Source organism: Hemicordylus capensis, chromosome 3 (assembly GCF_027244095.1).
Source record: "Hemicordylus capensis ecotype Gifberg chromosome 3, rHemCap1.1.pri, whole genome shotgun sequence".
In the NCBI taxonomy this organism is placed as follows: domain Eukaryota; kingdom Metazoa; phylum Chordata; class Lepidosauria; order Squamata; family Cordylidae; genus Hemicordylus; species Hemicordylus capensis.
Window position 1 is genome coordinate 156,463,868 of NC_069659.1, and position 70,650 is coordinate 156,534,517.

A 70,650-nucleotide genomic window follows, 5' to 3' on the forward strand; every position below is an offset into this window, starting at 1 on the left:
GATTGGCAACTACTCGCCTGTAGGTTGTAGGGGGGGTGTTCGTTCAGGGCACACCCTGTGTGCATAACGTCAAGTGCATGGGATATCATTGGAGGGGCCGCCGGACGGGGCTTGGACCCAGGCCGCAGCTTGGCTGGCTCCGCACCTGACCACACAAGGGGAGATACTGCTCTGCACCATAGGAGTAGACTCTGCAGTAACTGCTCTGAGCTCCTCGGAGGAAGAGTGGGATATAAGTGTAAAAATAAATAAAATAAAAACTGTAGAGTCTAGTTCAGCTCGAATACAAGATATTTTATCTGCAAAGAACTTATTTAAAGGTTTTTTTAAAGGGTAACTGATGGGTATAAGTACTCATTCAGGGGATGAAGGACAAGTACTAGCCCTCTCACAACCCTAGATAACTCCACTGGACATGAGCTAACAGAATCAATGCGGGCAGAAATGAACTGCTTCTTTGCTGCACATGTTACAAGAGCAAAGACTTTCAGATGTGCTCTGTGTTGTAATCTGTCAGATTTGAGCCAAGTCTTTCTCCACTTGTGCTCAAGCTGTCTACCTTGCCACTTCAACCCCCTAAGTTCTTCTGTATACCAAGGGACTAATTTAGAAGCAGGTTGGAGAGGGCGCCTAGGAGCAATTTATTTATTTATTTATTTATTCGATTGTGTCTACTGCCCTAGTAAGTTCATTATTCCAAGTCTGAACAATGGCATCAACAGAATCACTGGCAGAAACAACCTTAAAGCCTTCCAAGGCTTCTTGGAATCCTATTGGATCCAATAACCTTTGCGGGCAACCATCCTAATGTGTCCTTCACCCAAGTGTGCTGTTCTTTTATGATTGACTCTAACTCTCAAATATCCCAGTCATGGATGGAAAAATTCAGGGTCAATTGACAAGAGACACAGTTTCTACATGGGAGTTTCTTCTGTGCAGGTATTGTGCAGAAACCCATGTGTAGTGACCGCCAGGGGCAGAGCAAGGTTGGAATGGGCCAAGATGGGATTTTAAAATGGGCCCCCAGCCTCTCAAAGTCCAGGGCCTCCACACATCCCAGGCCCCCAAGGATTTAAGTCTGATATTTCAAAATAAGTATGCTGCCTGGAAATACATTTCACTGAATACACACATGCACACTTCACAGTATATAGGTGATATACATTAAGTACTATATATTTGTGCTACTTTTCATGCCTAGAACACACTGGCAATGCTAATTATTAAAATGGACCCCTCGCTGCAGATTAGCAAAGGAGACTTTCAAACATGCAGGGTGAGCCTATGTTTGTTTTCTCAGAATTCTGAACAAATTCAGTCAAGTTTGATTCCAGGAGGTTTTTCACACGAGGCTTTTAAAGCCCTTTAATACACATCTCCTCTGGAATGGAGGTGCTGCATTCACATGTTGGCCAGATTTACCCTGAAGTCCCTGCAAGTTATTGGAGAGCAGTTCACACACAAGAAAAATAAAATAAAATAAAAGCACCACACATGCTTCACAGTTCTCACTCAGACCTTCTGGGTTGCAAAACAACTTGAACATAAGTGCATTTATAAATGAAAGAAAGAAAGAATGAATGAATGAATATTTGTTCCAGACGTTTTTGTAATTTTCTGACATGAAACAAGCCACTTATAGGCCTTAGATAGTTTTTGTTTTTAAAGCCAGCACATTTTTCAGTCTGTTTTAAATTAAATATTCAGAGACTTCTCAGTCTCGCCCCACCCCCCATATCAAAGCCCTATGGCAAGCAGATCCCTATATATGGGGGTAAGCACAAAAAGGAATTCACAGCCTACCTTGCAAAAGCTGTGCTGGATGGTCTGGTCTGCTGCAGGGAGGGTCTGCTGCAGGGAGCTCTGCCAGCCTCCTTCCTGGCTTGCTGGGGCCTGCCGAGTTCAGGCTTCAGGGAGGCCTACTCGGAGGCCTCTCTGGAAGCCCGGCCCACCCGCCGATCAGCTGAGAGGCGGGGAGAGAAGAGCTCTGCAGTTTGCAGGCTGCTCCGATCCTAGGCCTCGCTGCCGATCCTAGGCCGGAGCTGGAGGCAAGTGGCTGAGGGGCCCTGGGGCTGGGCAGGTGGGCAATGGGGTGGGGGTGGCAGCAGCTGGCATGGCGCCCCCACCTCAGTGGCGCCTAGGGCACGTGCCCTGCCCTCCCCCCCCAATTCCGCCTATGCTTGGGCTCTGCCCAAGAATTCCTCATCTTCTCTGATAAGTCACACTGTAGTTAAGCACTCCAAGTCCTTTCACCATCGCATCCAGCAGGGAAGATGCTAGCTTGCAATTGTCACAGGTGTTTGTTTATCACTCACTCAATCATATTTATATACCGCCGGGCGATGATGGATAGATAGCTAGATAGATAGACGTGTGTGTGGTGTACATAATCTAAGTTACAATATAAAAATAAAACAAAACACTTTCACAGAATAAAAACAATTAAAACAATTCACAGAGTTAAACAATTAAATAGTTTAAAGTTAGTTTTAATTAAAATCCTGAGAAAACAGGTAGTCTTAAGAGTCTTTTAAAAAGTAATCAGAGATTGAGAAATTCTGATTTTGACAGGGTGTGCATTCCAAAGCCCTGGGGCAGCCACAGAGAAGGCCTAGCTCTGAGTCGCCACCAGACAAGCTTGCAACAACCATTACCAGACTTCCCCAGATGATCTTAATAGATGGCAGGGTTCATGACAAAGGAAGCAGTCTCTTAAGTACTCTGGACATAAGTCATTCAGGGCTTTATAGGTAATAACCGGCACTTTGTATTTCGCTCAGAAACATACTGGCAGCCAGTGCAATTCTTTAAAAATCAGTGTTACATGGACCCTTGGGGTTGTTCCAGCGACCAACCAGGTTGCCACATTCTGTACCAGTTGTATTTTCCAGACGACATGCAGAGGCAGCCCCATGTAGAGTACATGACAGTAGTCAAGCCTGGAGGTTACCAGCATGTGTACTACTGTTTTAAGGTCATTTACCTCCAGAAATGGGCTTAGATGATGTATCAGCTGAAGCTGATAAAAAGTGCTCCTGGCTACTGCCTCAACCTGAGAAACCAGAGAAAGTTTTGGATCCAGGAGCACTCCCAAGCTACGTATGTGCTCTTTCAGGGGGAGTGTAACCCCATCTAGAACAGGCAGATAGAAACCATCTCTCACGTCTTGACTCCTCACAATCAGTACCTCCATCTTATTTGGATTCACTTTCAGTTTGTTATCCTTCATCCAGCCCATTACTGCCTCCAAGCAGGCCATTTGGGAAGTTATGCCATTGACTGATGAAGTTGATAGGGAGAGATTTGAGCATCATCAGCATATTGATAACACTCTGCACCAAATCTCGTAATGATCTCTTCCAGCTGTTTCATGAAGATGTTAAAGAGCACTAGAGACAGTATGGAGCCTTGTGGAACGCCATATAGTAACTCTTGCTTTGTAGAGCAACAGTTTCCAATTGACACTATCTGGAATCTACCCAAGAGGTAGGAATGGAACCTCTGTAAAACTGTGCCATCTAATCCCACCTCCCTCAGGCAATTCAGAAGGATACTGTGGTCATGGTATTGAAAGCCGCTGAGAGATTCAAAAGGATCAGCAGAGTCACACAGTAGGGTCAATACTTAGTTGGAGATCATCCATCAGGCTGACCAAGGCAGTCTCAACCCCAAAGCCTGCTTGAAAGCCGGTTTGAAATGGGTCTAGATAATCAGTTTCGTCCACAACTGGAGCTGAGAGGCCACCACTCTCTCAATCACCTTGCCCAACCTTTGAACATTAGAGATGGGCCTATAGTTGCCTAAATCTGAGGGGTCCAATGTAGGTTCTCCCCCCCCCCAGTATATTCTAATGATAGTCTCCTTAAGACAAGGCGGCATCCTGCCCTTCCTCAGAGAAGTATTTATTATGTTTACCAGACCCTCTCAGATAATCTGATTGTTAGATAAAATAAGCCAAGTTGAGCAAGGGTCAAGAGAATAGGTGATAGTTGCACAGTTCAAAACAGCTTGTCCACATCCTTAGGAGTCACAAACTGAAAGTTATCTAGTCTGACCGCATAAGAGGAGTTGCTGTAGATCCCCAAAAGGGATGTGCACGAGGCCGTGTTAGAGGCCTCCAAACCGGTTCAAATGGGGTCTGGTCCAGCGGTCCGGTGCCAGTGGGGGTGGGGGTGGTACTTTAAGGGCTTGGGGTTGCACTTACCCATCCCGCCACTTTCCCCCCACCGGCACTCCCTTTTTCTGAAATGATTTTGGGGCAGCAGCATTCCTCCCCGCTGCCCCTGCCCCTGCCGTTAGCCAGAAATACCGGAAGTGACAAGTGCAAGTCCACCCGCTGCAGTGCGCGTGCGCCAACCACGCACGTTGCACTGATGTGCACGGTGGGGTCGTGGGTGTGGCAGCAGGCACATGTGCACTTGTGACTTCCGGTATTTTCAGCTAACAATGGGGGCAGGGGTGGCAGGGAGGAACGCTGCCGCCCCAAAATCATTTCAGAAAAAGGGAGTGCCAGTGGGGGGAAAGTAGTGGGAGGGGTAAGTGCAACCCCCCCCTAAAGGGAGACCCTTTCCGGAACTGGACCACACCTCCACGGTTCTGTGCACATCCCTACCCATAACAGACTCTGTCCTAATTATAGAATCCAGTTTGGCCTTAATATGAGAGATTTTGTCCACATGCAAAGATCATTAAAAGTGTCTCAGCAGATAACTGATGGTTCCAAATTCGGATTCAAGGGGGAGGGGCTTGTACTAGCCCCCTCACAACCCTAGACAACTCCTCTGGACATGAACTTGCAGAAGAAATGCAGGGAGAAGAGAATTGCTTCTTTGCTGCATGACAAACAGATCCAGACAACAGAACTTCAGATGTGCTTATTCATCTTTCTTTATTTCTCTATACAAATCACTTTGGAAACTTGTATGGAAAAGTAGTATATAAATATTCATTGCTGTTGCTGCCCATGCTGTAACCAGTTGGATTCGAGTAGAGTCTTTCCCTTTATGCACTCTCGCCATCTATTTTGCTGCTTCACCTCCTGCAATTCTTCTGAATACCACAAGGCTAATTTTGAAGCAGGTTTTGATTGTGTCTACTGCTCTAGTGAGTGTGTTATTCCAGCTTTGCACCAGAGTGTTGACAGAATCATCGGCAGAGCAAACTCAAAACCCTTCCAAGGCTTCTATTGGATCCAAAAACGTTCTTGGGCAGACCAACCTAATGTGTCTTTCATCCCTATAGAGGTGAATTCCTGTTCTCTTAGGGTAAGAAAACAGAGCATATTCCGTGCAGGTCACTCACTGTCCACATTCCTTGGCATTTGATGTGCCTTCCCAGCACAATTCTTTGCTAAGTTCACTTGCACAACTCCCTGATTCCTCTTTGCAAACACATATTCCAGATGGGAACTAGATGGACCACCATCTGGTTAAGGTTGGACTCACAGTCATGCCCCTCCTTCACAGGGATGAGGGGAGTATTAGGAAGTTCCATCTGAGAAGCCCATTGGATCCAATAGGATCCCAAGAAGCCTTAGAGGGATTTAGTGTTGACTCTGCTGGTGATCCTGTTGATGCACTAGTAGAGAACAGCAAGCTCACCAGTGCAGTAGACAGGATATCTTCTAGGCATCCTCTTTTACCCACTTCAAAATTGACCCCTTGGTACAGAGAAGAACTACGGGGGCTGAAGCAGCAAGGTAGATGACTGGAGCACAAATGGGAAAATATTTAACTCGAATCCAACAGATTGCAACACAAAGAGCATTTGAAGATCTATGCTCAGGCAATACATGTGGCAAAGAAGCAATTATTTTCTGCACGTAATGTGTTTGCAAGCTCACGTCCAGCAGAGTTGTCTAGGGTTGTAAGAGTACTAGTATGTGCCCCACAATTACTACAGAGTGTGATGTGGAGGTGTCCAGCAACTCCTCTTAAGTCGTTAAGTTGGATCAGTTCCAGTTTGTGACTCCTGAGGATGTGGACAAGCTGTTTGGAACGGTGCGGCCTACCACCTTTTCTTTTGACCCTAGCCCAACATGGCTCATACTATCTGGCGGGCGGGGGGGTGGGTTGTTGTTGTAGAAGGCCTGTGAGAGTATAATGCTTCTCTGAGGGAGAGCAGGATGCCTCCTCGCCTTAAGGAGGCAATTATTAGGACTCCTCTGAAGAAGCCTGCCTTGGTTCCCTAAGAGTTAAGCAACTATAGGCCTGTCTGCAACCTTCCATGGTTGGGCAAGGTAACTGAGAGAACATAAGAAACATAAGAATATAAGAACAGCCTTGCTAGATCAGGCCCATGGTCCATCTAGTCCAGCATCCTGTTTCGCACAGTTGCCCAACAGATGCCGCTGGAAGCCACAGGCAGGAGTTGAGGGCATGCCCTCTCTCCTGCTGTTACTCCCCTGCAACAGGTGGCCTCCGAGCACCAGGCAGTCTTGGAGGAAACTGACTATCTAGTCCCATTTCAGGTTGGCTTTTGGGTGGGCTATGGAGTGCAGACTGTTTTGGTTGGTGTGATGGCTGATCTCCAATTGGGAATTGACAGAGGGAGTGTGACTCTGTTGGTCTTTTGGGACCTCTTGGCAGTTTTCAGTACTATTGACCATAGTATCCTTCTGGAACCTCTGAGTGGGTTTGGGGTGGGAGGCATTGCTTTGTGGTGGTTCTGCTCCTACTTCTCAGCCAGGTTCCAGATGGTGTCCCTTGGAGACTGTTGTTCTTCAAAATCTGAACTTTTGTATGGTGTCCCTCAGGGCTTCAAATTGTCTCCAATGTTGCTTAACATCTACATGAAACAACTGGGAGAGATAATCAGGAGATTATGGTGCAGGGTCTTATCAGTATGCTGATGACACCCACATCTATTTCTCCATGTAAACATCATCGGGAGAAGGCAGGCTTATTGACAGGACCTTAAAGTGCACTGTCAAATTTCAAGCAACAGCCTTAAGGTGATTTTGTGGCACATGGGGACAGGTCACTTAGTTGACAGTGAGCCAAATTCCCCTAGATTTGGCTCCTAATAAGCAAATTGGAAAGGGGAGCAGATGCATCCCCTCCCTCTCTGGGTATCCTAAGTCAGGGATTCTCAACGTTGAGTCCCCATATGTTATTGAACTTCAACTCCCATAATCCCCAGCCCCAGTGACCTTTGGTTGGGAATTAGGGGAGTTGAAGTCCAATAACATCTGGGGACTCAACATGGAGAATCCCTGCCCTAAGTAGACCCCAGAAGTTAAATGAAGCAAGTTAACTTCCAGCCAAGGCCACTCTGCACTTGGAGTGAACCTGCCGCAGCTCTTCCCCTCTTTTTGCAAAGAATAGCAGCAAGCTAATGTGCCAATTAACTCAGCAGGAAGAACGCAGATAACACTCTATGAGGTCAATCTCCCCCCTCACAGAAGAGGTTGAGTTGGCGATAAGGACCGAGGCTGCACCCATTAAAAGTACTGATTGGATTACTGGACTCTCTGTTGGTGCAAATTTCCTCTTCTCGCATCTATGCACTCTATTTTCATGACAAACAGCCTTGGCGTGCCTCAGCAATTCCTGATGATGGGAGCTGTAGTTGACAACTTCTGGGAATCCTGGCTACAGGGAACATGGCCGCTGCTCAGTTCTTTGTGCCACTTGCCAGATCAGTTTTCTTGCCTAGCCTGATCTGCCCAGTCTTCTAAAGTCCTGCTCTAAAGTCCTCTTTCTCTTGCCCACCTGGGGATTTATACAATTAGGACTTTAAGCTAAAACGCCTCATTGCAGATGAGTGTATCTTTAATAGTAATACTGCTTTAACCACACATTTCTTTCAGCTGTACCCCATCCTACAATAAAGTTTTTTGATTTTGAAACTTGTATCTTGCCTCAGTCATTTCCTGGGTCCACAACTTTGAACAGATTTAATCTGACCTGGAACTGTCCTCTCTGAGCTAATTTCCCCATGCAAGCCCAAACGCAAATTTAGCGGTGTTCACCAATCACCCCAGGACAGTTTCATTAACACCACCAGTGTTCCCTGTAACAGGGGTTCCCAGATGTGGTTGACTACAACTCCGTAATCTCCAGCCAGGGGCCATTGCAGCTGAAGATGATGGGAGCTGTAGTTAACAACTTTTGGGAATCCTGGCTACAGGGAAGATGGCCCCTGCTCAGTGAGGCTCTATGAATGAATGAATCTATTATGGTCACTGACCAGCAATCAACAAATAAAAATAAAAGTAGCAATCAAGATAAAACAAAATAAGATCAAAACAACAGAGCTAGATAATAGAACATCAAAGTATACAGAGATCTCAATCACAATTAGTCAATTGCTCCTGTCTCAGTTTACAAGCTGCCACATAGCATCTTGCTACTCCAGCTGTAATGGCTATATACTGGTCTGCCAGAAGGAAGGAGATAAGAGTTCTTTGGAACACTCTCCCCCCGCCAGATTCATTCAGCACCTTCTTTTAAGGCCCTTCTTAAGACCTACCTGTTTCATCAGGTGTTTGCCCTTTTATTATTTATTTATTTATTATTATTGTATTAATTGTTACTGGTATTGTTGTTCACCACCTAGAGTCTTTGGAGGAGGTGGTATATAAGAAAATTTTAATGAATGAATGAATGAATGAATGAATGTAGTATTCTTCCCATCAACCTGGCATATTTTTAGAAAGTGGTTCAATCTAGGCAATGTCCCTATAATTATATGAACAATATAGAACAACATGTGAAATGGTTTCAATATTGTCCAAGCAGCATGGACATAGCCAGTTCCTGAGCAGTATTTTCTTAAATCTGTCACCCAAAATGGCAGAAAGCAGGGCATTAAACCGCACCAGTGAGAAAGCTCTCCTCTGATTTAGAGTGGTCACATTTGTGAAGTACACAGCTGGCTGAAGGTAGTTTGGGAAACCGTCTGGAATACTACTGGGGGCAACATAAATTAAATCAACTTACTTCTCCATATCCACTATTTGTTTAATAATTTCTTTGGCAGCCTCATATCCCAATGAAAATAAGTAGTGTGGAGAGAAGCCATATTTACCCAATTTATCATAGAAGTTCTTACACCAGTTAGAGTGGAACTCATCCTTCAGTACCAGGGGGGCAAGGCCCTGGTGGCAGAAATGTAATTTGAACCAGCAATTAAATGGCCCAGGCCATCCCAGGGCCTCCACTCTGGTTATGCTTAAAGGTATAGGATGGCATTCGAGACACATCTAGGCACCTGAAATATGGCATGAAGGAATCTAGACTGGACCACTTCCATAGGTTTGAAATTACAGGTGGAACAGATTTGTGCCAATATTTTAGCATGTTATACCTTAAAAGCCTCTGGGATAAAATATCCCCCTTTAGTGTGGAAAAAGGTTAATATAGCAGATGCGCTCCTCTGAGCACTTGCTGCAGCATGTTCCCCATGTCCCATTTGCATGAAAAACTAAACCTAAGTACTTATAGGTTCTAGTCAGTGAGGCTCTAGATTCCATGCAATGATCTATGTGTTTTGCATGCAGGTACTTTGCATGCAGCACTTCTGCATGGTTAGTGAGAACATCGGTCCATGGTTCTTCTCACAAATATGCTCTCGCTTTGTCTTTTCTAGCTTTAGAAACTAATCATCCCTTCTATCATTTTGGATAGTTAATTGCTTTCATTGGCAGATCAGCCAGAAACACTAGAGTAAGAACCTTACAACATAGGTGTTCCATCATTAAAGTGGTAATTTCATGATAGTTGGAAGTCCCCACCCCCTGAATTGCTTGTGGTTTGGGTATTCAGGCAGGGCAGTGATGTGACCGGGTGGCACTTTAGTTATCAAGGTATTGTACATTGTTTCATACTAATGAAATAGCAAGAGCCAACCATGTGATTAAAATAGGTGGATATTTTTAATAAAAGATGAGAAACACAAAACTATCAAAGATAATTGTAGCCTATACCATGAAAACAACCATTATTGTTAACAGCACAAAAGTTATCCCCAAAGTATAAAAACAACCCCTACAGCAATAAACAAACAAACAAACAAACAAACAAATATTCCTGCAACATAAACAGACCCACTATCCCTTTCAAAGGTTTCAATAAATTTCAAATGTTCACAGTTCATGTCCTGGTGTGTTTAGAATCTGATTATTTAGATTCATCACCAACTGTTGGTTCAATGTATGGAGTCACCAATATAATGTGACTTTGGGGCAATGATGGAACAGGCTCTCTGGGATTGGTCACGTCTTCAGAGAAGTTATCCATCTGGACAATCACAGATGGGTTTTCAGTGCGTCGCACGTCCAATGGGCTGTCGATGGTCACAGAAGCAGATTCCTCTGGCTTTGGGGTTTTAGGCACTAAGGACAATGAACACTTTTGACAAAGAGTGGTTTCACTTGCCCTTGCAGATGCCTCTGTTGCCATTGCTGATATTTTCTTGACTGCCAAATGCTTACTGCGCAGAATAAAACATCCGCTCAAGATCTGGAAAATTGCAGAAATCAGCCCAACCAGAAGCGCAGCTCCAACATACTGGTATTCTGGTTTATGTGGTAAATGGAAATCTTCAGGGAAGAAAATTGGCACTTCTGACAAGACGGAAACCATATTCCAAACAATTGGAATGAAGACACCTATTCCCGATGATAAATTTAGGAGGCCTGCAATCAAAAAAAGGTTGGCAACGTGTTTTCTCTGTTTTTCCTTCCTATATATATTGGAGAAGGCCACAGAGAGAAAGCCTGTTTGCACTGCCCCCGCAATGGTAGCGAGTACCATGAGATTCTGGGCAGCTATAATCTCACTGGGGAGGAAGGTGTGTAGATTGCTGAATGCTGTACAGTTCATGCGATTTTGCTCATCAATAGACGGATCTTCATCGACACGGCAGATTTCCCAAATCCCAATCCAAGCAATGCTGGTTCCACCATAGTGGTTACTAAAGTGCCACACTCTCCACTGGACAAGGATTGCGGATGTCATACACATAAGCCATCCACTAAGGCTCAGGAAAAAGGCACAAAGTTGCAAGAAGCTGACCTCAGCCAGGCATTTCTTAATTTTTAATACTGCACCAGTTGACGCTACGGTATTCATTACGACGTCGCCCATCTTGGAAACTGCAGATTTACTGGGATAAAACACACACACACATATATATGTATATGCCATTATACACATGTAAGTACATCTTTTAAAGTTTGGACAAGGAGTGACACCAATTAGGACCCTGTTCAGCTTTGAACCTTGTTCTAGAACATCACATATCCCACCTGCAAACGTAAGAATGGAAGTCTGCTGCCTCTTCCATTATAAGTGTCAGGAACTGTTTCCCCACCTTTGAATGCAGACTTCTGGAAGCTACTTAGACTGCCCCACCACCAAGCTCCCAACAGTCCTTTTACAAGGAAGTAAAAAAGGCTCCTGGGAAAGCGGTCAACAGGTCAAGATTCAAAGACTAGGTTGAAAGGTTACGTGCCCAGAAAAGGAGCGGATTCTATACTTTGAGCAGCATCTGCACCCACCCACCCACACAAGCTTGGCTATCTTGATTACCGTGAATGGTCCTTTTGCTGCAGTTCTCTCTCACAGACATCTGACCAAAGTCACTGGGTCATTCACACAACCAAAACCTGTGTTGTGGCAGGGTTTGGCAGGTGTGTACCATGTGCTCCCAATTTTGTGATTAAGCAAGGTAGGTGGAAACTCGGGTAGAAGTGATTCTGTGGAAACAATGTAGGAGGAAAACCTGGGTAGCGTTTCCCACAACCTTGCTTCCACACAATCACTTCTACCTAGGATTTCCTCTTACCTTGTTCCTCACAACTGAAAATTGGGAGTTCCCAAAACCAGGGAGAACCCATTTTTTGATTGTGTAAATGACCTCAATGAATGGCCTTTTCTCAGCAGCCTTCAGTTGCTGTATTTTTAAAGCAACTGGTGGAGGAGGATTAAATCAGTCAGAAGAGAGTGGGGGAATTCACAGGTGCAGAGACAGGGAGAGAGAATCTGAGGTAGTTTAGGTTTAGCTGGACCAGAAGCAGCCTGGAAAGCTGTGAGTCCAAGCAATTGTTCTCTTTGGGAATCTGAGGCAGGATCAGCAGTTTTACTGTCTGCGACAGAAGTCCATGGCTTCAGCTATGCTCTACTTTTAGTCTTGGAAATACAACCCATTATTACATGGACAATATAATTCTCAAGTGCTTTCTTAGCCAAAGAAAATGGTGCAGCGCTACCACTGGACTTCTTACTCTTTGGGAAGGTGGGAGCTCTTAATAGCATATACTTACATGTATCTGCGAAGTACTGTAGCATGTACCAGTATGTATGGCTCAAGAGCGTAGCGTGCAAAGATCCAGGTCTTCAAGCTGCCTTCCTCGCCAAAGGAAGACCTGTGAGCGTTTGAGCTGGGCGCCACGGCAACTCCTCTGTAGAGTTCTGAGCCGGTTAGAATGCTGCCAACCACCCTGCTAACTTTAAAAGGGGCACATTTTTTAAAGGGGAGATGGTCCTATTTTTCGCGAGGGGAGAGCAACTGTGCCTATTCAATTTAGAACTGCAAGCTTCCCAGAGGATCTTGTTAATGTCTCCCTTGGGCTTCTTTTTAGAGAAGGAAGCCTTCTGGGACAGGGAATTGTTTCATATTCCATTTGCTATGTAAAATGCATTTAGAAATATTTGTTATTGCAAATTAGAGTGTGTGTGTGTGTGTGTGTGTGTGTGTGTGTGTGTGTGTGTAATTTGTAATCACAACCAAATGAAAGTACATGAAGGCCTGACTGCCTGACTTTAGAGTAGTGGTGTGCACGGAACCACTCCCTGCAGGTGCATTGTGAGCCCTTTGGGGACAGGGATCCATCTTATTTACTTGTTATTTCTCTGTGTAAACCGCCCTGAGCCATTTTTGTAAGGGCGGTATAGAAATCTAATTAATTAAATAATAATAATAATAATAATAATAATAATAATAATAATAATAATAATAATGCAACTTTACTGGGAACAGCCTATATTCTGCGACGATATCTATAACAATAGCAACAACATTGACAATAAAATTCAGCCATCCCAGGTCCTTGGGAAGGACTCAATGTCTGGATAAAACAAACCAGTCCATAACACCTGTCTGACTGTGTAAATAAATAAATAAATAAATAAATAATAAATCGTATATTTTTTCCGTTTAAGTGATGTTTCTTCCAGTAACCTTGCAGTCTCCAGCCCTGGTTGCTCAACTGAAGATCCTGAGTCCTGTAGCCCACTTGCCACCAGATGTCCAGGGACTCCAGCACCTGGCGTGGTCCTTGTTGACCCAGGCGCCGACCGATCCAGTATAGATTTATTAAAGTTACATCTCACCATATTGTTGATGGGAGAGGCACTCTTTGTCTGGCTCCTCTGGTGAGACCTGTCCAGTATGGTTGGACCTCTGGCATAGATGCTTTCAGGCAGCAAGCGCTCGCTCGGGCTCTTTTGAGCTTGAGGTCATGTCCCCTTTGCGCGTGATGTCACATGATGTCACCTCTGGAGGGAGAGAAAGGAGAATAGACGCTTTCAGGCAGCAAACACTGCTTGAAAATGATTGGCAAGCACTCGCTTGTAGCTTGTAGGGGGGGTGTTCGTTCAGGGCACACCCTGTGTGCATAATGTCAAGTGCATGGGATATCATTGGAGGGGCCGCCGGACGGGGCTTGGATCCAGGCCGCAGCTTGGCTGACTCCACACCTGACCACACAAGGGGAGCTACTGCTCCGCACCATAGGAGTAGACTCTGCAGTAACTGCTCTGAGCTCCTCGGAGGAAGAGTGGGATATAAGTGTAAAAATAAATAAAATAAAAACTGTAGAGTCTAGTTCAGCTCGAATACAAGATATTTTATCTGCAAAGAACTTATTTAAAGGTTTTTTTAAAGGGTAACTGATGGGTATAAGTACTCATTCAGGGGATGAAGGACAAGTACTAGCCCTCTCACAACCCTAGATAACTCCACTGGACATGAGCTAACAGAATCAATGCGGGCAGAAATGAACTGCTTCTTTGCTGCACATGTTACAAGAGCAAAGACTTTCAGATGTGCTCTGTGTTGTAATCTGTCAGATTTGAGCCAAGTCTTTCTCCACTTGTGCTCAAGCTGTCTACCTTGCCACTTCAACCCCCTAAGTTCTTCTGTATACCAAGGGACTAATTTAGAAGCAGGTTGGAGAGGGCGCCTAGGAGCAATTTATTTATTTATTTATTTATTCGATTGTGTCTACTGCCCTAGTAAGTTCATTATTCCAAGTCTGAACAATGGCATCAACAGAATCACTGGCAGAACCAACCTTAAAGCCTTCCAAGGCTTCTTGGAATCCTATTGGATCCAATAACCTTTGGGGGCAACCATCCTAATGTGTCCTTCACCCAAGTATTCTGTTCTTTTATGATTGACTCTAACTCTCAAATATCCCAGTCATGGATGGAAAAATTCAGGGTCAATTGACAAGAGACACATTTTCTACATGGGAGTTTCTTCTGTGCAGGTATTGTGCAGAAACCCATGTGTAGTGACCGCCAGGGGCAGAGCAAGGTTGGAATGGGCCAAGATGGGATTTTAAAATGGGCCCCCAGCCCCTCAAAGTCCAGGGCCTCCACACATCCCAGGCCCCCAAGGATTTAAGTCTGATATTTCAAAATAAGTATGCTGCCTGGAAATACATTTCACTGAATACACACATGCACACTTCACAGTATATAGGTGATATACATTCAGTACTATATATTTGTGCTACTTTTCATGCCTAGAACACACTGGCAATGCTAATTATTAAAATGGCCCCCTCGCTGCAGATTAGCAAAGGAGACTTTCAAACATGCAGGGTGAGCCTATGTTTGTTTTCTCAGAATTCTGAACAAATTCAGTAAAGTTTGATTCCAGGAGGTTTTTCACACGAGGCTTTTAAAGCCCTTTAACACACATCTCCTCTGGAATGGAGGTGCTGCATTCACATGTTGGCCAGATTTACCCTGAAGTCCCTGCAAGTTATTGGAGAGCAGTTCACACACAAGAAAAATAAAATAAAATAAAAGCACAACACATGCTTCACAGTTCTCACTCAGACCTTCTGGGTTGCAAAACAACTTGAACATAAGTGCATTTATAAATGAAAGAAAGAATGAATGAATAAATAAATATTTGTTCCAGACGTTTTTGTGATTTTCTGACATGAAACAAGCCACTTATAGGCCTTAGATAGTTTTTCTTTTTAAAGCCAGCACATTTTTCAGTCTGTTTTAAATTAAATATTCAGAGACTTCTCAGTCTCGCCCCACCCCCCCTATCAAAGCCCTATGGCAAGCAGATCCCTATATATGGGGGTAAGCACAAAAAGGAATTCACAGCCTACCTTGCAAAAGCTGTGCTGGATGGTCTGGTCTGCTGCAGGGAGGGTCTGCTGCAGGGAGCTCTGCCAGCCTCCTTCCTGGCTTGCTGGGGCCTGCCGAGTTCAGGCTTCAGGGAGGCCTACTCGGAGGCCTCTCTGGAAGCCCGGCCCACCCGCCGATCAGCTGAGAGGCGGGGAGAGAAGAGCTCTGCAGTTTGCAGGCTGCTCCGATCCTAGGCCTCGCTGCCGATCCTAGGCCGGAGCTGGAGGCAAGTGGCTGAGGGGCCCTGGGGCTGGGCAGGTGGGCAATGGGGTGGGGGTGGCAGCAGCTGGCATGGCGCCCCCACCTCAGTGGCGCCTAGGGCACGTGCCCTGCCCTCCCCCCCAATTCCGCCTATGCTTGGGCTCTGCCCAAGAATTCCTCATCTTCTCTGATAAGTCACACTGTAGTTAAGCACTCCAAGTCCTTTCACCATCGCATCCAGCAGGGAAGATGCTAGCTTGCAATTGTCACAGGTGTTTGTTTATCACTCACTCAATCATATTTATATACCGCCGGGCGATGATAGATAGATAGATAGCTAGATAGATAGATAGACGTGTGTGTGGTGTACATAATCTAAGTTACAATATAAAAATAAAACAAAACACTTTCACAGAATAAAAACAATTAAAACAATTCACAGAGTTAAACAATTAAATAGTTTAAAGTTAGTTTTAATTAAAATCCTGAGAAAACAAGTAGTCTTAAGAGTCTTTTAAAAAGTAATCAGAGATTGAGAAATTCTTATTTTGACAGGGTGTGCATTCCAAAGCCCTGGGGCAGCCACAGAGAAGGCCTAGCTCTGAGTCGCCACCAGACAAGCTTGCAACAACCATTACCAGACTTCCCCAGATGATCTTAATAGATGGCAGGGTTCATGACAAAGGAAGCAGTCTCTTAAGTACTCTGGACATAAGTCATTCAGGGCTTTATAGGTAATAACCAGCACTTTGTATTTCGCTCAGAAACATACTGGCAGCCAGTGCAATTCTTTAAAAATCAGTGTTACATGGACCCTTGGGGTTGTTCCAGCGACCAACCAGGTTGCCACATTCTGTACCAGTTGTATTTTCCAGACGACATGCAGAGGCAGCCCCATGTAGAGTACATGACTGTAGTCAAGCCTGGAGGTTACCAGCATGTGTACTACTGTTTTAAGGTCATTTACCTCCAGAAATGGGCTTAGATGATGTATCAGCTGAAGCTGATAAAAAGTGCTCCTGGCTACTGCCTCAACCTGAGAAACCAGAGAAAGTTTTGGATCCAGGAGCACTCCCAAGCTACGTATGTGCTCTTTCAGGGGGAGTGTAACCCCATCTAGAACAGGCAGATAGAAACCATCTCTCATGTCTTGACTCCTCACAATCAGTACCTCCATCTTATTTGGATTCACTTTCAGTTTATTATCCTTCATCCAGCCCATTACTGCCTCCAAGCAGGCCATTTGGGAAGTTATGCCATTGACTGATGAAGTTGATAGGGAGAGATTTGAGCATCATCAGCATATTGATAACACTCTGCACCAAATCTCGTAATGATCTCTTCCAGCTGTTTCATGAAGATGTTAAAGAGCACTAGAGACAGTATGGAGCCTTGTGGAACGCCATATAGTAACTCTTGCTTTGTAGAGCAACAGTTTCCAATTGACACTATCTGGAATCTACCCAAGAGGTAGGAATGGAACCTCTGTAAAACTGTGCCATCTAATCCCACCTCCCTCAGGCAATTCAGAAGGATACTGTGGTCATGGTATTGAAAGCCGCTGAGAGATTCAAAAGGATCAGCAGAGTCACACAGTAGGGTCAATACTTAGTTGGAGATCATCCATCAGGCTGACCAAGGCAGTCTCAACCCCAAAGCCTGCTTGAAAGCCGGTTTGAAATGGGTCTAGATAATCAGTTTCGTCCACAACTGGAGCTGAGAGGCCACCACTCTCTCAATCACCTTGCCCAACCTTTGAACATTAGAGATGGGCCTATAGTTGCCTAAATCTGAGGGGTCCAATGTAGGTTCTCCCCCCCCCCCCAGTATATTCTAATGATAGTCTCCTTAAGACAAGGCGGCATCCTGCCCTTCCTCAGAGAAGTATTTATTATGTTTACCAGACCCTCTCAGATAATCTGATTGTTAGATAAAATAAGCCAAGTTGAGCAAGGGTCAAGAGAATAGGTGATAGTTGCACAGTTCAAAACAGCTTGTCCACATCCTTAGGAGTCACAAACTGAAAGTTATCTAGTCTGACCGCATAAGAGGAGTTGCTGTAGATCCCCAAAAGGGATGTGCACGAGGCCGTGTTAGAGGCCTCCAAACCGGTTCAAATGGGGTCTGGTCCAGCGGTCCGGTGCCAGTGGGGGTGGGGGTGGTACTTTAAGGGCTTGGGGTTGCACTTACCCATCCCGCCACTTTCCCCCCACCGGCACTCCCTTTTTCTGAAATGATTTTGGGGCAGCAGCATTCCTCCCCGCTGCCCCTGCCCCTGCCGTTAGCCAGAAATACCGGAAGTGACAAGTGCAAGTCCACCCGCTGCAGTGCGCGTGCGCCAACCACGCACGTTGCACTGATGTGCACGGTGGGGTCGTGGGTGTGGCAGCAGGCACATGTGCACTTGTGACTTCCGGTATTTTCAGCTAACAATGGGGGCAGGGGTGGCAGGGAGGAACGCTGCCGCCCCAAAATCATTTCAGAAAAAGGGAGTGCCAGTGGGGGGAAAGTAGTGGGAGGGGTAAGTGCAACCCCCCCCTAAAGGGAGACCCTTTCCGGAACTGGACCACACCTCCACGGTTCTGTGCACATCCCTACCCATAACAGACTCTGTCCTAATTATAGAATCCAGTTTGGCCTTAATATGAGAGATTTTGTCCACATGCAAAGATCATTAAAAGTGTCTCAGCAGATAACTGATGGTTCCAAATTCGGATTCAAGGGGGAGGGGCTTGTACTAGCCCCCTCACAACCCTAGACAACTCCTCTGGACATGAACTTGCAGAAGAAATGCAGGGAGAAGAGAATTGCTTCTTTGCTGCATGACAAACAGATCCAGACAACAGAACTTCAGATGTGCTTATTCATCTTTCTTTATTTCTCTATACAAATCACTTTGGAAACTTGTATGGAAAAGTAGTATATAAATATTCATTGCTGTTGCTGCCCATGCTGTAACCAGTTGGATTCGAGTAGAGTCTTTCCCTTTATGCACTCTCGCCATCTATTTTGCTGCTTCACCTCCTGCAATTCTTCTGAATACCACAAGGCTAATTTTGAAGCAGGTTTTGATTGTGTCTACTGCTCTAGTGAGTGTGTTATTCCAGCTTTGCACCAGAGTGTTGACAGAATCATCGGCAGAGCAAACTCAAAACCCTTCCAAGGCTTCTATTGGATCCAAAAACGTTCTTGGGCAGACCAACCTAATGTGTCTTTCATCCCTATAGAGGTGAATTCCTGTTCTCTTAGGGTAAGAAAACAGAGCATATTCCGTGCAGGTCACTCACTGTCCACATTCCTTGGCATTTGATGTGCCTTCCCAGCACAATTCTTTGCTAAGTTCACTTGCACAACTCCCTGATTCCTCTTTGCAAACACATATTCCAGATGGGAACTAGATGGACCACCATCTGGTTAAGGTTGGACTCACAGTCATGCCCCTCCTTCACAGGGATGAGGGGAGTATTAGGAAGTTCCATCTGAGAAGCCCATTGGATCCAATAGGATCCCAAGAAGCCTTAGAGGGATTTAGTGTTGACTCTGCTGGTGATCCTGTTGATGCACTAGTAGAGAACAGCAAGCTCACCAGTGCAGTAGACAGGATATCTTCTAGGCATCCTCTTTTACCCACTTCAAAATTGACCCCTTGGTACAGAGAAGAACTACGGGGGCTGAAGCAGCAAGGTAGATGACTGGAGCACAAATGGGAAAATATTTAACTCGAATCCAACAGATTGCAACACAAAGAGCATTTGAAGATCTATGCTCAGGCAATACATGTGGCAAAGAAGCAATTATTTTCTGCACGTAATGTGTTTGCAAGCTCACGTCCAGCAGAGTTGTCTAGGGTTGTAAGAGTACTAGTATGTGCCCCACAATTACTACAGAGTGTGATGTGGAGGTGTCCAGCAACTCCTCTTAAGTCGTTAAGTTGGATCAGTTCCAGTTTGTGACTCCTGAGGATGTGGACAAGCTGTTTGGAACGGTGCGGCCTACCACCTTTTCTTTTGACCCTAGCCCAACATGGCTCATACTATCTGGCGGGCGGGGGGGTGGGTTGTTGTTGTAGAAGGCCTGTGAGAGTATAATGCTTCTCTGAGGGAGAGCAGGATGCCTCCTCGCCTTAAGGAGGCAATTATTAGGACTCCTCTGAAGAAGCCTGCCTTGGTTCCCTAAGAGTTAAGCAACTATAGGCCTGTCTGCAACCTTCCATGGTTGGGCAAGGTAACTGAGAGAACATAAGAAACATAAGAATATAAGAACAGCCTTGCTAGATCAGGCCCATGGTCCATCTAGTCCAGCATCCTGTTTCGCACAGTTGCCCAACAGATGCCGCTGGAAGCCACAGGCAGGAGTTGAGGGCATGCCCTCTCTCCTGCTGTTACTCCCCTGCAACAGGTGGCCTCCGAGCACCAGGCAGTCTTGGAGGAAACTGACTATCTAGTCCCATTTCAGGTTGGCTTTTGGGTGGGCTATGGAGTGCAGACTGTTTTGGTTGGTGTGATGGCTGATCTCCAATTGGGAATTGACAGAGGGAGTGTGACTCTGTTGGTCTTTTGGGACCTCTTGGCAGTTTTCAGTACTATTGACCATAGTATCCTTCTGGAACCTCTGAGTGGGTTTGGGGTGGGAGGCATTGCTTTGTGGTGGTTCTGCTCCTACTTCTCAGGCAGGTTCCAGATGGTGTCCCTTGGAGACTGTTGTTCTTCAAAATCTGAACTTTTGTATGGTGTCCCTCAGGGCTTCATATTGTCTCCAATGTTGCTTAACATCTACATGAAACAACTGGGAGAGATAATCAGGAGATTATGGTGCAGGGTCTTATCAGTATGCTGATGACACCCACATCTATTTCTCCATGTAAACATCATCGGGAGAAGGCAGGCTTATTGACAGGACCTTAAAGTGCACTGTCAAATTTCAAGCAACAGCCTTAAGGTGATTTTGTGGCACATGGGGACAGGTCACTTAGTTGACAGTGAGCCAAATTCCCCTAGATTTGGCTCCTAATAAGCAAATTGGAAAGGGGAGCAGATGCATCCCCTCCCTCTCTGGGTATCCTAAGTCAGGGATTCTCAACGTTGAGTCCCCATATGTTATTGAACTTCAACTCCCATAATCCCCAGCCCCAGTGACCTTTGGTTGGGAATTAGGGGAGTTGAAGTCCAATAACATCTGGGGACTCAACATGGAGAATCCCTGCCCTAAGTAGACCCCAGAAGTTAAATGAAGCAAGTTAACTTCCAGCCAAGGCCACTCTGCACTTGGAGTGAACCTGCCGCAGCTCTTCCCCTCTTTTTGCAAAGAATAGCAGCAAGCTAATGTGCCAATTAACTCAGCAGGAAGAACGCAGATAACACTCTATGAGGTCAATCTCCCCCCTCACAGAAGAGGTTGAGTTGGCGATAAGGACCGAGGCTGCACCCATTAAAAGTACTGATTGGATTACTGGACTCTCTGTTGGTGCAAATTTCCTCTTCTCGCATCTATGCACTCTATTTTCATGACAAACAGCCTTGGCGTGCCTCAGCAATTCCTGATGATGGGAGCTGTAGTTGACAACTTCTGGGAATCCTGGCTACAGGGAACATGGCCGCTGCTCAGTTCTTTGTGCCACTTGCCAGATCAGTTTTCTTGCCTAGCCTGATCTGCCCAGTCTTCTAAAGTCCTGCTCTAAAGTCCTCTTTCTCTTGCCCACCTGGGGATTTATACAATTAGGACTTTAAGCTAAAACGCCTCATTGCAGATGAGTGTATCTTTAATAGTAATACTTCTTTAACCACACATTTCTTTCAGCTGTACCCCATCCTACAATAAAGTTTTTTGATTTTGAAACTTGTATCTTGCCTCAGTCATTTCCTGGGTCCACAACTTTGAACAGATTTAATCTGACCTGGAACTGTCCTCTCTGAGCTAATTTCCCCATGCAAGCCCAAACGCAAATTTAGCGGTGTTCACCAATCACCCCAGGACAGTTTCATTAACACCACCAGTGTTCCCTGTAACAGGGGTTCCCAGATGTGGTTGACTACAACTCCGTAATCTCCAGCCAGGGGCCATTGCAGCTGAAGATGATGGGAGCTGTAGTTAACAACTTTTGGGAATCCTGGCTACAGGGAAGATGGCCCCTGCTCAGTGAGGCTCTATGAATGAATGAATCTATTATGGTCACTGACCAGCAATCAACAAATAAAAATAAAAGTAGCAATCAAGATAAAACAAAATAAGATCAAAACAACAGAGCTAGATAATAGAACATCAAAGTATACAGAGATCTCAATCACAATTAGTCAATTGCTCCTGTCTCAGTTTACAAGCTGCCACATAGCATCTTGCTACTCCAGCTGTAATGGCTATATACTGGTCTGCCAGAAGGAAGGAGATAAGAGTTCTTTGGAACACTCTCCCCCCGCCAGATTCATTCAGCACCTTCTTTTAAGGCCCTTCTTAAGACCTACCTGTTTCATCAGGTGTTTGCCCTTTTATTATTTATTTATTTATTATTATTGTATTAATTGTTACTGGTATTGTTGTTCACCACCTAGAGTCTTTGGAGGAGGTGGTATATAAGAAAATTTGAATGAATGAATGAATGAATGAATGAATGAATGAATGTAGTATTCTTCCCATCAACCTGGCATATTTTTAGAAAGTGGTTCAATCTAGGCAATGTCCCTATAATTATATGAACAATATAGAACAACATGTGAAATGGTTTCAATATTGTCCAAGCAGCATGGACATAGCCAGTTCCTGAGCAGTATTTTCTTAAATCTGTCACCCAAAATGGCAGAAAGCAGGGCATTAAACCGCACCAGTGAGAAAGCTCTCCTCTGATTTAGAGTGGTCACATTTGTGAAGTACACAGCTGGCTGAAGGTAGTTTGGGAAACCGTCTGGAATACTACTGGGGGCAACATAAATTAAATCAACTTACTTCTCCATATCCACTATTTGTTTAATAATTTCTTTGGCAGCCTCATATCCCAATGAAAATAAGTAGTGTGGAGAGAAGCCATATTTACCCAATTTATCATAGAAGTTCTTACACCAGTTAGAGTGGAACTCATCCTTCAGTACCAGGGGGGCAAGGCCCTGGTGGCAGAAATGTAATTTGAACCAGCAATTAAATGGCCCAGGCCATCCCAGGGCCTCCACTCTGGTTATGCTTAAAGGTATAGGATGGCATTCGAGACACATCTAGGCACCTGAAATATGGCATGAAGGAATCTAGACTGGACCACTTCCATAGGTTTGAAATTACAGGTGGAACAGATTTGTGCCAATATTTTAGCATGTTATACCTTAAAAGCCTCTGGGATAAAATATCCCCCTTTAGTGTGGAAAAAGGTTAATATAGCAGATGCGCTCCTCTGAGCACTTGCTGCAGCATGTTCCCCATGTCCCATTTGCATGAAAAACTAAACCTAAGTACTTATAGGTTCTAGTCAGTGAGGCTCTAGATTCCATGCAATGATCTATGTGTTTTGCATGCAGGTACTTTGCATGCAGCACTTCTGCATGGTTAGTGAGAACATCGGTCCATGGTTCTTCTCACAAATATGCTCTCGCTTTGTCTTTTCTAGCTTTAGAAACTAATCATCCCTTCTATCATTTTGGATAGTTAATTGCTTTCATTGGCAGATCAGCCAGAAACACTAGAGTAAGAACCTTACAACATAGGTGTTCCATCATTAAAGTGGTAATTTCATGATAGTTGGAAGTCCCCACCCCCTGAATTGCTTGTGGTTTGGGTATTCAGGCAGGGCAGTGATGTGACCGGGTGGCACTTTAGTTATCAAGGTATTGTACATTGTTTCATACTAATGAAATAGCAAGAGCCAACCATGTGATTAAAATAGGTGGATATTTTTAATAAAAGATGAGAAACACAAAACTATCAAAGATAATTGTAGCCTATACCATGAAAACAACCATTATTGTTAACAGCACAAAAGTTATCCCCAAAGTATAAAAACAACCCCTACAGCAATAAACAAACAAACAAACAAACAAACAAATATTCCTGCAACATAAACAGACCCACTATCCCTTTCAAAGGTTTCAATAAATTTCAAATGTTCACAGTTCATGTCCTGGTGTGTTTAGAATCTGATTATTTAGATTCATCACCAACTGTTGGTTCAATGTATGGAGTCACCAATATAATGTGACTTTGGGGCAATGATGGAACAGGCTCTCTGGGATTGGTCACGTCTTCAGAGAAGTTATCCATCTGGACAATCACAGATGGGTTTTCAGTGCGTCGCACGTCCAATGGGCTGTCGATGGTCACAGAAGCAGATTCCTCTGGCTTTGGGGTTTTAGGCACTAAGGACAATGAACACTTTTGACAAAGAGTGGTTTCACTTGCCCTTGCAGATGCCTCTGTTGCCATTGCTGATATTTTCTTGACTGCCAAATGCTTACTGCGCAGAATAAAACATCCGCTCAAGATCTGGAAAATTGCAGAAATCAGCCCAACCAGAAGCGCAGCTCCAACATACTGGTATTCTGGTTTATGTGGTAAATGGAAATCTTCAGGGAAGAAAATTGGCACTTCTGACAAGACGGAAACCATATTCCAAACAATTGGAATGAAGACACCTATTCCCGATGATAAATTTAGGAGGCCTGCAATCAAAAAAAGGTTGGCAACGTGTTTTCTCTGTTTTTCCTTCCTATATATATTGGAGAAGGCCACAGAGAGAAAGCCTGTTTGCACTGCCCCCGCAATGGTAGCGAGTACCATGAGATTCTGGGCAGCTATAATCTCACTGGGGAGGAAGGTGTGTAGATTGCTGAATGCTGTACAGTTCATGCGATTTTGCTCATCAATAGACGGATCTTCATCGACACGGCAGATTTCCCAAATCCCAATCCAAGCAATGCTGGTTCCACCATAGTGGTTACTAAAGTGCCACACTCTCCACTGGACAAGGATTGCGGATGTCATACACATAAGCCATCCACTAAGGCTCAGGAAAAAGGCACAAAGTTGCAAGAAGCTGACCTCAGCCAGGCATTTCTTAATTTTTAATACTGCACCAGTTGACGCTACGGTATTCATTACGACGTCGCCCATCTTGGAAACTGCAGATTTACTGGGATAAAACACACACACACATATATATGTATATGCCATTATACACATGTAAGTACATCTTTTAAAGTTTGGACAAGGAGTGACACCAATTAGGACCCTGTTCAGCTTTGAACCTTGTTCTAGAACATCACATATCCCACCTGCAAACGTAAGAATGGAAGTCTGCTGCCTCTTCCATTATAAGTGTCAGGAACTGTTTCCCCACCTTTGAATGCAGACTTCTGGAAGCTACTTAGACTGCCCCACCACCAAGCTCCCAACAGTCCTTTTACAAGGAAGTAAAAAAGGCTCCTGGGAAAGCGGTCAACAGGTCAAGATTCAAAGACTAGGTTGAAAGGTTACGTGCCCAGAAAAGGAGCGGATTCTATACTTTGAGCAGCATCTGCACCCACCCACCCACACAAGCTTGGCTATCTTGATTACCGTGAATGGTCCTTTTGCTGCAGTTCTCTCTCACAGACATCTGACCAAAGTCACTGGGTCATTCACACAACCAAAACCTGTGTTGTGGCAGGGTTTGGCAGGTGTGTACCATGTGCTCCCAATTTTGTGATTAAGCAAGGTAGGTGGAAACTCGGGTAGAAGTGATTCTGTGGAAACAATGTAGGAGGAAAACCTGGGTAGCGTTTCCCACAACCTTGCTTCCACACAATCACTTCTACCTAGGATTTCCTCTTACCTTGTTCCTCACAACTGAAAATTGGGAGTTCCCAAAACCAGGGAGAACCCATTTTTTGATTGTGTAAATGACCTCAATGAATGGCCTTTTCTCAGCAGCCTTCAGTTGCTGTATTTTTAAAGCAACTGGTGGAGGAGGATTAAATCAGTCAGAAGAGAGTGGGGGAATTCACAGGTGCAGAGACAGGGAGAGAGAATCTGAGGTAGTTTAGGTTTAGCTGGACCAGAAGCAGCCTGGAAAGCTGTGAGTCCAAGCAATTGTTCTCTTTGGGAATCTGAGGCAGGATCAGCAGTTTTACTGTCTGCGACAGAAGTCCATGGCTTCAGCTATGCTCTACTTTTAGTCTTGGAAATACAACCCATTATTACATGGACAATATAATTCTCAAGTGCTTTCTTAGCCAAAGAAAATGGTGCAGCGCTACCACTGGACTTCTTACTCTTTGGGAAGGTGGGAGCTCTTAATAGCATATACTTACATGTATCTGCGAAGTACTGTAGCATGTACCAGTATGTATGGCTCAAGAGCGTAGCGTGCAAAGATCCAGGTCTTCAAGCTGCCTTCCTCGCCAAAGGAAGACCTGTGAGCGTTTGAGCTGGGCGCCACGGCAACTCCTCTGTAGAGTTCTGAGCCGGTTAGAATGCTGCCAACCACCCTGCTAACTTTAAAAGGGGCACATTTTTTAAAGGGGAGATGGTCCTATTTTTCGCGAGGGGAGAGCAACTGTGCCTATTCAATTTAGAACTGCAAGCTTCCCAGAGGATCTTGTTAATGTCTCCCTTGGGCTTCTTTTTAGAGAAGGAAGCCTTCTGGGACAGGGAATTGTTTCATATTCCATTTGCTATGTAAAATGCATTTAGAAATATTTGTTATTGCAAATTAGAGTGTGTGTGTGTGTGTGTGTGTGTGTGTGTGTGTGTGTGTGTGTGTAATTTGTAATCACAACCAAATGAAAGTACATGAAGGCCTGACTGCCTGACTTTAGAGTAGTGGTGTGCACGGAACCACTCCCTGCAGGTGCATTGTGAGCCCTTTGGGGACAGGGATCCATCTTATTTACTTGTTATTTCTCTGTGTAAACCGCCCTGAGCCATTTTTGTAAGGGCGGTATAGAAATCTAATTAATTAAATAATAATAATAATAATAATAATAATAATAATAATAATAATAATAATGCAACTTTACTGGGAACAGCCTATATTCTGCGACGATATCTATAACAATAGCAACAACATTGACAATAAAATTCAGCCATCCCAGGTCCTTGGGAAGGACTCAATGTCTGGATAAAACAAACCAGTCCATAACACCTGTCTGACTGTGTAAATAAATAAATAAATAAATAAATAATAAATCGTATATTTTTTCCGTTTAAGTGATGTTTCTTCCAGTAACCTTGCAGTCTCCAGCCCTGGTTGCTCAACTGAAGATCCTGAGTCCTGTAGCCCACTTGCCACCAGATGTCCAGGGACTCCAGCACCTGGCGTGGTCCTTGTTGACCCAGGCGCCGACCGATCCAGTATAGATTTATTAAAGTTACATCTCACCATATTGTTGATGGGAGAGGCACTCTTTGTCTGGCTCCTCTGGTGAGACCTGTCCAGTATGGTTGGACCTCTGGCATAGATGCTTTCAGGCAGCAAGCGCTCGCTCGGGCTCTTTGGAGCTTGAGGTCATGTCCCCTTTGCGCGTGATGTCACATGATGTCACCTCTGGAGGGAGAGAAAGGAGAATAGACGCTTTCAGGCAGCAAACACTGCTTGAAAATGATTGGCAAGCACTCGCTTGTAGCTTGTAGGGGGGGTGTTCGTTCAGGGCACACCCTGTGTGCATAATGTCAAGTGCATGGGATATCATTGGAGGGGCCGCCGGACGGGGCTTGGATCCAGGCCGCAGCTTGGCTGACTCCACACCTGACCACACAAGGGGAGCTACTGCTCCGCACCATAGGAGTAGACTCTGCAGTAACTGCTCTGAGCTCCTCGGAGGAAGAGTGGGATATAAGTGTAAAAATAAATAAAATAAAAACTGTAGAGTCTAGTTCAGCTCGAATACAAGATATTTTATCTGCAAAGAACTTATTTAAAGGTTTTTTTAAAGGGTAACTGATGGGTATAAGTACTCATTCAGGGGATGAAGGACAAGTACTAGCCCTCTCACAACCCTAGATAACTCCACTGGACATGAGCTAACAGAATCAATGCGGGCAGAAATGAACTGCTTCTTTGCTGCACATGTTACAAGAGCAAAGACTTTCAGATGTGCTCTGTGTTGTAATCTGTCAGATTTGAGCCAAGTCTTTCTCCACTTGTGCTCAAGCTGTCTACCTTGCCACTTCAACCCCCTAAGTTCTTCTGTATACCAAGGGACTAATTTAGAAGCAGGTTGGAGAGGGCGCCTAGGAGCAATTTATTTATTTATTTATTTATTCGATTGTGTCTACTGCCCTAGTAAGTTCATTATTCCAAGTCTGAACAATGGCATCAACAGAATCACTGGCAGAACCAACCTTAAAGCCTTCCAAGGCTTCTTGGAATCCTATTGGATCCAATAACCTTTGGGGGCAACCATCCTAATGTGTCCTTCACCCAAGTATTCTGTTCTTTTATGATTGACTCTAACTCTCAAATATCCCAGTCATGGATGGAAAAATTCAGGGTCAATTGACAAGAGACACATTTTCTACATGGGAGTTTCTTCTGTGCAGGTATTGTGCAGAAACCCATGTGTAGTGACCGCCAGGGGCAGAGCAAGGTTGGAATGGGCCAAGATGGGATTTTAAAATGGGCCCCCAGCCCCTCAAAGTCCAGGGCCTCCACACATCCCAGGCCCCCAAGGATTTAAGTCTGATATTTCAAAATAAGTATGCTGCCTGGAAATACATTTCACTGAATACACACATGCACACTTCACAGTATATAGGTGATATACATTCAGTACTATATATTTGTGCTACTTTTCATGCCTAGAACACACTGGCAATGCTAATTATTAAAATGGCCCCCTCGCTGCAGATTAGCAAAGGAGACTTTCAAACATGCAGGGTGAGCCTATGTTTGTTTTCTCAGAATTCTGAACAAATTCAGTAAAGTTTGATTCCAGGAGGTTTTTCACACGAGGCTTTTAAAGCCCTTTAACACACATCTCCTCTGGAATGGAGGTGCTGCATTCACATGTTGGCCAGATTTACCCTGAAGTCCCTGCAAGTTATTGGAGAGCAGTTCACACACAAGAAAAATAAAATAAAATAAAAGCACAACACATGCTTCACAGTTCTCACTCAGACCTTCTGGGTTGCAAAACAACTTGAACATAAGTGCATTTATAAATGAAAGAAAGAATGAATGAATAAATAAATATTTGTTCCAGACGTTTTTGTGATTTTCTGACATGAAACAAGCCACTTATAGGCCTTAGATAGTTTTTCTTTTTAAAGCCAGCACATTTTTCAGTCTGTTTTAAATTAAATATTCAGAGACTTCTCAGTCTCGCCCCACCCCCCATATCAAAGCCCTATGGCAAGCAGATCCCTATATATGGGGGTAAGCACAAAAAGGAATTCACAGCCTACCTTGCAAAAGCTGTGCTGGATGGTCTGGTCTGCTGCAGGGAGGGTCTGCTGCAGGGAGCTCTGCCAGCCTCCTTCCTGGCTTGCTGGGGCCTGCCGAGTTCAGGCTTCAGGGAGGCCTACTCGGAGGCCTCTCTGGAAGCCCGGCCCACCCGCCGATCAGCTGAGAGGCGGGGAGAGAAGAGCTCTGCAGTTTGCAGGCTGCTCCGATCCTAGGCCTCGCTGCCGATCCTAGGCCGGAGCTGGAGGCAAGTGGCTGAGGGGCCCTGGGGCTGGGCAGGTGGGCAATGGGGTGGGGGTGGCAGCAGCTGGCATGGCGCCCCCACCTCAGTGGCGCCTAGGGCACGTGCCCTGCCCTCCCCCCCAATTCCGCCTATGCTTGGGCTCTGCCCAAGAATTCCTCATCTTCTCTGATAAGTCACACTGTAGTTAAGCACTCCAAGTCCTTTCACCATCGCATCCAGCAGGGAAGATGCTAGCTTGCAATTGTCACAGGTGTTTGTTTATCACTCACTCAATCATATTTATATACCGCCGGGCGATGATAGATAGATAGATAGCTAGATAGATAGATAGACGTGTGTGTGGTGTACATAATCTAAGTTACAATATAAAAATAAAACAAAACACTTTCACAGAATAAAAACAATTAAAACAATTCACAGAGTTAAACAATTAAATAGTTTAAAGTTAGTTTTAATTAAAATCCTGAGAAAACAAGTAGTCTTAAGAGTCTTTTAAAAAGTAATCAGAGATTGAGAAATTCTTATTTTGACAGGGTGTGCATTCCAAAGCCCTGGGGCAGCCACAGAGAAGGCCTAGCTCTGAGTCGCCACCAGACAAGCTTGCAACAACCATTACCAGACTTCCCCAGATGATCTTAATAGATGGCAGGGTTCATGACAAAGGAAGCAGTCTCTTAAGTACTCTGGACATAAGTCATTCAGGGCTTTATAGGTAATAACCAGCACTTTGTATTTCGCTCAGAAACATACTGGCAGCCAGTGCAATTCTTTAAAAATCAGTGTTACATGGACCCTTGGGGTTGTTCCAGCGACCAACCAGGTTGCCACATTCTGTACCAGTTGTATTTTCCAGACGACATGCAGAGGCAGCCCCATGTAGAGTACATTACTGTAGTCAAGCCTGGAGGTTACCAGCATGTGTACTACTGTTTTAAGGTCATTTACCTCCAGAAATGGGCTTAGATGATGTATCAGCTGAAGCTGATAAAAAGTGCTCCTGGCTACTGCCTCAACCTGAGAAACCAGAGAAAGTTTTGGATCCAGGAGCACTCCCAAGCTACGTATGTGCTCTTTCAGGGGGAGTGTAACCCCATCTAGAACAGGCAGATAGAAACCATCTCTCATGTCTTGACTCCTCACAATCAGTACCTCCATCTTATTTGGATTCACTTTCAGTTTATTATCCTTCATCCAGCCCATTACTGCCTCCAAGCAGGCCATTTGGGAAGTTATGCCATTGACTGATGAAGTTGATAGGGAGAGATTTGAGCATCATCAGCATATTGATAACACTCTGCACCAAATCTCGTAATGATCTCTTCCAGCTGTTTCATGAAGATGTTAAAGAGCACTAGAGACAGTATGGAGCCTTGTGGAACGCCATATAGTAACTCTTGCTTTGTAGAGCAACAGTTTCCAATTGACACTATCTGGAATCTACCCAAGAGGTAGGAATGGAACCTCTGTAAAACTGTGCCATCTAATCCCACCTCCCTCAGGCAATTCAGAAGGATACTGTGGTCATGGTATTGAAAGCCGCTGAGAGATTCAAAAGGATCAGCAGAGTCACACAGTAGGGTCAATACTTAGTTGGAGATCATCCATCAGGCTGACCAAGGCAGTCTCAACCCCAAAGCCTGCTTGAAAGCCGGTTTGAAATGGGTCTAGATAATCAGTTTCGTCCACAACTGGAGCTGAGAGGCCACCACTCTCTCAATCACCTTGCCCAACCTTTGAACATTAGAGATGGGCCTATAGTTGCCTAAATCTGAGGGGTCCAATGTAGGTTCTCCCCCCCCCCCCAGTATATTCTAATGATAGTCTCCTTAAGACAAGGCGGCATCCTGCCCTTCCTCAGAGAAGTATTTATTATGTTTACCAGACCCTCTCAGATAATCTGATTGTTAGATAAAATAAGCCAAGTTGAGCAAGGGTCAAGAGAATAGGTGATAGTTGCACAGTTCAAAACAGCTTGTCCACATCCTTAGGAGTCACAAACTGAAAGTTATCTAGTCTGACCGCATAAGAGGAGTTGCTGTAGATCCCCAAAAGGGATGTGCACGAGGCCGTGTTAGAGGCCTCCAAACCGGTTCAAATGGGGTCTGGTCCAGCGGTCCGGTGCCAGTGGGGGTGGGGGTGGTACTTTAAGGGCTTGGGGTTGCACTTACCCATCCCGCCACTTTCCCCCCACCGGCACTCCCTTTTTCTGAAATGATTTTGGGGCAGCAGCATTCCTCCCCGCTGCCCCTGCCCCTGCCGTTAGCCAGAAATACCGGAAGTGACAAGTGCAAGTCCACCCGCTGCAGTGCGCGTGCGCCAACCACGCACGTTGCACTGATGTGCACGGTGGGGTCGTGGGTGTGGCAGCAGGCACATGTGCACTTGTGACTTCCGGTATTTTCAGCTAACAATGGGGGCAGGGGTGGCAGGGAGGAACGCTGCCGCCCCAAAATCATTTCAGAAAAAGGGAGTGCCAGTGGGGGGAAAGTAGTGGGAGGGGTAAGTGCAACCCCCCCCTAAAGGGAGACCCTTTCCGGAACTGGACCACACCTCCACGGTTCTGTGCACATCCCTACCCATAACAGACTCTGTCCTAATTATAGAATCCAGTTTGGCCTTAATATGAGAGATTTTGTCCACATGCAAAGATCATTAAAAGTGTCTCAGCAGATAACTGATGGTTCCAAATTCGGATTCAAGGGGGAGGGGCTTGTACTAGCCCCCTCACAACCCTAGACAACTCCTCTGGACATGAACTTGCAGAAGAAATGCAGGGAGAAGAGAATTGCTTCTTTGCTGCATGACAAACAGATCCAGACAACAGAACTTCAGATGTGCTTATTCATCTTTCTTTATTTCTCTATACAAATCACTTTGGAAACTTGTATGGAAAAGTAGTATATAAATATTCATTGCTGTTGCTGCCCATGCTGTAACCAGTTGGATTCGAGTAGAGTCTTTCCCTTTATGCACTCTCGCCATCTATTTTGCTGCTTCACCTCCTGCAATTCTTCTGAATACCACAAGGCTAATTTTGAAGCAGGTTTTGATTGTGTCTACTGCTCTAGTGAGTGTGTTATTCCAGCTTTGCACCAGAGTGTTGACAGAATCATCGGCAGAGCAAACTCAAAACCCTTCCAAGGCTTCTATTGGATCCAAAAACGTTCTTGGGCAGACCAACCTAATGTGTCTTTCATCCCTATAGAGGTGAATTCCTGTTCTCTTAGGGTAAGAAAACAGAGCATATTCCGTGCAGGTCACTCACTGTCCACATTCCTTGGCATTTGATGTGCCTTCCCAGCACAATTCTTTGCTAAGTTCACTTGCACAACTCCCTGATTCCTCTTTGCAAACACATATTCCAGATGGGAACTAGATGGACCACCATCTGGTTAAGGTTGGACTCACAGTCATGCCCCTCCTTCACAGGGATGAGGGGAGTATTAGGAAGTTCCATCTGAGAAGCCCATTGGATCCAATAGGATCCCAAGAAGCCTTAGAGGGATTTAGTGTTGACTCTGCTGGTGATCCTGTTGATGCACTAGTAGAGAACAGCAAGCTCACCAGTGCAGTAGACAGGATATCTTCTAGGCATCCTCTTTTACCCACTTCAAAATTGACCCCTTGGTACAGAGAAGAACTACGGGGGCTGAAGCAGCAAGGTAGATGACTGGAGCACAAATGGGAAAATATTTAACTCGAATCCAACAGATTGCAACACAAAGAGCATTTGAAGATCTATGCTCAGGCAATACATGTGGCAAAGAAGCAATTATTTTCTGCACGTAATGTGTTTGCAAGCTCACGTCCAGCAGAGTTGTCTAGGGTTGTAAGAGTACTAGTATGTGCCCCACAATTACTACAGAGTGTGATGTGGAGGTGTCCAGCAACTCCTCTTAAGTCGTTAAGTTGGATCAGTTCCAGTTTGTGACTCCTGAGGATGTGGACAAGCTGTTTGGAACGGTGCGGCCTACCACCTTTTCTTTTGACCCTAGCCCAACATGGCTCATACTATCTGGCGGGCGGGGGGGTGGGTTGTTGTTGTAGAAGGCCTGTGAGAGTATAATGCTTCTCTGAGGGAGAGCAGGATGCCTCCTCGCCTTAAGGAGGCAATTATTAGGACTCCTCTGAAGAAGCCTGCCTTGGTTCCCTAAGAGTTAAGCAACTATAGGCCTGTCTGCAACCTTCCATGGTTGGGCAAGGTAACTGAGAGAACATAAGAAACATAAGAATATAAGAACAGCCTTGCTAGATCAGGCCCATGGTCCATCTAGTCCAGCATCCTGTTTCGCACAGTTGCCCAACAGATGCCGCTGGAAGCCACAGGCAGGAGTTGAGGGCATGCCCTCTCTCCTGCTGTTACTCCCCTGCAACAGGTGGCCTCCGAGCACCAGGCAGTCTTGGAGGAAACTGACTATCTAGTCCCATTTCAGGTTGGCTTTTGGGTGGGCTATGGAGTGCAGACTGTTTTGGTTGGTGTGATGGCTGATCTCCAATTGGGAATTGACAGAGGGAGTGTGACTCTGTTGGTCTTTTGGGACCTCTTGGCAGTTTTCAGTACTATTGACCATAGTATCCTTCTGGAACCTCTGAGTGGGTTTGGGGTGGGAGGCATTGCTTTGTGGTGGTTCTGCTCCTACTTCTCAGCCAGGTTCCAGATGGTGTCCCTTGGAGACTGTTGTTCTTCAAAATCTGAACTTTTGTATGGTGTCCCTCAGGGCTTCAAATTGTCTCCAATGTTGCTTAACATCTACATGAAACAACTGGGAGAGATAATCAGGAGATTATGGTGCAGGGTCTTATCAGTATGCTGATGACACCCACATCTATTTCTCCATGTAAACATCATCGGGAGAAGGCAGGCTTATTGACAGGACCTTAAAGTGCACTGTCAAATTTCAAGCAACAGCCTTAAGGTGATTTTGTGGCACATGGGGACAGGTCACTTAGTTGACAGTGAGCCAAATTCCCCTAGATTTGGCTCCTAATAAGCAAATTGGAAAGGGGAGCAGATGCATCCCCTCCCTCTCTGGGTATCCTAAGTCAGGGATTCTCAACGTTGAGTCCCCATATGTTATTGAACTTCAACTCCCATAATCCCCAGCCCCAGTGACCTTTGGTTGGGAATTAGGGGAGTTGAAGTCCAATAACATCTGGGGACTCAACATGGAGAATCCCTGCCCTAAGTAGACCCCAGAAGTTAAATGAAGCAAGTTAACTTCCAGCCAAGGCCACTCTGCACTTGGAGTGAACCTGCCGCAGCTCTTCCCCTCTTTTTGCAAAGAATAGCAGCAAGCTAATGTGCCAATTAACTCAGCAGGAAGAACGCAGATAACACTCTATGAGGTCAATCTCCCCCCTCACAGAAGAGGTTGAGTTGGCGATAAGGACCGAGGCTGCACCCATTAAAAGTACTGATTGGATTACTGGACTCTCTGTTGGTGCAAATTTCCTCTTCTCGCATCTATGCACTCTATTTTCATGACAAACAGCCTTGGCGTGCCTCAGCAATTCCTGATGATGGGAGCTGTAGTTGACAACTTCTGGGAATCCTGGCTACAGGGAACATGGCCGCTGCTCAGTTCTTTGTGCCACTTGCCAGATCAGTTTTCTTGCCTAGCCTGATCTGCCCAGTCTTCTAAAGTCCTGCTCTAAAGTCCTCTTTCTCTTGCCCACCTGGGGATTTATACAATTAGGACTTTAAGCTAAAACGCCTCATTGCAGATGAGTGTATCTTTAATAGTAATACTTCTTTAACCACACATTTCTTTCAGCTGTACCCCATCCTACAATAAAGTTTTTTGATTTTGAAACTTGTATCTTGCCTCAGTCATTTCCTGGGTCCACAACTTTGAACAGATTTAATCTGACCTGGAACTGTCCTCTCTGAGCTAATTTCCCCATGCAAGCCCAAACGCAAATTTAGCGGTGTTCACCAATCACCCCAGGACAGTTTCATTAACACCACCAGTGTTCCCTGTAACAGGGGTTCCCAGATGTGGTTGACTACAACTCCGTAATCTCCAGCCAGGGGCCATTGCAGCTGAAGATGATGGGAGCTGTAGTTAACAACTTTTGGGAATCCTGGCTACAGGGAAGATGGCCCCTGCTCAGTGAGGCTCTATGAATGAATGAATCTATTATGGTCACTGACCAGCAATCAACAAATAAAAATAAAAGTAGCAATCAAGATAAAACAAAATAAGATCAAAACAACAGAGCTAGATAATAGAACATCAAAGTATACAGAGATCTCAATCACAATTAGTCAATTGCTCCTGTCTCAGTTTACAAGCTGCCACATAGCATCTTGCTACTCCAGCTGTAATGGCTATATACTGGTCTGCCAGAAGGAAGGAGATAAGAGTTCTTTGGAACACTCTCCCCCCGCCAGATTCATTCAGCACCTTCTTTTAAGGCCCTTCTTAAGACCTACCTGTTTCATCAGGTGTTTGCCCTTTTATTATTTATTTATTTATTATTATTGTATTAATTGTTACTGGTATTGTTGTTCACCACCTAGAGTCTTTGGAGGAGGTGGTATATAAGAAAATTTGAATGAATGAATGAATGAATGAATGAATGAATGAATGAATGAATGTAGTATTCTTCCCATCAACCTGGCATATTTTTAGAAAGTGGTTCAATCTAGGCAATGTCCCTATAATTATATGAACAATATAGAACAACATGTGAAATGGTTTCAATATTGTCCAAGCAGCATGGACATAGCCAGTTCCTGAGCAGTATTTTCTTAAATCTGTCACCCAAAATGGCAGAAAGCAGGGCATTAAACCGCACCAGTGAGAAAGCTCTCCTCTGATTTAGAGTGGTCACATTTGTGAAGTACACAGCTGGCTGAAGGTAGTTTGGGAAACCGTCTGGAATACTACTGGGGGCAACATAAATTAAATCAACTTACTTCTCCATATCCACTATTTGTTTAATAATTTCTTTGGCAGCCTCATATCCCAATGAAAATAAGTAGTGTGGAGAGAAGCCATATTTACCCAATTTATCATAGAAGTTCTTACACCAGTTAGAGTGGAACTCATCCTTCAGTACCAGGGGGGCAAGGCCCTGGTGGCAGAAATGTAATTTGAACCAGCAATTAAATGGCCCAGGCCATCCCAGGGCCTCCACTCTGGTTATGCTTAAAGGTATAGGATGGCATTCGAGACACATCTAGGCACCTGAAATATGGCATGAAGGAATCTAGACTGGACCACTTCCATAGGTTTGAAATTACAGGTGGAACAGATTTGTGCCAATATTTTAGCATGTTATACCTTAAAAGCCTCTGGGATAAAATATCCCCCTTTAGTGTGGAAAAAGGTTAATATAGCAGATGCGCTCCTCTGAGCACTTGCTGCAGCATGTTCCCCATGTCCCATTTGCATGAAAAACTAAACCTAAGTACTTATAGGTTCTAGTCAGTGAGGCTCTAGATTCCATGCAATGATCTATGTGTTTTGCATGCAGGTACTTTGCATGCAGCACTTCTGCATGGTTAGTGAGAACATCGGTCCATGGTTCTTCTCACAAATATGCTCTCGCTTTGTCTTTTCTAGCTTTAGAAACTAATCATCCCTTCTATCATTTTGGATAGTTAATTGCTTTCATTGGCAGATCAGCCAGAAACACTAGAGTAAGAACCTTACAACATAGGTGTTCCATCATTAAAGTGGTAATTTCATGATAGTTGGAAGTCCCCACCCCCTGAATTGCTTGTGGTTTGGGTATTCAGGCAGGGCAGTGATGTGACCGGGTGGCACTTTAGTTATCAAGGTATTGTACATTGTTTCATACTAATGAAATAGCAAGAGCCAACCATGTGATTAAAATAGGTGGATATTTTTAATAAAAGATGAGAAACACAAAACTATCAAAGATAATTGTAGCCTATACCATGAAAACAACCATTATTGTTAACAGCACAAAAGTTATCCCCAAAGTATAAAAACAACCCCTACAGCAATAAACAAACAAACAAACAAACAAACAAATATTCCTGCAACATAAACAGACCCACTATCCCTTTCAAAGGTTTCAATAAATTTCAAATGTTCACAGTTCATGTCCTGGTGTGTTTAGAATCTGATTATTTAGATTCATCACCAACTGTTGGTTCAATGTATGGAGTCACCAATATAATGTGACTTTGGGGCAATGATGGAACAGGCTCTCTGGGATTGGTCACGTCTTCAGAGAAGTTATCCATCTGGACAATCACAGATGGGTTTTCAGTGCGTCGCACGTCCAATGGGCTGTCGATGGTCACAGAAGCAGATTCCTCTGGCTTTGGGGTTTTAGGCACTAAGGACAATGAACACTTTTGACAAAGAGTGGTTTCACTTGCCCTTGCAGATGCCTCTGTTGCCATTGCTGATATTTTCTTGACTGCCAAATGCTTACTGCGCAGAATAAAACATCCGCTCAAGATCTGGAAAATTGCAGAAATCAGCCCAACCAGAAGCGCAGCTCCAACATACTGGTATTCTGGTTTATGTGGTAAATGGAAATCTTCAGGGAAGAAAATTGGCACTTCTGACAAGACGGAAACCATATTCCAAACAATTGGAATGAAGACACCTATTCCCGATGATAAATTTAGGAGGCCTGCAATCAAAAAAAGGTTGGCAACGTGTTTTCTCTGTTTTTCCTTCCTATATATATTGGAGAAGGCCACAGAGAGAAAGCCTGTTTGCACTGCCCCCGCAATGGTAGCGAGTACCATGAGATTCTGGGCAGCTATAATCTCACTGGGGAGGAAGGTGTGTAGATTGCTGAATGCTGTACAGTTCATGCGATTTTGCTCATCAATAGACGGATCTTCATCGACACGGCAGATTTCCCAAATCCCAATCCAAGCAATGCTGGTTCCACCATAGTGGTTACTAAAGTGCCACACTCTCCACTGGACAAGGATTGCGGATGTCATACACATAAGCCATCCACTAAGGCTCAGGAAAAAGGCACAAAGTTGCAAGAAGCTGACCTCAGCCAGGCATTTCTTAATTTTTAATACTGCACCAGTTGACGCTACGGTATTCATTACGACGTCGCCCATCTTGGAAACTGCAGATTTACTGGGATAAAACACACACACACATATATATGTATATGCCATTATACACATGTAAGTACATCTTTTAAAGTTTGGACAAGGAGTGACACCAATTAGGACCCTGTTCAGCTTTGAACCTTGTTCTAGAACATCACATATCCCACCTGCAAACGTAAGAATGGAAGTCTGCTGCCTCTTCCATTATAAGTGTCAGGAACTGTTTCCCCACCTTTGAATGCAGACTTCTGGAAGCTACTTAGACTGCCCCACCACCAAGCTCCCAACAGTCCTTTTACAAGGAAGTAAAAAAGGCTCCTGGGAAAGCGGTCAACAGGTCAAGATTCAAAGACTAGGTTGAAAGGTTACGTGCCCAGAAAAGGAGCGGATTCTATACTTTGAGCAGCATCTGCACCCACCCACCCACACAAGCTTGGCTATCTTGATTACCGTGAATGGTCCTTTTGCTGCAGTTCTCTCTCACAGACATCTGACCAAAGTCACTGGGTCATTCACACAACCAAAACCTGTGTTGTGGCAGGGTTTGGCAGGTGTGTACCATGTGCTCCCAATTTTGTGATTAAGCAAGGTAGGTGGAAACTCGGGTAGAAGTGATTCTGTGGAAACAATGTAGGAGGAAAACCTGGGTAGCGTTTCCCACAACCTTGCTTCCACACAATCACTTCTACCTAGGATTTCCTCTTACCTTGTTCCTCACAACTGAAAATTGGGAGTTCCCAAAACCAGGGAGAACCCATTTTTTGATTGTGTAAATGACCTCAATGAATGGCCTTTTCTCAGCAGCCTTCAGTTGCTGTATTTTTAAAGCAACTGGTGGAGGAGGATTAAATCAGTCAGAAGAGAGTGGGGGAATTCACAGGTGCAGAGACAGGGAGAGAGAATCTGAGGTAGTTTAGGTTTAGCTGGACCAGAAGCAGCCTGGAAAGCTGTGAGTCCAAGCAATTGTTCTCTTTGGGAATCTGAGGCAGGATCAGCAGTTTTACTGTCTGCGACAGAAGTCCATGGCTTCAGCTATGCTCTACTTTTAGTCTTGGAAATACAACCCATTATTACATGGACAATATAATTCTCAAGTGCTTTCTTAGCCAAAGAAAATGGTGCAGCGCTACCACTGGACTTCTTACTCTTTGGGAAGGTGGGAGCTCTTAATAGCATATACTTACATGTATCTGCGAAGTACTGTAGCATGTACCAGTATGTATGGCTCAAGAGCGTAGCGTGCAAAGATCCAGGTCTTCAAGCTGCCTTCCTCGCCAAAGGAAGACCTGTGAGCGTTTGAGCTGGGCGCCACGGCAACTCCTCTGTAGAGTTCTGAGCCGGTTAGAATGCTGCCAACCACCCTGCTAACTTTAAAAGGGGCACATTTTTTAAAGGGGAGATGGTCCTATTTTTCGCGAGGGGAGAGCAACTGTGCCTATTCAATTTAGAACTGCAAGCTTCCCAGAGGATCTTGTTAATGTCTCCCTTGGGCTTCTTTTTAGAGAAGGAAGCCTTCTGGGACAGGGAATTGTTTCATATTCCATTTGCTATGTAAAATGCATTTAGAAATATTTGTTATTGCAAATTAGAGTGTGTGTGTGTGTGTGTGTGTGTGTGTGTGTGTGTGTGTGTGTGTAATTTGTAATCACAACCAAATGAAAGTACATGAAGGCCTGACTGCCTGACTTTAGAGTAGTGGTGTGCACGGAACCACTCCCTGCAGGTGCATTGTGAGCCCTTTGGGGACAGGGATCCATCTTATTTATTTGTTATTTCTCTGTGTAAACCGCCCTGAGCCATTTTTGTAAGGGCGGTATAGAAATCTAATTAATTAAATAATAATAATAATAATAATAATAATAATAATAATAAAGCAACTTTACTGGGAACAGCCTATATTCTGCGACGATATCTATAACAATAGCAACAACATTGACAATAAAATTCAGCCATCCCAGGTCCTTGGGAAGGACTCAATGTCTGGATAAAACAAACCAGTCCATAACACCTGTCTGACTGTGTAAATAAATAAATAAATAAATAAATAATAAATCATATATTTTTTCCGTTTAAGTGATGTTTCTTCCAGTAACCTTGCAGTCTCCAGCCCTGGTTGCTCAACTGAAGATCCTGAGTCCTGTAGCCCACTTGCCACCAGATGTCCAGGGACTCCAGCACCTGGCGTGGTCCTTGTTGACCCAGGCGCCGACCGATCCAGTATAGATTTATTAAAGTTACATCTCACCATATTGTTGATGGGAGAGGCACTCTTTGTCTGGCTCCTCTGGTGAGACCTGTCCAGTATGGTTGGACCTCTGGCATAGATGCTTTCAGGCAGCAAGCGCTCGCTCGGGCTCTTTGGAGCTTGAGGTCATGTCCCCTTTGCGCGTGATGTCACATGATGTCACCTCTGGAGGGAGAGAAAGGAGAATAGACGCTTTCAGGCAGCAAACACTGCTTGAAAATGATTGGCAAGCACTCGCTTGTAGCTTGTAGGGGGGGTGTTCGTTCAGGGCACACCCTGTGTGCATAACGTCAAGTGCATGGGATATCATTGGAGGGGCCGCCGGACGGGGCTTGGATCCAGGCCGCAGCTTGGCTGACTCCACACCTGACCACACAAGGGGAGCTACTGCTCCGCACCATAGGAGTAGACTCTGCAGTAACTGCTCTGAGCTCCTCGGAGGAAGAGTGGGATATAAGTGTAAAAATAAATAAAATAAAAACTGTAGAGTCTAGTTCAGCTCGAATACAAGATATTTTATCTGCAAAGAACTTATTTAAAGGTTTTTTTAAAGGGTAACTGATGGGTATAAGTACTCATTCAGGGGATGAAGGACAAGTACTAGCCCTCTCACAACCCTAGATAACTCCACTGGACATGAGCTAACAGAATCAATGCGGGCAGAAATGAACTGCTTCTTTGCTGCACATGTTACAAGAGCAAAGACTTTCAGATGTGCTCTGTGTTGTAATCTGTCAGATTTGAGCCAAGTCTTTCTCCACTTGTGCTCAAGCTGTCTACCTTGCCACTTCAACCCCCTAAGTTCTTCTGTATACCAAGGGACTAATTTAGAAGCAGGTTGGAGAGGGCGCCTAGGAGCAATTTATTTATTTATTTATTTATTCGATTGTGTCTACTGCCCTAGTAAGTTCATTATTCCAAGTCTGAACAATGGCATCAACAGAATCACTGGCAGAACCAACCTTAAAGCCTTCCAAGGCTTCTTGGAATCCTATTGGATCCAATAACCTTTGGGGGCAACCATCCTAATGTGTCCTTCACCCAAGTGTTCTGTTCTTTTATGATTGACTCTAACTCTCAAATATCCCAGTCATGGATGGAAAAATTCAGGGTCAATTGACAAGAGACACATTTTCTACATGGGAGTTTCTTCTGTGCAGGTATTGTGCAGAAACCCATGTCTAGTGACCGCCAGGGGCAGAGCAAGGTTGGAATGGGCCAAGATGGGATTTTAAAATGGGCCCCCAGCCCCTCAAAGTCCAGGGCCTCCACACATCCCAGGCCCCCAAGGATTTAAGTCTGATATTTCAAAATAAGTATGCTGCCTGGAAATACATTTCACTGAATACACACATGCACACTTCACAGTATATAGGTGATATACATTCAGTACTATATATTTGTGCTACTTTTCATGCCTAGAACACACTGGCAATGCTAATTATTAAAATGGCCCCCTCGCTGCAGATTAGCAAAGGAGACTTTCAAACATGCAGGGTGAGCCTATGTTTGTTTTCTCAGAATTCTGAACAAATTCAGTAAAGTTTGATTCCAGGAGGTTTTTCACACGAGGCTTTTAAAGCCCTTTAACACACATCTCCTCTGGAATGGAGGTGCTGCATTCACATGTTGGCCAGATTTACCCTGAAGTCCCTGCAAGTTATTGGAGAGCAGTTCACACACAAGAAAAATAAAATAAAATAAAAGCACAACACATGCTTCACAGTTCTCACTCAGACCTTCTGGGTTGCAAAACAACTTGAACATAAGTGCATTTATAAATGAAAGAAAGAATGAATGAATAAATAAATATTTGTTCCAGACGTTTTTGTGATTTTCTGACATGAAACAAGCCACTTATAGGCCTTAGATAGTTTTTGTTTTTAAAGCCAGCACATTTTTCAGTCTGTTTTAAATTAAATATTCAGAGACTTCTCAGTCTCGCCCCACCCCCCCTATCAAAGCCCTATGGCAAGCAGATCCCTATATATGGGGGTAAGCACAAAAAGGAATTCACAGCCTACCTTGCAAAAGCTGTGCTGGATGGTCTGGTCTGCTGCAGGGAGGGTCTGCTGCAGGGAGCTCTGCCAGCCTCCTTCCTGGCTTGCTGGGGCCTGCCGAGTTCAGGCTTCAGGGAGGCCTACTCGGAGGCCTCTCTGGAAGCCCGGCCCACCCGCCGATCAGCTGAGAGGCGGGGAGAGAAGAGCTCTGCAGTTTGCAGGCTGCTCCGTTCCTAGGCCTCACTGCCGATCCTAGGCCGGAGCTGGAGGCAAGTGGCTGAGGGGCCCTGGGGCTGGGCAGGTGGGCAATGGGGTGGGGGTGGCAGCAGCTGGCATGGCGCCCCCACCTCAGTGGCGCCTAGGGCACGTGCCCTGCCCTCCCCCCCAATTCCGCCTATGCTTGGGCTCTGCCCAAGAATTCCTCATCTTCTCTGATAAGTCACACTGTAGTTAAGCACTCCAAGTCCTTTCACCATCGCATCCAGCAGGGAAGATGCTAGCTTGCAATTGTCACAGGTGTTTGTTTATCACTCACTCAATCATATTTATATACCGCCGGGCGATGATAGATAGATAGATAGCTAGATAGATAGATAGACGTGTGTGTGGTGTACATAATCTAAGTTACAATATAAAAATAAAACAAAACACTTTCACAGAATAAAAACAATTAAAACAATTCACAGAGTTAAACAATTAAATAGTTTAAAGTTAGTTTTAATTAAAATCCTGAGAAAACAAGTAGTCTTAAGAGTCTTTTAAAAAGTAATCAGAGATTGAGAAATTCTTATTTTGACAGGGTGTGCATTCCAAAGCCCTGGGGCAGCCACAGAGAAGGCCTAGCTCTGAGTCGCCACCAGACAAGCTTGCAACAACCATTACCAGACTTCCCCAGATGATCTTAATAGATGGCAGGGTTCATGACAAAGGAAGCAGTCTCTTAAGTACTCTGGACATAAGTCATTCAGGGCTTTATAGGTAATAACCAGCACTTTGTATTTCGCTCAGAAACATACTGGCAGCCAGTGCAATTCTTTAAAAATCAGTGTTACATGGACCCTTGGGGTTGTTCCAGCGACCAACCAGGTTGCCACATTCTGTACCAGTTGTATTTTCCAGACGACATGCAGAGGCAGCCCCATGTAGAGTACATGACAGTAGTCAAGCCTGGAGGTTACCAGCATGTGTACTACTGTTTTAAGGTCATTTACCTCCAGAAATGGGCTTAGATGATGTATCAGCTGAAGCTGATAAAAAGTGCTCCTGGCTACTGCCTCAACCTGAGAAACCAGAGAAAGTTTTGGATCCAGGAGCACTCCCAAGCTACGTATGTGCTCTTTCAGGGGGAGTGTAACCCCATCTAGAACAGGCAGATAGAAACCATCTCTCATGTCTTGACTCCTCACAATCAGTACCTCCATCTTATTTGGATTCACTTTCAGTTTATTATCCTTCATCCAGCCCATTACTGCCTCCAAGCAGGCCATTTGGGAAGTTATGCCATTGACTGATGAAGTTGATAGGGAGAGATTTGAGCATCATCAGCATATTGATAACACTCTGCACCAAATCTCGTAATGATCTCTTCCAGCTGTTTCATGAAGATGTTAAAGAGCACTAGAGACAGTATGGAGCCTTGTGGAACGCCATATAGTAACTCTTGCTTTGTAGAGCAACAGTTTCCAATTGACACTATCTGGAATCTACCCAAGAGGTAGGAATGGAACCTCTGTAAAACTGTGCCATCTAATCCCACCTCCCTCAGGCAATTCAGAAGGATACTGTGGTCATGGTATTGAAAGCCGCTGAGAGATTCAAAAGGATCAGCAGAGTCACACAGTAGGGTCAATACTTAGTTGGAGATCATCCATCAGGCTGACCAAGGCAGTCTCAACCCCAAAGCCTGCTTGAAAGCCGGTTTGAAATGGGTCTAGATAATCAGTTTCGTCCACAACTGGAGCTGAGAGGCCACCACTCTCTCAATCACCTTGCCCAACCTTTGAACATTAGAGATGGGCCTATAGTTGCCTAAATCTGAGGGGTCCAATGTAGGTTCTCCCCCCCCCCCCCCAGTATATTCTAATGATTGTCTCCTTAAGACAAGGCGGCATCCTGCCCTTCCTCAGAGAAGTATTTATTATGTTTACCAGACCCTCTCAGATAATCTGATTGTTAGATAGATTGTTAATCTGATTGTTAGATTGTTAGATAATCTGATTGTTAGATTGTTAGATTTTCAGCTAACAATGGGGGCAGGGGTGGCAGGGAGGAACGCTGCCGCCCCAAAATCATTTCAGAAAAAGGGAGTGCCAGTGGGGGGAAAGTAGTGGGAGGGGTAAGTGCAACCCCCCCCCTTAAAGGGAGACCCCTTCCGGCACTGGACCACACCTCCACGTCCAGCAGAGTTGTCTAGGGTTGTAAGAGTACTAGTATGTGCCCCACAATTACTACAGAGTGTGATGTGGAGGTGTCCAGCAACTCCTCTTAAGTCGTTAAGTTGGATCAGTTCCAGTTTGTGACTCCTGAGGATGTGGACAAGCTGTTTGGAATGGTGCGGCCTACCACCTTTTCTTTTGACCCTAGCCCAACATGGCTCATACTATCTGGCGGGGGGGGGGGTTGTTGTTGTAGAAGGCCTGTGAGAGTATAATGCTTCTCTGAGGGAGAGCAGGATGCCTCCTCGCCTTAAGGAGGCAATTATTAGGACTCCTCTGAAGAAGCCTGCCTTGGTTCCCTAAGAGTTAAGCAACTATAGGCCTGTCTGCAACCTTCCATGGTTGGGCAAGGTAACGGAGAGAACATAAGAAAAATAAGAATATAAGAACAGCCTTGCTAGATCAGGCCCATGGTCCATCTAGTCCAGCATCCTGTTTCGCACAGTTGCCCAACAGATGCCGCTGGAAGCCACAGGCAGGAGTTGAGGGCATGCCCTCTCTCCTGCTGTTACTCCCCTGCAACAGGTGGCCTCCGAGCACCAGGCAGTCTTGGAGGAAACTGACTATCTAGTCCCATTTCAGGTTGGCTTTTGGGTGGGCTATGGAGTGCAGACTGTTTTGGCTGGTGTGATGGCTGATCTCCAATTGGGAATTGACAGAGGGAGTGTGACTCTGTTGGTCTTTGGGGACCTCTTGGCAGTTTTCAGTACTATTGACCATAGTATCCTTCTGGAACCTCTGAGTGGGTTTGGGGTGGGAGGCATTGCTTTGTCCTGGTTCTGCTCCTTTATCTCAGGCAGGTTCCAGATGGTGTCCCTTGGAGACTGTTGTTCTTTAAAATCTGAACTTTTGTATGGTGTCCCTCAGGGCTTCATATTGTCTCCAATGTTGCTTAACATCTACATGAAACAACTGGGAGAGATAATCAGGAGATTATGGTGCAGGGTGTTATCAGTATGCTGATGACACCCACATCTATTTCTCCATGTAAACATCATCGGGAGAAGGCATGATTATTGACAGGACCTTAAAGTGCACTGTCAAAAGTTCAAGCAACAGCCTTAAGGTGATTTTGTGGCACATGGGGACAGGTCACTTAGTTGACAGTGAGCCAAATTCCCCTAGATTTGGCTCCTAATAAGCAAATTGGAAAGGGGAGCAGATGCATCCCCTCCCTCTCTGGGTATCCTAAGTCAGGGATTCTCAACGTTGAGTCCCCATATGTTATTGAACTTCAACTCCCATAATCCCCAGCCCCAGTGACCTTTGGTTGGGAATTAGGGGAGTTGAAGTCCAATAACATCTGGGGACTCAACATGGAGAATCCCTGCCCTAAGTAGACGCCAGAAGTTAAACGAAGCAAGTTAACTTCCAGCCAAGGCTACTCTGCACTTGGAGTGAACCTGCCGCAGCTCTTCCCCTCTTTTTGCAAAGAATAGCAGCAAGCTAATGTGCCAATTAACTCAGCAGGAAGAACGCAGATAACACTCTATGAGGTAAATCTGCCCCCTCACAAAAGAGGTTGAGTTGGCGATAAGCGTGGTATAGGGGCATACCTGCTGTCAAAAACCATGTGCTTTTGTTTACAAACAAAAGCACGTGGCTGGAGGATGACGTCACAGTGATGTCACGGGGGCGGGGGCTTGCAGCTGTCAAAATGTGCTTACGTCACCAGAAATACGTCATCGGAAGGGGCTGAGGAGACCCCCACGTGACCGGAAAGGGTCAGAATTGGGGGACGCCCTTACCCCCGGTAGTCTGGCACCTACCCTACCACGCCTACCCCAGAATATGTCCAGACATGTCCGAAGGTGGGCATGTGACCCCTCTACGAAGACGCCTAGCCACCCTGGACCAATAGGAACAGGTTTCAGGCTCCAGAGAGGCCCAAGTGAGCGGGTGTGATAATGGTCGGGCGGCCATTTTGTGCAACTTTATTGGTCGAAAAGGCCCAGAGGAGACCCCACGTGGTCGGGAAGGGTCAGAAGTAGGGGAACGCCCTCACCCCGGAAGTCTGGCACCCACCCTACCACCCCTACCCCAGAATATGCCCAGACATGTCCGAAGGTGGACATGTGACCCCTCTACGAACACGCCTAGTCAGCCTGGAACAATAGGAATAGGTTTCAGGCTCCGAAAAGGTCCGCGTGCGCAGGCGTGATAATGGTCGGGTGGCCATTTTGTGCAACTTTATTGACCGTATCGGGGTCAAGTGAGCTCTCTACGAACACGCCTGGCCATTCTGATTCAGTAGGAATACCCCGTTTCTCTCTGAGCCACTTTGTTTTTGCAGACCCACGGTTTGAGCGATCATGGGTTCCCCAGAGAGATCCTTTGAGGATATTGTACAAGAAACAATTGTAAACCCTAGCCCGAGAAAGCGGTATATTAGTACAAGTTCTGATGATGAGAAATTCCCACCAGCTAAGCGTCCCGAAGAAGAAGACCAAGAACTTTATGAAATGTGGCAGGGAATCTTGGAAGATGCAGCGGCAGAATCTTTTGGAGCTCAGGTAAATAAACACTGTTGGTGTTACAGACTTGGGGAGTATGTGAGAGTTCCCAGGGCTGCAACATAAAAACTGTGTTCTTTAATGTTTTCCCAGGAGGGTGAGGACCGCGGCCTTGACACACTGCCTCTATCAATATGGAACTATACAGAGCCCGGGAACATGCATATCAGGGTGCGTATGGAGAAATTAGGGGTGGGAATATCTCTTTTAAAAGAAAGATAGAAAGAAATAGTAATAACAGCATACCTTCCCCATCCTACAGAATCCTCCCGCTGTGAGAACGCATCAACCCAGCCATGTTACTATGCAGAATTTCCTAGGACTACAAGTGGATGATTCAGATTACATACCAGCAAGGAAAAGACGTTCTGCTATGAAAGGCCTTGTCAGAGCGGGGGTATATGGAATTTTAAAATACTGCCTGAAGAATTACATGTATGATTCATGCTACGGGTGTATGGTTCAAGCAGGGGGGCAAGACTCACATGAATGTGTTACTTGGACCGATAGAAATGTTTCCAGATTTATTAGAACATTGTCATCAAGGATGTGTGTGAAAGCAGTGCTCCACATAATTATTATAATTGCTTACAGCTTGAAAATGTTATTGCTATCTAGTGATACCGTGAATCAGACTCTAAACCTCATCAGCAGGGTTAAGGGTTCTGATGACCCGCAGGCTGTGTTAGAAGCTATCCCACAACAGAACGATTCCAGAATGCTCTCTTTTGTGAACTGTGTCCTCGAAAAAAGGGGATACAGACAGTTTTTTGTTCCAGAGATACCTGAATAAATTCCCTCGCAAAAGTCTAATGGAACTGTTGTACACGACTGCCCCCTAGTGGTATGTGTTTTTTGCTTTTTTTTTGTTTTGTTTTGTTAATACATTCTTCCTAGAATACTGACTGTTTTTGTATGTCTATTAAAATACTATATTATTATGTATCAATTCATAAATAAATAAAATAACCCTGGCTCTAAACAAATGACTGCTTTATTTTTGCTGGGGATACCCTATTACAGATATATTTACAAGGAACTTCACCAGCCCTGAGGGTTCTGTAGTAGGTTGGGGTCCGACAAGAGGATGCTTTCATCAGACAATGGGTTCTGTAGTAGGTTGGGGGATAATCCCATCAGCCATCATGAATCTTTTACCACTCCCCTAACCAGCATGCTGGTGGACATCCAATCAGAAAGGTCTTGCAAGACCATGTGAGCATAGAACTCACGTTGATAAAACTAGTTTGAAGCAGGAAGTCTTTCTCTTTCACCCAGAAGCACTCCCCAGAAGCAGGACCCTGCAGAGAAAGAAGTCTGAGGTATGGCTACCCACCATTTTATAAGTTGCTTTTTCTAAAATATGCTGCTGGGCCTGGTTTTGAATCTGTTTGATATCTTTGGAATCTTTTGATATTTTAGTATGCTATTATTTTATATATGGAGAGCCTGTTTTCAGGGCCTTGTATGGTTTAAAAGTGCATGTAACTTTAGTAATTTACCCCCCGTTTCTCTCATTTTTTCCTCTCTACGCCATGCAGCCTGATTTTGAATCTGCCTGAATCCTTAGCAAATGCTTATTTTATATATGGAGAGCCTGTTTTAGGGGCCAGGATTGGTTTAAAATGCATGATTCTTTAGCAGTTTACCCCTTTTTCTCTCATTTTTCTCTAAGCCATGCGGCCTGATTTTGAATCTGCCTGAATCCTTAGTAAATGCCTATTTTTATATCTGGAGAGCATGTTTTAGGGTCAGGAATGATTTGAATCTTACCCACAGGGCCTTTTTTTTTTTTTAATGAGAACCCTGACCCTTGTTATTTTTAAATTTTTATTCTTAAAACCTATATTTACACAGGCAGTATTATATACAGCATTTTTGATGTACGCCTCAACATCTGTAGAAATCTAGTATTCCAAGGGCAGTTTCTGTTCTCTGCAAAACAGCTCTCCTGCAACAAATAAATAAAACAGGGTTATGCATGCACAACTCACAATCCTGTAAATGGTTTAAATTAAATAAACTCACCCAGCACACGTGTTCATGCCAGCCACTCCTCACAATGTAATCTGTAATAAAAAGGGCCATCTTGTCCATGATTTGCTGGCTCACCGCAGGACATAGACGCTTTGTAAGACTTTTTGTAAGCAAACCACCAAACAGAAAAATAGTTAAAAATCTGCCCTTATTGATTTTCCCATCTGCAAATTCTGCAGCCATCACGGATGTGAAATAGTTCTCAATATCTAGCAAGCTGTTAGGGTGAAGAGAGTCCATGTGGGGTCTTAGTTCGGCCTCCATTTTAAGCAGCAAGGGGCCTATCCCCACCGCTTCTGGTTTTCCACAGGCCTGCCGGATACAGCCCACAGCAAGAGAGTAAACATGCCGATATTCCATCTTGGTGCCCGTTTAGGTTCTGTTTGGGGAGGATATGTCTGAGCATGTCCCTGATTGGGTATTTTTGTATATATTCAACAGCACTCACCAAAACAAAGAAAGAAAAAGACCACCAAAGAAGATGAGCATAAGGGATGATGAAATGAGCAATCTTCTTGATATCCCTCAAGATATGGGTATGGCTATATTCTACTCTCCCCAACCCCCCCCTTTTTTAGATTGTTTTAAAATGTTATGAAGATATATACATGACTGATTTATATTTGATGTTCTACAGAAACTGTTGTTCAAGCCCCTCGGTCTGGGAGAGCCACTTTTTCGCTCTCAAAGGGTTCGGACCCATATCTCATCCCAAAGGATGAGGTTCTAACATCACAGGCTGTTAGAAACACAGTATCTGGTAAATTACATTTTAAAAATTTAAAATAAATTCTAGATGAGTACTGTTTTGAAGGGTTTTCTGAGTAAGACCAACTCTCTCTCTCTCTCTCTCTCTCTCTCTCTCTCTCTCTCTCTCTTTATTGTAGATGGCATAGGGCAGAGAAGTGATGATAACATAGGTAAGAACAGCCCCCCCCCCAATCTCTCTGTAATATCTCATTCTAAAATTCAACAAATTGTGTATTATTTCTCTGTGTAAACAGCCCTGAGCCATTTTTATTATTTATTTATTTTTGAATGCCGGGGGGGGGGGGATACAAATAGAATCCTATATAATAAAAGGCTAAGTGAGTGGCCGTGGCTTTGGAATGTTGGGGATCTGCGTCCCTGCCTCCCTGGGCTGTTCTGGGCCTGCGCGAAGCACAGGCCCAGAAGAGCCCAAGGGACACAGGACCTCAGACACCAGTGTCCCACAGCCACAGGCGGCCATTAGCCGGTGTGTGGCGGCGGGGGAAAGTGGCCGAGGCACGGCGAGAGGAGGCCGAGACAACCAGAAGCGGCCGCCCTGAAAAAGGCGAGGGCAATGGCGGCGGGGGAAGACCGAGACGGGGGACAGGGAAGCTGGGCGAGGTGGCGGCGAAGCCGCCAACGAGGCCCCCGCCCGCTCACAGCCGTCGCCCCCGCCTGCTCACCCGCCCTCCCAGCTGCCCAAAATGAAGCTGGGCGAGGTGGCGGCGAAGCCGCCAACGAGGCCCCCGCCCGCTCACAGCCGCCGCCGCCTGCTCACCCGCCCTCCCAGCTGCCCAAAATCACCTTCCCCGCTCCCCCCCAAAAAAGATTAAGGGCCAAAATGGCCCATGAGAAGGTCGCCGCCCCCGCCTATCGCCCTCCCAGCTGTCGAAGACCACCTTACCCGCTCCAGCCCGAGGGAAAAGAGAGGAGCTCACGAGCAGAGCTCCTCTCTGTGCTAAGTCACTGCTCAAACTGCCGCTATGGACGCAAAGGATGCCTATTGCGTCCATTGCGACAGTATGGGCAGCAGCTTAACACAGAGAATAGCTCTGTTTCTGAGTTCCTCTCTTCTCCTTCGGGCTGGAGCGGGTAAGGTGGGCTCCGGCAGCTGGGTGCGCGGGAGGGCGATAGGCGGGGGCGGCCACCTTCTCATGGGCCATTTTGGCCGTTATTCATCCACCACCACCCCCAAAAAAGTAAAAGCAAAATAAGGAAGAACAAAAACAGAGACAACAACAAAACAAAAAACAAAAAGAGAGAGGGGACAAGGGGGGAAAAAGAGACAGAAAGAGAGAGAGAGAGACAGAAAAGACGGGATAGAAAGCTAGCGCCCGTTATCATAACGGGCTTAAAAATACTAGTTATTAATAATTATGGTTAACACATGCCTATGTTGTTCACAGTGGACCTGACAAATACCCAGGACGGGTTGCGGAATCTGACTGAGAGTGCTCTAGAGGGTAAAATAGCTTTTATTTTAAAAGCATCCCTGCAAATGTATACGCTGTGTGGAAACCTCAGACTAATTCTATCTAACATGCCCCCCCTTTTTTTCTCCCTACAGAAGAACCTGAACCAGCCCCCACACGTCTAAGCAGATTGAAGAGAAAAGCAAAGAGTAAGGGTAGGAGAAAGAAAGAATGAAATGTTTTCACTATTTTATTTATGTATAGCTTTTATTGATAAAACCGTATGATTCCCTTATCTGCAGATGTAGTATCCCATGAACAGCATCAACCTGGACACATGGCGCCCAGGGACTCCAACGTGGAGGTGCAGCCAGCCTACAAAAAACCCAGAAAGGCTATCCTGGAACCTGGTAAGACATTTCCACACTGCATGACACAAACAGCTACATACTTCAGTAACACACATGTTTGTACCATGCGGGTAAGACATTTCTGCACCGCATGACACAAACATGCTCACACATCATGCACACACCTATGTGTCATGTTGGGGAGGACCACCACCCCCTTGTCTGCGTGGATTCCTGAAGACGTTCCCTCTACTACCTGACGACAGCTGACCCGGAAGCCCTAGGAGCGGGCAAAACCACAAGACACCCAGAGACCCTTTCAGAAGCCTGGTAAGTCTACCCCCCCCCCCAATGGCACAACACACACACACACACACACACACACACGTTCAAACCTACTAGCTGTGGGTGATTTACTCCAGACATACATGGTGACCCCCTGCCCCCCTCTGATCTATCTGTTTCAGAACATGAACCGGGGGTCCGTGATGTCCAAGAGTTGAACTTCCAAGATAACGAGTTCTTGGCCAGTATGGCACGTGTTACAGAACACATAGAGACATTGATAAGAACTAGGGCTGTGGCTTTTGAACGCAAGGCCGAAGCTGAGCAACACCTTGAACAAGCAAAACGCATCATACGTAAACAAATGGCCGTGATTAGTGATACTTCACAACAGCTACAATGTCTAAAGACACGTGCAAACCCTGTGTGTGATTTCGTAGACAGAAATAAAAAAGATCAACCATACCCTGTCTGCATACAGGTGGGGGGAGGGTCCGCATCTAGCCACCAGCCAGGAGGGTATAGGAATGCTTCTGATTCTTCAGACGAATTTGAACCATCCGAGGAGTCACCTAGTGGCCCCGGTCCTCAGAATGCTTTTACTGAACAGTGTGAAACCCAGAATGGGTCCTCTCTAGGTGAGGCTTCTGATGTTGGCCCGAATGCCACCCCCAAAGAGCGGGCTACCCACAGCGGAGCTTCTCGAGGAGGCTTGGCGTTCGATGTTGGACCTGCAGCTGGTTCCCAACAGTTCTCTTCTGAAGAAGCAGCAGGCATTTCTGAAGAAACCCCACCTGTGGATCTTCAGTTTATACAGCGTTATAATAGGAGCTATGCACGCTTTAATGGAACTGAAATGTATTACGAATTCAAGTTTGTGAATTTGGACAGAGTACACTCCTTTTGTGATGCGCTATCTGGGATGCATTCTGCTATTCAAAGGGTTTGGGATAATATAAACAATCATATAGAACCAGGGGACTTTGTACAGCTCAGATTGCGAGCGCCAGGGATTTCAAACCCCCTTTACTCAGCAAGGAGACAGGCAGGCCATCTGAACGCTGAGGCATTCCTAAGCGTTATATCTAACCTGCTTCAAAGTTATGCACAAATTTTAGCTGATGGTGTATTAACACTGGCTGCGATTGTCATCACACCCCCACGAGGAGCCGGTCGCAGGCATATAAAATCAATACCCTATAGCAGCATTATACAGAAAAAGAGGCTGCATCTGATAGATGTCCCCATGCCTAACACAGCCCTCTGTTTTGCAGCGAGTCTCATGGCTGTTCTAGATTTGAGAGCCACCGCTACACAGATAAAAAAGGGAGCAAAAAAGTTGTACCAGGATCTTGGGTGGAGTGAGCAAAAACAAGTGTCTTATGCAGACGTGGAAACCGTAGAGACACATATGAAGGTCAATATTGTTGTTGTGCAATGGGGAACTTCTGGATGGAGTATTTTAAAAACTCCTGAACAGAAGTACCTCAAAACCTGTTTTCTGTTACTTCATAAGGATCATTATTATGGGGTTAAGAACATCAAAGGGTTTTTTGGGACCAGAAATTTTTGTTATGTCTGCTACACGCCCTACAGACACACACACGACTGTTTGATGAGGTGCCACCGCTGTTTAGAGGCTGGCTGTGTAAAACACGTGGGGCGTGTAATCAGATGCCCCAAATGCAAGATGCAGTGTAGATCACATGAGTGTCTAGGAAAGCATATGAAGCTCGCCGCCATGGGGCGGGTAGAATGCATCCCGCATGACCTATGTGAAAAGTGCTTCCGCTATGTCGAGGCGGGTCATGAAACTGAACGCATCTGTAGGGGAAAGCAGTGCCGTGTCTGTTATGAGTACCTTTCCCCCGGGGTAGAACACGCGTGTTACATTCCACGTCTACAGTACCCCGAGATATCAGTAAAATATGTGTTTTATGACTGCGAATGCAGGCAGGAGGATGGGATCCACGTCCCAAACTATATTTATGCCAAGGCCTTTGAAGGGGAGCCTGTGGAGCCTGTTAAAGCATATCAAGAGAAACAGAAAGATTGGGAGAAGTGGGGGCCCCAAGGGGATTATTGGGAATTTAAGGGAGATAAATGTCTGAATGAGTTTGTATTACATTTTACATCAGATAATAAGTTTATGGGGTGCACTTTTCTGGCTCACAACTCGCGGAGCTACGATGGCATTTTGATACTGAGAGAGCTAATCAATGACGGCCTCGATGTAGAGCTGCTCACACAGGGGGGGAAACTGCTGTGTATAACAGTTACAAAAAATGACATAAAATTTATAGATTCCCTATGCCACCTACCCATGGCTCTAGCAAAACTCCCCAAAGCTATGGGTTTTCAGGGCTGCAAGGGCTATTTCCCACATTTCTTTAATAAAAAAGAAAATGAGAGTTATGTTGGGAATATGCCAGACCCCCAGGACTACGGTGTGGATGCTATGAAGCCTGCAGATAGGGAAGAATTCATGAAGTGGTATGAGGAAAACAAATCAAAAACGTTTGATATGCAGAAGGAATTGGCCTATTACTGTCAGAAAGATGTAGACATCCTGATGCAGGCCTGTACAAAATATAGACATGAATTGGTTGAGATGACATGGGATGTCGTTGATAAACGTATGGGGAGGAAAAATGCCAGGGTGCTGGTGGGTATCGACCCCTTCCAATACCCTACACTTGCTAGTGTGTGCTTAAGAATGTACCGCTACAAGTATCTGAAAGATGAAGAGATCGCCATACCGGCCCCAGATAACTACCATCATCAGTGCAAAAGATTCTCAACTATGTCCATTCAATGGTTGGAATACATAGCCCACAGGGAAAACATACATATTCAACACGCTTTGAAAGGGGGTGCGTTTAAGGTTGATATTACTCAGGAGCTTCAGGAGGCGTCGGGGGGTGTTAAGGCATACTATTTAGATGGTTATTCTGTGAATGGGGGAAAGAAATGCGCTTTTGAATTTAATGGCTGCTTTTATCACGGGTGTGTAACCTGTTATTCAGCACACAAACAGCACCCCATGTTGTCGGAAACCTATGGTTTTCTCTACAATGCTAGTGAGAGGAAAGCAGATGACTTAAAACGCATGGGGTTTGAAGTCGGTTGTATATGGGAGCATGAGTGGCGTGACATGGTCAAGGGGGATCAGAAGGTGGTAGATTTTCTGAAGCAGCAGGGATTTCCAGAACCTCTGGAACCTAGAGATGCGTTGTTTGGGGGCAGGACAGGCTGTGTGAGTCTGTATTATGAGGCGAAGGAGGGAGAACAGATTCACTACTCAGATTTTACCTCTCTCTATCCTTTTATCATGCGAAATCGCCAGTTTCCCATAGGACACCCTAAAGTAATTTATGACGATTTTAGACCACTCTCTGAATATTTTGGAATTGCCAAGGTGAAGGTATACCCACCGCGCCATCTCTTTTTCCCTGTCCTCCCTGTCAAAGTGAACGGGAAGCTCATGTTTCCGCTGTGCAGTCTCTGTGCAGACTCACAGCAGCTGGAGCAATGCAGGCACAATGATGAGGAAAGGGCTTTAGTGGGTACATGGTGCACTGTAGAATTGAATGTTGCTGTGGCTAAAGGTTACAGGGTGGCACAGATCTGAGGTTTGGCATTTTGAAAGGAGTTCTGGCAGCCTCTTTTCAGACTACGTCAAAACATTTCTCAGGCAGAAGCAAGAGGCTTCGGGCTACCCAGCAGAGTATGTCAGCAGGGAGGATAGGGAGAAATACATTGCTGCGTATTATAAGAAAGAAGGTGTGTGTTTACGCCCCGAGATGATTGAATCAAATCCTGCTAAACGCCAGATAGCCAAGCTTTTCTTAAATTCCTTGTGGGGGAAATTTGCTCAGAGATCAAACCTTCCTAGGACATCCATAGTAAAAAGCCCTAACGAGCTTTTCCAATACCTCTTTTCAGATAGCTATGAGGTCTCTATGTGTGAATTCCTTGATGATGATACATGTTGTGTGTCTTGGAAAGATGCAAAAGAACGTATAGTTCCACCAGGTCACACAAATGTTTTTCTGGCGTGCTTTACAACCGCCTATGCACGCCTGCATTTGTACTCTATCATGGAGAAGCTGGGGGAACGGTGCCTGTACCATGACACAGATTCTGTGATCTATGTGTCTCGTGAGGGGGAGTACAACCCACCCCTTGGAAACTTTTTAGGGGAGCTGACAAACGAACTACCGGCAGACCAGTACATAACAGAGTTTGTGAGCACAGGTCCTAAATCTTACGGCTACAAGCTGTCAGGGGGGGAATCGTGTATTAAGGTCAAGGGAATTACTCTGAACTTTTCTAATTGTCAAAAAATTAATTTTGACAGTCTGAAAAATCTGGTTTTTGCCTACGTTTCGGACCAGAACCTGTCACGTGAGATTGTGGTAGAGCAGAATGGCATCGTTAGAAATAAGAGGAGATGGGAGATAGAAACACGTCTTTTGAGGAAGACGCAGAGAGTGGTGTTTGATAAGCGTGTCATCGTTGAGGGTTTTAAGACTATCCCCTACGGGTTTTAAAATGGATGTTCGATGGCAACACCCCTTCTCCGCTATCCTTGCGGGACCAAGCAATAGCGGAAAAACGTTTTTCCTTAAAAAAATGCTGGACAATGCACACAGTGTGCTATCTGTGATGCCTGAAAAAATCGTATGGTGTTACTCTTGTTGGCAACCTTTGTACAAACAAATGCTCTGTAAATACCCTATGATAAAATTTGTAGAAGGTATGCCTGAGAAAATTGATGATGATGGCTTGTTACCCCCAAATAAAATCTGTTTTCCTGTTCTGGATGACCTGATGAGTGCTTCATCTGACAGCCAGCAAACTGAACGCGCTTTCACTGAGTTTGTTCACCACAGGAATCTGAGCGTTTTTCTCATCACACAGAATGTTTTCTACAAAGGGAAAGCGGCCCGCACCATAAGCCTTAATGCCAAGTATATGGTGCTCTTTAAAAACCCAAGGGATAAATTACAGATCATTAATTTGGCGCGTCAGATTTTCCCCGGGGATGTCAAGTATTTCACTGAGGCCTACCACGATGCCACACGGGAGCCTTATGGTTATCTAGTTGTGGATTTAAACCCTAGAACTCCTGAGGATTATAGGGTCAGGACGGGTCTTTTCCCTCCCGAATGGCCTGTCGTATACATCAAGAAAAAATCAAAGGGGGGATACAAAAGGGGGTCACACTGATGCTTTCACAGGTATTCCTGTTACCCCACTGCTCTGAGAGCCATGTCTACCCGTGTGAAGAGAAACATACCCCTCTTAAAACTCCTTATTCATGCCTCAGCACGGCAGAGGAAAGCCATACTATGTGCAGCTTCTGATGATTTAATATCAGCCATATCCGAGATTGCCCTAAACACCTTAAAAGGAAATATTCCATTGTCTCCGCACCAGTTGCGTGTGCTAAGAAAAAAGCGTGGATTAATTAAAAAACTGAGTAACAAGCGCGTATCTCTGAGAAAGAAGAAGCTTTTGCTCAAGCAGTCTGGAGGGTTTCTTGCGCCGCTGTTAGGTATTGCAATTCCTCTGATAACAAGCCTTTTAACCAAACAATAATGGAGTATGCGGAAAAGATGTACATGGTCCCCAAACATCAGTTAGATCTGCTAAAAGGGAACCCTCCTAAGGAGGAAAACATCCGAGCTGCTACAATCTACGCTTTAGACACTGAAATGCAAGGTGTTCTTCAGAGGTCTGACTTAACAGAATATGAAAAGGCTAAACTTTATGAGGGCCTACTTCAAAAATATTTAACACATGTGAGAATGGGTGATACCGAAAAGGGAAGACTAAACCTGTTTCTACCACAGCCTGAGATGCCAGCTGTTGAAGCTACACACAGCTCTGATACCTCCTTTCAGGAAATCTTGGACACTCTCCCTGTGCGTTCTAGGAACTCGGCAAAGATTTTGTTAAACAAGCTGAGGCAGAATGCTGCAGTTACAGCGTGGGATGAGCAGGGGCGTTTTGTCTATAAGGGGACGGCTGTTGACGGTTCCAACATGGTGGATCTGATCAAGGCATTCACTCAAGTTCATACCCTGCGTTCCAAACGCTTCCCTAAAGGCTGGGATCTGTTCATGAACGGTTTGGCAGAGTTAAATGTGCCTACCTCTGTGGCAGGAAACCAGACCAGTAGGGAGTTTTGGGAGCATATGAAGAATCCTACCCCTTGCAGCTAGCCCTCTAACCTTAACACCTACACCCAGGACTTCTAAAATACCCGTGAGAACTCACTGGCTCCAATTGTAACCTGCTACATATATATTAAAACATGTAAAAGTGTCAAATAAATTTTTTCTCTGAAATATATTTTACAGGGTGGTAGTTGCTGCTTTGCGGGTAAGAATGATACAAGCACACACATGTATACTTTTTAAAGACTCAAGGCTTACTTTATTGTTCTGTGAAAATCAGTACAAGATCCACAACCTTGCGTGCTTTGAAAACAATTTGCGACATGCCTAGGCATGCATTTCTTTTTCTTAACATACAGTTCGACCATCTGGTCATTTCTTTCTAAATCCCCAGAATACAATTCTTGAATCTGCTTAAATGTTAATCCCCTACCCCTCTGCAGTAGAAAGAACAAACAGTGGTAGCCACAGGTCACAGAGTCGTGAGCTTGGAGCTGTCGGGGTTGAAAGACTGTCTTAGAGGCATTTTTTCTTTAAAAATTCATTATCGCTTTGGGAAAACGTGGGTGATTTGGGGGGTGTCCATAAGAATCAAAAAACTCTGCCTGGTTGTCCTCTGGCAGGTAGATGGCTAACCAATGTTCTCCCGGTAGGGTATGGTCGTGTGTGTTCACTACTAATCCCACAGGTCTTTGTAGCAGTCTCTTTCTAGGCAACCAGTCACTAGGGAAAACTCCAAAGAATGTCTTTCGGGTGCAGGGGCTGGCAGACAGTACGCGTGTTAATTGTATGCTATCCATATTACATATAGTCGAACAGTACATCCCGTCTGTGGTTTATCTCGATGAGATTGTCAAATACCGCATACACAATCATGTTAATGGTCAGTTGAAGCGGTCTGGCAAAACGTATCTCGGCCCTCAGATTCCCTGTCTTAATCAGGGAATAGTGGCTCCCGCATTCTTGGTCAGGCGTTAGATCAAAAGCAAACAGTGTGTAGCCTTTCCCACATTCTTCCCTATTAATGAGCAGGGGTCTGTCTTCTAGATGCTTGCCTGTGACCTGTAGCAACCCCACATACTCACGGATATAGTTACGCGCTGCAAAATCTGGCTGGTAAGGCTTCATAGGGACAGGAGTACTATCCATATAGAGGCAGGCAAAGTTAATGTCATAATGCTTGAAATTAAAGGGATTTTTGGTATATGAACCACTAAATGCATCGTTATCCACAAAACCAATGATGACAGTTTTTGGCAACTGCCCTAAATACAAATTTTCCTGATTGCAGACACGGCTTCCAGCGGGGATACTGAACACTTTCATACTCACACGGTCCACAGGGTATTTTGCATTGGCTGTGAGCAACGCCTCCGCATGTGCTAACCGCACAGAAGGGTTCAGGGAACATTTCTTGATAAAGAGGGATGCCGATAGTATTTGCAGCTTGTAGCGGGGGTTAGCTCCACCTGCCATCAGACAGAACGTGTCCTTGTTGCGCGTTAGTTTAATTTTCACATCTACACCGTTTAAAAGCAGTTTTTCTTGAAACATAATATCTGTGTGTAGATGCCCCATTAGGTCCACCTTCCGACTTTCAGATGTGAACGCTGCTCTGTCTAAAAATCCTAAATTCTGCCCATCTAAAGCTGTTATCTCGTGAAAGCCCGGGGCATCCTTATAAAATAACCCTGCTGAAAACTGTGTAGATAGAGTGGCCTCACTGTAATTCATCATCGCTTCAATGAAAGCCCTGTAGGGGTAGGTGCTACTGCTCTGACTGACAAGACGGTCTCCCAGGGTCACATCCACCTGGCTAAACATGGCTGCTAGCGGGTAGTTCACAAACCCCACAGCAGAGTCCTGTGCCAAGTTGGTCCCATCCTCCTTGACAATTTTACAACACACATATAAAAGCGTGTTATTCAAATCCAGGTAAAAATCTCCAGACCCCGCAATGAAAAAGTCCAGAGGGGCTGTGTCTGTCAGGGCTGTAAGCGGTGGAACCTCGACATATACGCTTCTCTCGATACTTGTTTGTGTTGGTGCGATTTGGAAAAGGTCCAGTTCCGATTTCATGCATTCTTCGGAGCTGCAATGTATAAAAGCCATTATGACTTAAAAGATGTCACCGGGAGCACGTTTCCTCTTCCCCTTGGGATGCCTTCGATGCTTCTGAGGCTTTTTCAGGTTCACCCCTTTTCTTTTAAGAGGTTGGGGAGGTCCTAATAGCTGCACACGTGCTGCTTTTCGTTTTCTTTTGATATACATCAGCCCTGACCCCCCTTGTGAGGAAGAAGCTTGATCCATCCTGTTCAGAACTGCTTGGGAGGCATGGCCCACTACGTCTTTGGCAATACCTCGCGCTGCTGTTTTGATGTGTGGCCTAATGATTTCCAGCCCCCGCCTCAAAAGAGGTACAGCTTTCCTGAAAAGGATCCTAAATATACCCCCAATTCCAGCCCCATACATGACAGGGGCCCCCATGAAGCCAGGAAGAGCGCTTCCGGCTTGGGCCCTGTAATAGTTCTTGTAAAGGGCGGGGTCGCCATAGGTTTTCAGAATTGGCATTTTTATTTCCCCTTAAAGTTGTAGGCCTCTTCTGGGGCGAAAGTGTAGCTTCACAATAACCTTGCCAAAACGGAATGGCACACATTTGTCCTGATCCGTCTTTATCTGGACCGTGATCGTATCAATATGGTGCTTGCTGACAGAGATGTAGTGTGGCTTATCATAAACAATGTTAACACATTCACCGTTCAGGCCCTTCACGGGGATACTTCGCAAAAGGGGTACATGGTGGTCTCCCACGATCTGATACTCTACAATGTCTGTATAAACAAACAGAGTGTTGAACCCCCCTGTTATATCTGCAGGAAAAGGGAAACCTTTGCCTGCTGTATCATGAACAAACAGAGTTTTGACCCCACTGGCTATGCTTGATGGGTAAGACAGCTCTTTTGGGTGTGTGTCAGGGAGGAGTCCTAATATGTGTGCTAATTCTGCCCCAGCAGAAAAGGTGTATGCATTGTTAGGACTCATAATCTGTATATATCTAGTAACAGAATCATAAAGCAGGGTAGTCCCCTCTAGAGCCTTCTGGGTGCTGGTGATTTCATTCATATCGTGCAGCAAATCGTTTATGGTGGAGTAATATCCCTTTCGTAAGTAGAAGGTCCATTTCTTTAACCCCTTGCTATATTGAAATGGGGTGTCTGTCGTGATGGTGTCCCATGTGCACGGGTACTGTATCTCTGAGAGCCCCACCTCCCACTCCCCGGGAAGATCCAGTGGCCTGGCTAGTTGGATGGTGAAATCTGAGCTAGCGTTCTGTGGAAAGGCCTTCTTGCTGGCGTTACTAGGGAGTGTGATGTAAAAACCCCTATCACCCATTGCAGAGGTCTGAAGCAGGTACCCAGCTATTGAACTTGTCAGGCCACCCCACCCACTTCACTAAATGTCGTTTTACTTTGCCACGGCCTTTTGTAGCTAGAATTTTTTCAATCCTGTACAATTTGCCCTCTCCTGCTTTAACTTTCTGTAATTCTTCATGATAGAAGCTCCCAATAACTGGCTCACCCATGTAGTCTTTTACCAGATAGACCGGGCGTTCAGCTTTTCTGATGACTCGGTCCACTATAAACAATTCTGTGGTGTAGTTCTGTTCATAACCTTTCTCAAAAACCCCTTTAATTTTTGAAATCCTGACGTGATCTCCTTTTCTTAACACTGGAGACTTTGCTTTTTTATGGCTACAGCTTCCATAGACTCTTCTCCAAACAGACAGGTCGTTGCTGGTTGTGACATCTACCGGCCTGCATTGTATGGTTCTGTGAAAGCTGTGGTTATAGCTCTTTAGGAGTTGAGGCAGGACATCAATATACCTGAATGTGTTATGAGCAGTAAAATACCTCCACATACGTGTTTTCAAGGTTCGGTTCAGTCTCTCCACAAGAGCAGCTTTGACATCGTTGTTGGTGACAAAGTGGTGAATACCTTGCTCCTTTAACAGGGTCCCTACAGGTTTATTTAAAAATTCCCTCCCTCTATCTGTCTGGAGCTTGCCAGGCTCTCGGCCTTCTTTGAAAATAGCTTTAAAAGCACCGGCCACTTCCCTCCCTGTTTTATCTTTTAGAGGTACAGCCCAAGCATATCTAGACAGAATGTCCACAACCGTCAAAATGTACTTGTACCCATTGTTGTATTTACAATATTGCTGCATGTCCACTAAATCGGCCTGCCATTGGGCATCCACCCCTGAAACAACAGTCTTGTTTCTTTTAAAATGAATCCTTGCAGGCCTGTGCAGAGTGTAAGCATCCTGCTCTGAAAGCCATGCCTCAACATGTCTTTTACGCAGATCTCTACTCTGCTGTCTGGCCTCTTGAAATAGTGGGTTTACACCTCCAAGACTCCCCACTCTCCCAGGGTTGTAATATATTTTCTTTAAAACTTCTTCGGCCCCTGCCATGGTTCTGTTTAACACAAGTATGGACACACATATTTAAAACAAATTTCTTTTATTGGTCCCCATCAGTACACGCACAGGAAATGCAGGACACATTGACATCCCTGAGTTGCATGTTCTCAACACCCCGTACCTGCACAAAAGAGGGAAATATTTTAATACTAACAGGTTAAAAAAAACCAAGTTAACAAAACAAGACTGCTTAAATCGCCTCCAACTCTCCAGCCTGCCAGTTTCCGCACTGGGGTCTGGTTCTTCAGGCTTTGTAACCACAAGGCCATCCAAGGTTTCCTCCTCCTCACCGCTTTCAGATGATGAAGTAAAGCACACAGCCCTACAGTAATCGACCCATGGGTCGGTGGGGTCTGGGGTCAGGCAGTCACAAGATGACCAGTCTTCGCTCGATCTGCAGCACTTACGATCGCAATAGACGACCCTTGACCGGGATGACAAGTAAGATTCGCACCCGCACTCATCTGAATAAGTATACTCTCCACATGAGCTATCACAACACCTCTCGTCGCACCAATCAAATTGGGGTCTGCTCTTCACCCATTTTCTCTTCTTCCTAAGCCGCTTTTGTTTCACGGGCTCTTCTGTTTTAGAATCTGAGGAACACACGTTTCCCACTCTGGAGATGGTAGTTGGAGGCTCTTCATCTTCAGTTTCCATGGTGGTTAGAAGGCTGGTGTCACAGTGCCCGCAATCACATTCTAGTCTACCACCCTCATCCGAGGGCCCTGCTGCAAAGTTAGTCTCTGGAACCTCCCCAACAATAAGATCAGCCCTCTGAGGGGTTTTCATACCCATAGGAGGGAAGGACAGACTCCGCACTTGCATAGGCTTAATCTTTGTGGGTGCCTGTGGCGATGATAGGTCTGTGGCACGCGGTGGAGTCCTAGCGTCAGCCATCGTCTCTGTACAGCTGTAAAATGGCTTCCCTCTAAACGCACCACCCCTAACCCTGTTCGTAGAGGGGTCACTTGACCCGGTTTCACCCAATAAAGTTACACAAAATGGCCATCCAACCATTATCACGCCTGCGCACTCGGTCCTTTCCAGACACTGAAACCTGTTCCTATTGGTCCAGGGTGGCTAGGCGTGTTCGTAGAGGGGTCACATGTCCGCCTTCGGACATGTCTGGACATATTCTGGGGTAGGGGTGGCAGGGTGGGTGCCAGACTTCCGGGGTGAGGGCATACCCGTACTTCTGACCCTTTCCGACCACGTGGGGTCTCCTCTGGGCCTTTTCGACCAATAAAGTTGCACAAAATGGCCGCCCGACCATTATCACACCCGCTCACTCGGGCCTCTCTGGAGCCTGAAACCTGTTCCTATTGGTCCAGGGTGGCTAGGCGTGTTCGTAGAGGGGTCACCTGCCCACCTTCGGACATGTCTGGACATATTCTGGGGTAGGCGTGGTAGGGTAGGTGCCAGACTTCCAGGGGTAAGGGCGTCCCCCAATTCTGACCCTTTCCGGTCACGTGGGAGTCTCCTCAGCCCCTTCCGATGATGTATTTCCGGTGACGTAAGCACATTTTGACAGCTGCATGCCCCGCCCCCGTGACGTCACTGTGATGTCATCCTCCAGCCACGTGCTTTTGTTTGTAAACAAGAGCACATGGTTTTTGACAGCAGGTACGCCCCTATACTACTGATAAGGACTGAGGATGCACCCATTAAAAGTACTGATTGGATTACTGGACTCTCCGTTGGTGCAAATTTCCTCTTCTCGCATCTAGGCACTCTATTTTCATGACAAACAGCCTTGGCGTACCTCAGCAATTCCTGATGATGGGAGCTGTAGTTGACAACTTCTGGGAATCCTGGCTACAGGGAACATGGCCACTGCTCAGTTCTTTGTGCCACTTGCCAGATCGGTTTTCTTGCCTAGCCTGATCTGCCCAGTCTTCTTCACCAACATAGGAACCAGGTTCCACAGAGGAAGCACCCTTGTGGATTCACCCCATCAACTAACCCTTCCATCCTTCTCACCCCAGCCTCTGACCGAGCTGTCCCCGAGGAACGAGGTCCTTTGGGTCTTCCAGGAGGTCTGAGGTCTCTTCGTCCAGATCAAGTGATATAAACATTTGCCCCTTGCTGGGTCCATATCTATCCCTATTCCTGTTCTAAAATCCCACCTCCTCCTGCTCTAAAGTCCTCTTTCTCTTGCCCACCTGGGGATTTATACAATTAGGACTTTAAGCTAAAACGCCTCATTGCAGATGAGTGTATCTTTAATAGTAATACTGCTTTAACCACACATTTCTTTCAGCTGTACCCCATCCTACAATAAAGTTTTTTGATTTTGAAACTTGTATCTTGCCTCAGTGATTTCCTGGGTCCACAACTTTGAACAGATTTAATCTGACCTGGAACTGTCCTCTCTGAGCTAATTTCCCCATGCAAGCCCAAACGCAAATTTAGCGGTGTTCACCAATCACCCCAGGACAGTTTCATTAACACCACCAGTGTTCCCTGTAACAGGGGTTCCCAGATGTGGTTGACTACAACTCCGTAATCTCCAGCCAGGGGCCATTGCAGCTGAAGATGATGGGAGCTGTAGTTAACAACTTTTGGGAATCCTGGCTACAGGGAACATGGCCCCTGCTCAGTGAGGCTCTATGAATGAATGAATCTATTATGGTCACTGACCAGCAATCAACAAATAAAAATAAAAGTAGCAATCAAGATAAAACAAAATAAGATCAAAACAACAGAGCTAGATAATAGAACATCAAAGTATACAGAGCTCTCAATCACAATTAGTCAATTGCTCCTGTCTCAGTTTACAAGCTGCCACATAGCATCTTGCTACTCCAGCTGTAATGGCTATATACTGGTCTGCCAGAAGGAAGGAGATAAGAGTTCTTTGGAACACTCTCCCCCCGCCAGATTCATTCAGCCCCTTCTTTTAAGGCCCTTCTTAAGACCTACCTGTTTCATCAGGTGTTTGCCCTTTTATTATTTATTTATTTATTATTATTGTATTAATTGTTATTGGTATTGTTGTTCACAACCTAGAGTCTTTGGAGGAGGTGGTATATAAGAAAATTTGAATGAATGAATGAATATAGTATTCTTCCCATCAACCTGGCATATTTTTAGAAAGTGGTTCAATCTAGGCAATGTCCCTATAATTATATGAACAATATAGAACAACATGTGAAATGGTTTCAATATTGTCCAAGCAGCATGGACATAGCCAGTTCCTGAGCAGTATTTTCTTAAATCTGTCACCCAAAATGGCAGAAAGCAGGGCATTAAACCGCACCAGTGAGAAAGCTCTCCTCTGATTTAGAGTGGTCACATTTGTGAAGTACACAGCTGGCTGAAGGTAGTTTGGGAAACCGTCTGGAATACTACTGGGGGCAACATAAATTAAATCAACTTACTTCTCCATATCCACTATTTGTTTAATAATTTCTTTGGCAGCCTCATATCCCAATGAAAATAAGTAGTGTGGAGAGAAGCCATATTTACCCAATTTATCATAGAAGTTCTTACACCAGTTAGAGTGGAACTCATCCTTCAGTACCAGGGGGGCAAGGCCCTGGTGGCAGAAATGTAATTTGAACCAGCAATTAAATGGCCCAGGCCATCCCAGGGCCTCCACTCTGGTTATGCTTAAAGGTATAGGATGGCATTCGAGACTCATCTAGGCACCTGAAATATGGCATGAAGGAATCTAGACTGGAACACTTCCATAGGTTTGAAATTACAGGTGGAACAGATTTGTGCCAATATTTTAGCATGTTATACCTTAAAAGCCTCTGGGATAAAATATCCCCCTTTAGTGTGGAAAAAGGTTAATATGGCAGATGCGCTCCTCTGAGCACTTGCTGCAGCATGTTCCCCATGTCCCATTTGCATGAAAAACTAAACCTAAGTACTTATAGGTTCTAATCAGTGAGGCTCTAGATTCCATGCAATGATCTATGTGTTTTGCATGCAGGTACTTTGCATGCAGCACTTCTGCATGGTTAGTGAGAACATCGGTCCATGGTTCTTCTCACAAATATGCTCTCGCTTTGTCTTTTCTAGCTTTAGAAACTAATCATCCCTTCTATCATTTTGGATAGTTAATTGCTTTCATTGGCAGATCAGCCAGAAACACTAGAGTAAGAACCTTACAACATAGGTGTTCCATCATTAAAGTGGTAATTTCATGATAGTTGGAAGTCCCCACCCCCTGAATTGCTTGTGGTTTGGGTATTCAGGCAGGGCAGTGATGTGACCGGGTGGCACTTTAGTTATCAAGGTATTGTACATTGTTTCATACTAAGGAAATAGCAAGAGCCAACCATGTGATTAAAATAGGTGGATATTTTTAATAAAAGATGAGAAACACAAAACTATCAAAGATAATTGTAGCCTATACCATGAAAACAACCATTATTGTTAACAGCACAAAAGTTATCCCCAAAGTATAAAAACAACCCCTACAGCAATAAACAAACAAACAAACAAACAAACAAACAAACAAATAAATATTCCTGCAACATAAACAGACGCACTATCCCTTTCAAAGGTTTCAATAACTTTCAAATGTTCACAGTTCATGTCCTGGTGTGTTTAGAATCTGATTATTTACATTCATCACCAACTGTTGGTTCAATGTATGGAGTCACCAATATAATGTGACTTTGGGGCAATGATGGAACAGGCTCTCTGGGATTGGTCACGTCTTCAGAGAAGTTATCCATCTGGACAATCACGGATGGGTTTTCAGTGCGTCGCACGTCCAATGGGCTGTCGATGGTCACAGAAGCAGATTCCTCTGGCTTTGGGGTTTTAGGCACTAAGGACAATGAACACTTTTGACAAAGAGTGGTTTCACTTGCCCTTGCAGATGCCTCTGTTGCCATTGCTGATATTTTCTTGACTGCCAAGTGCTTACTGCGCAGAATAAAACATCCGCTCAAGATCTGGAAAATAGCAGAAATCAGCCCAACCAGAAGCGCAGCTCCAACATACTGGTATTCTGGTTTATGTGGTAAATGGAAATCTTCAGGGAAGAAAATTGGCACTTCTGACAAGACGGAAACCATATTCCAAACAATTGGAATGAAGACACCTATTCCCGATGATAAATTTAGAAGGCCTGCAATCAAAAAAAGGTTGGCAACGTGTTTTCTCTGTTTTTCCTTCCTATATATATTGGAGAAGGCCACAGAGAGAAAGCCTGTTTGCACTGCCCCCGCAATGGTAGCGAGTACCATGAGATTCTGGGCAGCTATAATCTCACTGGGGAGGAAGGTGTGTAGATTGCTGAATGCTGTACAGTTCATGCGATTTTGCTCATCAATAGACGGATCTTCATCGACACGGCAGATTTCCCAAATCCCAATCCAAGCAATGCTGGTTCCACCATAGTGGTTACTAAAGTGCCACACTCTCCACTGGACAAGGATTGCGGATGTCATACACATAAGCCATCCACTAAGGCTCAGGAAAAAGGCACAGAGTTGAAAGAAGCTGACCTCAGCCAGGCATTTCTTAATTTTTAATACTGCACCAGTTGATGCTACGGTATTCATTACGACGTCGCCCATCTTGGAAACTGCAGATTTACTGGGATAAAACACACACACACACACACATATATATATGTATATGCGTTATACACATGTAAGTACATCTTTTAAAGTTTGGACAAGGAGTGACACCAATTAGGACCCTGTTCAGCTTTGAACCTTGTTCTAGAACATCACATATCCCACCTGCAAACGTAAGAATGGAAGTCTGCTGCCTCTTCCATTATAAGTGTCAGGAACTGTTTCCCCACCTTTGAATGCAGACTTCTGGAAGCTACTTAAACTGCCCCACCACCAAGCTCCCAACAGTCCTTTTACAAGGAAGTAGAAAAGGCTCCTGGGAAAGCGGTCAACAGGTCAAGATTCAAAGACTAGGTTGAAAGGTTACGTGCCCAGAAAAGGAGCGGATTCTATACTTTGAGCAGCATCTGCACCCACACACACACACAAGCTTGGCTATCTTGATTACCGTGAATGGTCCTTTTGCTGCAGTTTTCTCTCACAGACATCTAACCAAAGTCACTGGGTCATTCACACAACCAAAACCTGTGTTGTAGCAGGGTTTGGCAGGTGTGTACCATGTGCTCCCAATTTTGTGATTAAGCAAGGTAGGTGGAAACCCGGGTAGAAGTGATTCTGTGGAAACAATGTAGGAGGAAAACCTGGGTAGCGTTTCCCACAACCTTGCTTCCACACAATCACTTCTACCTAGGATGTCCTCTTACCTTGTTCCTCACAACTGAAAATTGGGAGTTCCCAAAACCAGGGAGAACCCATTTTTTGATTGTGTAAATGACCTCAATGAATGGCCTTTTCTCAGCAGCCTTCAGTTGCTATATTTTTTAAGCAACTGGTGGAGGAGGATTAAATCAGTCAGAAGAGAGTGGGGGAATTCACAGGTGCAGAGACAGGGAGAGAGAATCTGAGGTAGTTTAGGTTTAGCTGGACCAGAAGCAGCCTGGAAAGCTGTGAGTCCAAGCAATTGTTCTCTTTGGGAATCTGAGGCAGGATCAGCAGTTTTACTGTCTGCGACAGAAGTCCATGGCTTCAGCTATGCTCTACTTTTAGTCTTGGAAATACAACCCATTATTACATGGACAATATAATTCTCAAGTGCTTTCTTAGCCAAAGAAAATGGTGCAGCGCTACCACTGGACTTCTTACTCTTTGGGAAGGTGGGAGCTCTTAATAGCATATACTTACATGTATCTGCGAAGTACTGTAGCATGTACCAGTATGTATGGCTCAAGACCGTAGCGTGCAAAGATCCAGGTCTTCAAGCTGCCTTCCTCGCCAAAGGAAGACCTGTGAGCGTTTGAGCTGGGCGCCACGGCAACTCCTCTGTAGAGTTCTGAGCCGGTTAGAATGCTGCCAACCACCCTGCTAACTTTAAAAGGGGCACATTTTTTAAAGGGGAGATGGTCCTATTTTTCGCGAGGGGAGAGCAACTGTGCCTATTCAATTTAGAACTGCAAGCTTCCCAGAGGATCTTGTTAATGTCTCCCTTGGGCTTCTTTTTAGAGAAGGAAGCCTTCTGGGACAGGGAATTGTTTCATATTCCATTTGCTATGTAAAATGCATTTAGAAATATTTGTTATTGCAAATTAGAGTGTGTGTGTGTGTGTGTGTGTGTGTGTGTGTGTGTGTGTAATTTGTAATCACAACCAAATGAAAGTACATGAAGGCCTGACTGCCTGACTTTAGAGTAGTGGTGTGCACGGAACCACTCCCTGCAGGTGCATTGTGAGCCCTTTGGGGACAGGGATCCATCTTATTTATTTGTTATTTCTCTGTGTAAACCGCCCTGAGCCATTTTTGTAAGGGCGGTATAGAAATCTAATAAATAAATAAATAAATAAATAAATAAATAAAATAATAATAATAAAGCAACTTTACTGGGAACAGCCTATATTCTGCGACGATATCTATAACAATAGCAACAACATTGACAATAAAATTCAGCCATCCCAGGTCCTTGGGAAGGACTCAATGTCTGGATAAAACAAACCAGTCCATAACACCTGTCTGACTGTGTAAATAAATAAATAAATAAATAAATAAATAATCGTATATTTTTTCCGTTTAAGTGATGTTTCTTCCAGTAACCTTGCAGTCTCCAGCCCTGGTTGCTCAACTGAAGATCCTGAGTCCTGTAGCCCACTTGCCACCAGATGTCCAGGGACTCCAGCA

At 45.0% G+C, this 70,650-nt stretch overlaps 4 protein-coding genes across 8 annotated transcripts; 1 reads left to right on the forward strand and 3 right to left on the reverse strand.

Annotated features, from left to right (window-relative positions):
- Positions 1 to 9,853: 9,853 nt before the first annotated feature.
- Positions 9,854 to 13,443, reverse strand: LOC128351123 (claudin-34-like). The gene is made up of 2 exons (XM_053310293.1): positions 12,269 to 13,443; positions 9,854 to 11,109 (listed from the first exon to the last, which is right to left on the reverse strand). The coding sequence occupies exon 2, from the start codon at positions 11,088 to 11,090 to the stop codon at positions 10,122 to 10,124; it is 969 nt and encodes a 322-aa protein (XP_053166268.1). The 5' UTR covers positions 11,091 to 11,109; positions 12,269 to 13,443; the 3' UTR covers positions 9,854 to 10,121.
- A 9,985-nt stretch (positions 13,444 to 23,428) lies between these two features.
- On the reverse strand, positions 23,429 to 29,411 carry LOC128349266 (claudin-34-like). 3 transcript variants are annotated; one of them, XM_053305302.1, is made up of 3 exons: positions 28,938 to 29,411; positions 26,914 to 27,078; positions 23,429 to 24,684 (listed from the first exon to the last, which is right to left on the reverse strand). In XM_053305302.1, exons 2-3 carry the CDS (start codon positions 26,988 to 26,990, stop codon positions 23,697 to 23,699), a joined length of 1,065 nt encoding a protein of 354 aa, XP_053161277.1. In that variant the 5' UTR covers positions 26,991 to 27,078; positions 28,938 to 29,411; the 3' UTR covers positions 23,429 to 23,696. The 3 variants fall into 3 exon arrangements, with proteins under 3 accessions (XP_053161277.1, XP_053161278.1, XP_053161279.1); XM_053305303.1 differs by lacking the exon at positions 28,938 to 29,411 and having other exon boundaries at positions 26,914 to 27,098; XM_053305304.1 differs by lacking the exons at positions 26,914 to 27,078; positions 28,938 to 29,411 and adding an exon at positions 25,844 to 26,411.
- Positions 29,412 to 37,012: 7,601 nt separating this feature from the next.
- On the reverse strand, positions 37,013 to 42,666 carry LOC128349279 (claudin-34-like). Of its 2 annotated transcripts, XM_053305312.1 has the most exons (3): positions 42,513 to 42,666; positions 40,489 to 40,653; positions 37,013 to 38,268 (listed from the first exon to the last, which is right to left on the reverse strand). In XM_053305312.1, the coding sequence occupies exons 2-3, from the start codon at positions 40,563 to 40,565 to the stop codon at positions 37,281 to 37,283; spliced, it is 1,065 nt and encodes a 354-aa protein (XP_053161287.1). In that variant the 5' UTR covers positions 40,566 to 40,653; positions 42,513 to 42,666; the 3' UTR covers positions 37,013 to 37,280. The 2 variants fall into 2 exon arrangements, with proteins under 2 accessions (XP_053161287.1, XP_053161288.1); XM_053305313.1 differs by lacking the exons at positions 40,489 to 40,653; positions 42,513 to 42,666 and adding an exon at positions 39,428 to 40,031.
- Positions 42,667 to 51,409: 8,743 nt separating this feature from the next.
- LOC128349138 (uncharacterized) lies at positions 51,410 to 57,096 on the forward strand. Of its 2 annotated transcripts, none has more exons than XM_053305106.1 (4): positions 51,410 to 51,686; positions 51,791 to 51,850; positions 51,938 to 52,045; positions 52,453 to 57,096. In XM_053305106.1, exons 1-4 carry the CDS (start codon positions 51,611 to 51,613, stop codon positions 55,899 to 55,901), a joined length of 3,693 nt encoding a protein of 1,230 aa, XP_053161081.1. In that variant the 5' UTR covers positions 51,410 to 51,610; the 3' UTR covers positions 55,902 to 57,096. The 2 variants fall into 2 exon arrangements, with proteins under 2 accessions (XP_053161081.1, XP_053161082.1); XM_053305107.1 differs by having other exon boundaries at positions 51,791 to 51,844.
- The last annotated feature ends 13,554 nt before the right edge of the window (positions 57,097 to 70,650 follow it).

Bases quoted from the DNA above. Each gene is read 5' to 3' on its own strand.
- LOC128349279 (XM_053305312.1), bottom strand. From the start codon at position 40,565: ATGCCAGAGGTCCAACCATACTGGACAGGTCTCACCAGAGGAGCCAGA. The intron at 38,269-40,488 runs GTGAGATGTAAC...GTTTTATCCCAG, and splicing joins CCTCTCCCATCAACAATATG to TAAATCTGCAGTTTCCAAGA.
- LOC128351123 (XM_053310293.1), bottom strand. From the start codon at position 11,090: ATGGGCGACGTCGTAATGAATACCGTAGCGTCAACTGGTGCAGTATTA.
- LOC128349266 (XM_053305302.1), bottom strand. From the start codon at position 26,990: ATGCCAGAGGTCCAACCATACTGGACAGGTCTCACCAGAGGAGCCAGA. The intron at 24,685-26,913 runs GTGAGATGTAAC...GTTTTATCCCAG, and splicing joins CCTCTCCCATCAACAATATG to TAAATCTGCAGTTTCCAAGA.
- LOC128349138 (XM_053305106.1), top strand. From the start codon at position 51,611: ATGCCTATGTTGTTCACAGTGGACCTGACAAATACCCAGGACGGGTTG. The intron at 51,687-51,790 runs GTAAAATAGCTT...TTCTCCCTACAG, and splicing joins GACTGAGAGTGCTCTAGAGG to AAGAACCTGAACCAGCCCCC. The intron at 51,851-51,937 runs GTAGGAGAAAGA...CCTTATCTGCAG, and splicing joins GAGAAAAGCAAAGAGTAAGG to ATGTAGTATCCCATGAACAG.